Source organism: Monodon monoceros, unplaced genomic scaffold, assembly GCF_005190385.1.
Source record: "Monodon monoceros isolate NGI ecotype Baffin Bay Population unplaced genomic scaffold, NGI_Narwhal_1 Super_Scaffold_1, whole genome shotgun sequence".
In the NCBI taxonomy this organism is placed as follows: Eukaryota; Metazoa; Chordata; class Mammalia; order Artiodactyla; family Monodontidae; genus Monodon; species Monodon monoceros.
In genome coordinates, this window is record NW_021703765.1 from 41632118 (window position 1) to 41704206 (window position 72089).

General features: G+C 38.3%; 1 protein-coding gene across 1 annotated transcript; it reads right to left on the reverse strand.

Annotated features, from left to right (window-relative positions):
- Window positions 1-1658: 1658 nt before the first annotated feature.
- Window positions 1659-28049, reverse strand: DSG3 (desmoglein 3). The gene is given in 16 exon segments (XM_029233035.1): window positions 1659-2276; window positions 3200-3447; window positions 4829-4892; window positions 5196-5335; window positions 8921-9178; window positions 11053-11277; window positions 12351-12490; window positions 13672-13943; window positions 16409-16594; window positions 16881-17009; window positions 17870-18036; window positions 19319-19463; window positions 20052-20207; window positions 21863-21991; window positions 22513-22548; window positions 28002-28049. Coding segments are annotated over 16 exon segments (2961 nt in total).
- Window positions 28050-72089: the final 44040 nt, after the last annotated feature.

Genomic DNA, 72089 nt, shown 5'->3' on the forward strand with positions numbered 1-72089 from the left:
AAGAGTCACAAGTCAACTCTGTGTTCTAGATCTCAGAGCAAGACCCCTCTATTGAGAAGAGGCCCCAGTGGTAACAGCAAGGTGACTTCCTCAGGACCTGGCAGGCTGCTCCAAAGGGTCTAGCTCCCCTCACTTCAAGATGGGCACCCTGCAAGCCTTGTTGCCACAGCTGCCTAGTCTTGGAAGAACAGATTGTCTGTGCTTCTCGGGCTGTCTTAGCACATGCCTTCCTGGTGGTCATGGCACCAGGAAGAGGGAAGAATGCTAGATGTAAGGACGTTTAGGGGGTTTCTTCCCCCCCAGGAACCCTCAGGACTGTACACTTCTGGGTTAAAAAAAAACAAAACAAAACACTTTATTACTTTGCATTCCATCTAAAAAACAAATATAGGTTTTGAATATGGCAAAAGCCAGAAAGGATTATTTTATATACAATTAGAGATAATAGAGCATAGAGCCAGACGATGACCTTGTATAGACTCAGTTAAGGACAAAAAAGTTGATAAGAGGTAGGGTGCTCTCTATGGGCTAAAGGCTGAAGACCTTGAATGATCAGAAATGATTTGAAGAACTGCATTGCCATCAGGGTAATACCCCTGAAATGACATATTCTAAGCTGTCGCTTACCTAACATTGTTACGCTCAAGAATTAAATTGCGGTAGCAGCTTAATTTAAAAGGAGTGATACTTAATAAAATAGAGTTACTGATAATTCCTTTCTGTATCGCTTTTTGACCAGAAACACTGTGTATAATACACATTCACAAATTTCACTATGTGTTATTCTAGTCAGAGGCCTCTTTTGCTTATGAGAAAAGCCATGTTTTGTATTCCCATGAAGTCTGTAGACACAGTTAACAAGATAAATATCACTATAAGTGATATGTAAGTTACAGCTACCTACTGACATTTAAAAAATAAAGAGTAATTTTCAAAGACTATTAACACAGGATTACTGTTACTGAGAAGTGTGTAGGGAGGAGCTTAATGTAAAATATTTTCTTTAGGTAGATCCTTTCAAGGTGATTTAATAAAACACAAAATATTTATACCATACTAAACTTTCCTAAGTTTTCTATGATACTTCTATTTCAAAATTGTCTTATTGTGAGAATATAAGGAATATAGATGCAGCGAGTTTAATGCATAAACCAATACCATTAGCTTGAGCAAAAGATGTACACAGGGTCTCCCAGCACCAAGAAGATAGCAAAAATTCAACTGCAACTACTTCCTTTTTTCCAAGCAGCTCAAAATGCTTTAGCAAAGACCTTATGACCATATCATTATTAATGATATAAGAAAAGGTGAAAGATTCAACAACTGGGGCTCTTGACTCCAAGCACTTAATCCACTAAAACACATGGCATTTGAAGTTTAAAAATTATTAGGAAACTTTCCCACTGAATATGATCTCAAGATTTTTTTTGTAAAACATTAAAATTTACTAGGACTTGAATAGTATTTGAGAAGTAAGAGTGACAACACATCCCGTTTGGGGATATAAACTAGACAATTTAGACAGTAATCATGATCAGTTTATAAGAGTAGCAAATAAGTGCCAAATCAGACCAATACTGTGAGATTTGCTATGCTATTTTGAATAATTTGGTTCAAATATCCATATTTGGCCAGTATATAATTCCAGTTCATTCTGGTCACATCAGAAGGGAACAAGGATCTTCTGTACAGATTTTACGACCTGACCCTTGTAGCTCTGCCAGACCATGTAGGTTGCCAGGAACACTGGAAATGGGACAAATCACTCTTTCCGTCATTATTACATTTTATGTGAGAAGTGGATCAAAGACTGCAGTGGAAGGCTGCACGTAGGAACCAGCAGCTGAGCTAGTCTCCATTACCAAATAGCTACCATGCTGCAAAGGGTCAGGGATGGAAATGGCTGGCTGGAGGACAGAGCCAGAAGCAGACAAAGCAGATGCTCCCTGGCTGCCTGGCAAAATCTGGTACCTAACAGATTCTGACTGCTGGACTTGTACGGATTGGCCACGGGATTCAATCCCAGAACCACTCTCTTTGGTGGGTGGCTGAGAGTTTTTGGCTTCATCATCCATCCCAAGGCTTATCTCTGCAAGTTTTTTAAATTTGGAACTGAGTGAGTCCAAGCAGCTGTCATCAAACTCATCAGCAATAAAACTGCAACAACCCAGGGAGCCGGTGGGAGAACCAGGGGCACCTGTTCCTTCGTTATCATAGATCAGCAAGCAATCGTTTGCTTCCTGGCCATCGTCTTCCTCGGCACAGGCAAATGCTTTCTAAAGGTGGAGAAAAGTGGAAAAAAATTAATCGTAAGAGACACTCAGTGGAAGAATGTAATATTATACCATTCTTAGAACTCAAGGTTTGATCAAGAATGCGTGATTTAGGTAATCCATAGAAGGGCATCCTCTGTATCAGCAATCTTGTGAGAGCCTGACCCGTAAATAGGGCCTATGCCACACCTCGGAATATTCCAAGAATCCTCATCCTAAACAAACCCTTCCTGCCAGTCTCTCCTCACACACAGTGTCAGCCTTCATCTGCTCTACCAGGCTAGATGCCAGCGCTTGCCATTTCTGATACCGAAACTGTAGGTGAGATCCGTTCTAAAGATGCACCAACCAAGAGGCAAGCAACCTGCCTCCCAAAGTCCTCTCTGTTCTTGCACCCTTGTCCCATTTTACTTCTGTGCTTCCCGACACTTCACCTAATCTTGGACCACAGCCCTCGTTCCCCCTTTTATGTTTGGGTCATTAATTCAATGGTTCTTCAACATTTTTGGACATGGACTCCTTGACAATGTGAAGAATACTCTAACCCTCTCAGAAAAATGTTTGCAGATGTATTCTGACATACTTCATGGTATTGGAAATAGAAAATAAGCTGCTTTGTATTCCTAAAGAGGATGCTGCTGATCTGAAATGCAAAAGGTTTTGCTTTCTGTTGTTATTCCAGTTGGAGGAATGAGGTGCCATATTCTCTCATCTTATGTCTACCGGCCCCTCCTCCCTTTTGACCAGTAGCCGGATTTTGGCAGCCATCTTAGGTTATCTGTATTATTTTACAAGGAGCCTCTACTTTTTTTGCTTGTATTTCACCAAGCTGCAAACAAACGAACTGTAAAACTGAAGTAGAGTCAAGTAGAAAGATCTCTAATGTAAACAAGATAACAAAGCCACAAAGTTTTCTACCAAATTACCTGAGAAAAGTAGGAGTCTAGGAAGTTCATGTTTATTGCCCCTTCACCATAGTCCATGTTGGTTCCTTCCATGGAATGCCTTGTTCTCATTGTTCCGGACTGTCCTGCGGAACAGTTGCTAAGTCCAGCGGCTGCTCCGAATTCTGCAGCGGCTCCAGATCCTGCAGCTGCTCCAAGCCTGGTGGTCACTTCCATTCCCGAAGGTCCTTCCATCACCGTCCCTCCAGTGTATGTATTTGTAAAAACTTCTAAAAACAGGAGAAAATTCGATAACATCTCATGCTGTGATTTGTTTTGTTTTGTTTTCCTGGTCTTTGATATCCGTGAGCAGTTGCCAAGTAAAGCAAGTATGTGGGAGAAAATACAATTTTATGACTCGAGGTGATAAGAACATCCCGCAGTCTGTTATGTGAGAGTAACAGAGGAGGTGAGGACGTAACAGAGGATATTAGCAGATGAAATAGCTCTGAAAACATGTTAATTGAAAAAATATACAAAGGAAATAGATTTTCAGTGACAACGGCCAGAAATGGAAAAGTAAAAACAGAATATTCAGCACACAGCAATGGAAAGCTTCTAATGTAATGCTTGTTTGTTTTCAGGAAAAAAGAAATTATAATTAAGCTGTCATATTGGCTCAATATGGAAACCAAAGAGGAAACATACATAATGTAATCATGCAAATTAGCAGATGCTAATTTGGTGTCTTGGTGCTTAATGAAAATTTAATAAGCTGTGACTATTTTGCCTGTTACTTTTACATTGCATTTTCATGGAAAGCTATTTTTTCTAGAGAATTCTGAATATAGTTTTTGCTATGTAATTATAATGGGAGAAGCAGGTAAGGATTAAGGATTAAGGTAGCTGATAAAGACAGTTACCTTTTTGGGGGAGATCTTATGCGGACTTTTCAGGCTGGACATTTAAAAACAATCTATTGCTAAGCATGGAATTAAGAAAAAATTGAATATTAGGCATTAGGTCTTATGGTTCTAGTTTACACCTTAGTTGTAGCGTTGAGATAAGATGAATAAAATAGTCATTTGGTAAACCAAAGAAATAAATAATTTCACCTATATGACAAATAAGCGATCCTTGTCCCATTATGATTAAATATAAGAATTGGTAATTGAACTCAAATCAGGATCCTGTTAGCTCTGGGGAAGGAAGAAGGGCAACAAGACCTAGGATGTGCACACATGAGGCTTTAACTGCAAATATTACTAATGTTGATAGGCAAAGTTGGGTGGTGAGTGCATAGTGTTTGTTATATTTTCCTTTACTTTTCTATATGTGTGAAATCTTTGCTTATTAAAAAATTAATAATTGACCCCCTGAGAGTTCTACTTCAGTTTATTAAAGTTTGGAAAAGTATAGCAAATCTTCAGCTAGTAAAAAATGGTGACATCAGTGGACAAATGAACTTATTGAAGCCAGAGCTAGGTCACAGAATTGACTGATATACTAACAGTAAACCATTTCATTGAAACCCTATTTCAGGGGTAACATCTCTCAGTATGTGCACAAATATGCAAATTATTAAGAAAAGAATTTAGAACATTTCTTATCTTTCAATATTCCTTATTTAACCCATTATTGCTTTCAAAAATAAATTTTATGTTCACTTACCAGAATTTTCCATGAAATCAACTCCATTGGCAGTTATAGGTGGCACATAGATATTTGCGATTTCCTACAAACCACATGCAAAAAATAAATACATTTAAAAATTACCCAGATTTCACCAATATAAGTAAGATATGCAAATGGAGACATTACAAGAATTCCAAATTCTTCCAGGAGTAACCATTTTTATGATTTGACATCTGAAGAGCTAAGATCCTAAAAGGCTCCATTCATTTTAGTACTGACTCTCATGGGTCCTTGAGGGTCAGGAGTATCATTTTTATACCCCATTACCTCTTTATCTATATGAATATAAATCGAATTTTGTTCTGTATGATTGAAATAAATGTTTTACAAAGTGTATCCTCACTTTGTCTTCAGGTTGGGCTCCTTCGATTCCCCACGGACGAATTGTTCCTTCTGAAGCATCAGGCACTGGCATGAATCCACCCGTCACTCCCCCGATAGGACCGGTCCCAAAGTAACAGGTCAGCAGCAGAAGGGGGGCCACTAGTATATAGGAAAACAAAATATCAGAACATTTGAATCACTTGGAAACAATTTGACATGGCAATTGCCAGAAACATTACAAAGAAAATACAATATTTTTTAACGCTTATGGATAATCTAATAGAAAGCAAAATTCGTTTCTACAAAATAAAATTTAGTAAATTAAGCATACTAAAATTTCACATGATTATGAAACTGAAGGAGACAGATCAGATTATTCTTGAGACACGTATATTGTTTTCTTAAAATAGGCACTGTTCGTTGAATGATAAAGGTGGCCATTCAGTTCCTCAGTCATTTTCCGTAATATATATTTTTTTATTATTGCATTTATTTGTACATGTTGAGGCTATGTATATGGTGTCAAGTGAATACACACCTGAAGAGTCAAGATTTTAGGTGGGCATTATAGTGATGTGGTAATCTGGTCTCCAATGATCTCTTAGAGAATAGCCATTAACTTGCAAACTCCCTCAGCAACTAGAGTGATGATCTAATATCATTGCACTCTTAATTGTGACTTAAGAATTCGTAGCTTGGAGGGGCCTTCCTGCCTGGGTAATTACCATTCTTTCTGTGTGTATCAGTCACATCTTAGCAATAAAGATTAACATCATTCTCAGGCTAATGGGCCAAGAGAGAAAGGAGGCACTTCTCAGTCTAGGTAGTCAGTGACCCCACCTCCACCTTTGGCCTGCTGAGGCCACCTGAATCCTAATGTTTGAATTCTGTTCACTTACTGGCAGCTTAGTGAGAGATTTAAGAGTATATAGCCTCTGGAGTCAGACTTCTAGGGTTTGAGTTTTGGTTCACCATTCACCAGCTGGACAAATTATGTCATCTTTTCTTGCCTCCATTAACTGATCCAAAGAATGGGAGAATATATAGTATCTACCTCATAGATTGTTGTGAGGATTAAATGAGTTAATATAGATAAAGGATGGTACTGAGTGCCATGAGGACTTGCCAGTATTGTTTGGATGGGCTACATCAGCTGTACAAATTAGGTCAGTTTTATATATTTTATACATACATAAATGAAAAAAATTAGGCCAAGTATATAAAATAAAATAAGTTGGACATAATACATTTTCTCAAAATTTAACATAATGTTCATATAAGTGATACTTCGAAAGGTTTTCTTTGCTTATTGCCATTCTTAATTCTATGACTTTGTTAAATGTGTGGGAAGGGTCGAATATTATAAATGGACAAATTAGTTTTGAAAAGTAATGAATATATATCTGTATGGTCAGTATTTTTAGGTGGCCATAGTAGTCTTTTAGAAATCTTGTTTATCATTGTGTGTGCAATATGTATTAGGTTTTTACATATGCATCCAGAGAAAGTTCTGTCCTGCACAAAATTCAAGATACGACATTTTGCAAATGGTGATATTTCACATGAAGCAAATGTGATTGTTGGAATAACGGAGTATATGACCTCTGACTGTCATCCTGAGCCACAATCCCAAATGTACAGTAGCCTAGAGGATATATGCATACCTCAAAATTCAACATTTCAAAATCAGACTTATCATTGCCACCCTACTTATCTGTGCTTCCTCTGATATTTTCAATTTCAGTTAATGGTTTCAGTAGCAGCCAAATTCAGTGGTGCCTGTGGACTTCTGTTCCACTCTTCTTATCTATTTGTCTCCAGATCCTCTCCATGTACCTGCATCGTGCCTTGCACATCAATCCTTTCCTTTCCAGTCTTATGCCATGGCTCAAAACCTGGCCTCCATCATCCCTTGTGAACTATTACAATAATCTCCTAACTGTTCTTTCCTTTTTAATTTACAGTACACACTGTGCCAATGTTATCTTTCTAAAATGCAAATATGATCGTGTTAGTCTTTTATTCAAATACTCTCAGCAACCTTCCTTTCCATGTGTGTGTAAGCTCTTTCAAACTAGTCCCAAAGCGTTCTCCAGTTTCATCTCCTTCACTCTCGACAATTTCCCCTTGCTTTAACCTCCCAAGGCTGTGTGCTTCCTAAAACCTGCCAAGCATTTTCTGGCTTTGGCTCACGCTGTTACCCTTTGGAAACACCTTTCCCTCTTTTTGTACTTGCTATAGCTACTCATTTTCCAAGGCTCAAATGGATGATTCCCCTGAGTCTGTGAAACCTCTGCAATATTCCTTAGTGTTCACTTTTATTTTATATTATATTATTATATATATTACAGCTTTATCATGGTATATGTTTTCCATAGAGTTAGACATGAATAAATCTACTACTACATGAAAACCAGAATCAAGTTCCCTTTCTTGGGAACTTGATTGATCTTGATTGAACTTGATTGATTGAACTTGATTGATCTATATAAAGACTCATATATAGGTACTTGAAAAATTTTTGGTTTTGAAATTGACTAATCATGACATTGGAAAACTGAAACTCTGAGTGTCAGTTTCAGCTATTAAATGAAATGATGCATGATAACTTTAGAATAGTAAACACTTAAGGGGAAAGAGGAAGGAGAATATATGGCATGTGTAGGAGGCCACTAAATGTATGGATAGCAATTTATTTCTTTTTTTTTAAAGAGATCTGAATAAATATGGCAAATATTAATGTCTGTTAAGTCTGAGTGATGGTTATATGTTATATGATTATATGTGTGCAAATATTAATATCTGTTAAGTCTGAGTTGTGGTTATATTTGTGCTTGTCATGGCAATTTTCTGTTCTTTGTGGTTTAAGAATATCTCATAAATTAAAAAAAATTAAGAGGTTGAATAATCATTTTAACTCTAAATGTCTATGATTCTATAATAAATTAGGGAAGTGACTGTGAACTTATCAAGGACTTCTTTTATTTACACTATAAGAATTTGCCATGAAGTTCTTTTAAATAGAGACTTGTTACATTCAAAATACTAATTGATTCACACGATTTTAAGTGTAACTTTTTGAAACCTACCTATTAAAAGAATAAATTTTAGTTTTATTGAAAAATAATACATGTATGTAATTTCCCTCAATGTGTTCAATAAACTTAATATATTAAGTATGAGAGCCTTACAGGAGTATATTTTCAGGTAGAAAGCTATTCTGAGGAAATTCTAGATTAAGCAATAACTTCTCAGAGTCTGTGATATATTTATGTGCATCGTAAAGCTCAAGGCTTATGATATCTTATATATTTTCCCTAAATTTATTTGGTCAGGGTTCTATTTTATTTTAGGATTTCATGAGATTTGTATACAAAAAAGACATTTTAGAAAGTGCCACACTCATGGATAAAGTCATTATTTTGACCATGAACATAATGGCCAGTGTGTAGACTATTCATGCTTCATTTTTTTCCTTCTTGAGTCTCTCGTGTTGTTTTCTATATGTCTAACATATACGACTTGCTTCTCTGTATTATAAATACAGATTGTTGGCAGGTGACGTGTTAGCTTTAAACATTTCTGATTTTTCCTGAAAATGCCATTTCCGATTCTTCCTGAAAATACCATTTCCCCTCAGCTTTGCCTCTAAAACAACTGCGGAGATGCATTGTCCATGCAGCGGGAAGGCCTCTGCATGTGCTGACACCCAGCGCAAGCAGGGTGATGCTGCGGCATACTCACACAGCAGCAGCAGAAGACCGAGGAACAGTAGGCCGATGGCGGCAGGCCCCAGCCTCTCAGGCTTCTCTCCAGTAGTGGGCCCAGGGGTTGTGGTCAGGCCCGAAGCTCTACAGATGTTATTGCCATCACACTGACAGACTTCCAGAGTCAAGTTCTCCGGGGTCTTACACCATATGCCCTCGTTGTCCTTGACGACCAGGGAGATTCTGTACACCCCGGGAGGTACCGGCTCCGTGCTTTTTAGGGTTGCAGAGGTGTCTGAAGGGAAACAACCAAACGAATCAGCGGTAGAACAAAGCGTATCTTGCTCCTTGTTCTGAAAACTATGTTGTTGTTTTTTTTTCTTTTTGGTGAACAGAACCAGAGTTGCCATAGACATCACTGTCACAAATAGTAGGGTGAGGCTTGAGCAGATACGAGGGCTTTCGGAGATCAGTGGGTGTATGGGGCTGTACTTCCTCCTGTCCTCCTGTCTGCCCCAGATGGGCCCATTATTCTCCCCCGTGAAAACTCAGTCCTATATTTTTCCTGTGGTACGCGGGCCTCTCACTGTTGTGGCCTCTCCCATTGCAGAGCACAGGCTCCGGATGCGCAGGCTCAGCGGCCGTGGCTCACGGGCCCAGCCGCTCTGCAGCATGTGGGATCCTCCCGGACCAGGGCACGAACCCGCGTCCCCTGCATTGGCAGGTGGACTCTCAAACACTGCGCCACCAGGGAAGCCCCTCAGTCCTATCTTGATTTTCCCCCCAAAGAGGAGGGGAGATGGGCATCATTTAAATCCCAGACCTCCTTCTTCTGGGACTTAACCACTCTTTTGTACGTCTGTGCCAACCCCTGGACCCCTGGTGTAGACCTCTGAATGTAGCCCTTCCGCCTCACTCCATGCTTTGGTGCCTGACTTATCAAGACTGAGTTTCTGCTTTGGCTGCTGCTACTTCAGCTGCTCCTGTCAGTACTCGTCCCATGAGCCTAATGCCAGTTGTATGGGATTCCCTGCGGTGAAGGCCTGTTGCTTCTCTGACTCATGAGCAATGATCATTCTCCATTCTTCATTGCTATGCTATCCCTTCCTAAGTGGGCTCCAGCAGCAGCTCTCATAAGCTGTAGGGTTGTATCCCTTGAATCATTCTTGACCCCATCATGCCCCTTGACGTTGTGCCCGATCCACCTAGTCCAACCACTGCTACCTTGCCTACCCTCACCCACACAGGTGTGTCTAGTGCCAGGTCCTGTCTCTCTATGATGTTTCTTTTGTAGCCTTTTCACTGGACATGTGTCTGGTAAACCCATTCGGCTACATGCACAGTTTGGAGCTAGATCCCTACACCAGGATCAGCAAGACCCCAGGAAAGAAGGCCACGGAGGACAAGATGCCTTTGGTGACTCTAGCAATGGCAGATCCCTATGACTAGGGTACCACAGAGTAAGCACATTCATGAAAGGAAGCAAGATTAGTTCAGAAAAGAGCTAGAGATAAGTGAGTTCATTTACAGAGGATTTGAAGTGGCCTGCTGGTCATTATAAAATCCTAAAAGGGAGAAGATTCTTATTGTCTAATGGCTTTTTCTGTGAGACTCCTGGAAAACAGAGGAAATGTGAAATTAGCATGATAAAGGTTAAGAGAAAAGGAAGGATGGATTAGCTCTTGCCCATTGGCTAATAGGTTTACAAATTTCAGTCCACCATGCTCTCAAGATTCCTGACTAGTGACCCACTAGTGACAGCCTTGAGCAGGCTGACCCCTCCAGCGCTTCATGTCTGTTGACAGCCTGCAGACGTGAAGGCTGTATTTAGAAGCCTAAACAGCTCTGCAGTAAAATAGGTGCCTGACTCTAATCTTTTTATTTTTTTGGGGGTGCCGTGGAGGTACAGATAAAAATATAAAGATATCCAAAAATTGGAGTCCACATGAAAAGCAGAAAATATTAAATAGTGCTAATATTATATCATCCCTTTTCTTTCCTGAAGAGAGAAGAAATTCATGAGGCTAGGACCTCATCTTCATTACAAAGAATTTAAAAAACTACTCTTGGAAAGGAACTGCTCCCAAACGAACTCTCTCTTAACCTTCTGGAAATATAAAGAAGCAGCAACTTTCATTTGTGGAAGCAGCTTTACAAGTAAGTACTCACCATCAAGTTTTGTGATCTTCCACTCTGGCACTTTTATAGTTTGCTTGTCCTGTGAAAATGTGTAGGAGCCAGTATATTCATCGTTGTCCAGTAATATAGCTTTGACAACCACGGAGGGTGATGAACTACAGGTTGTTTTCTTTTTCAGGACAATTGTTGGACAGTTTTCATTAAAACCAGGTAGTTGGACATATATGGTGCCTGTAGCAGTTTCACCTGTGTTTTCTATAAGAGTGACATTTTAGAGTTAGAGAAATGTACACAAGTTGTACAAAAAATAACTAAATAAATAAACCTTTAAAATTTCTCTCACATGCAGCCAGATTAGTGTATCTACTCATGAGAAATTGTATTCGTTATTCCCACAGGTAAAAAGATGTCACCCAATTTCCACACCTTGTTGAGAGCAAATTTAAATTTATCAACTTGGCAGATGTCTTGATTAGAAGCATGGCTATTAATTTAATATGCTTGGAACCAAGACCTATAAGGTGATAAATTAACTGATTACAAATGAAATCAACATAAAAATAATAGTTTTCTTAAATGTATCCTACTGCACGAGCCCATACTGTGTGAAAGATTTTTGCTTCTAAAGCTTGAGCCAAAGTATTTGGAATAAACTATGATTTATTTTTATTACCCAAAATATAAAGTTTATTGAAGAAAAATTTTTTAATGTTGACAATCAAAAACAATAAAATAAAAATCTCTCAGTGGTGGGATTATGAATTATTTCTGTTGTTTCCCTTAGTGCTTTTTTCTGTTTTCCCAGATAACATGATTTTGGGTGTTTATTCTTTTGTTTTATTTTTATGTTTGCTGATCGCCTTGAGCATAAATTAATTTTACACTTAGGGAAACACACATAGTCAGTAAATATTATTTTTAAAACATTTCAAAAGATTTTTATTGTTCAATGATATAAGTGCTTGAGGTCTCTATAAGTAACTCACTCTGTGTGTAAGTAACTCACAAAGGCACCTCACATTGGAGCTGAGCTTCCCTGATAAGCTTTCTGTCTCAATCTTTATCCACCTTCTCAAACCCAGAAATTCCTGCCCCAACAGCCAACAATAGGACCAACAAAGAATTCACTGGTCCAACAAACTCCAGTGAGAAGCTGGGATGCTCAGTCTTCTCCTGGATTTAGCCACCTCAGACTTGAGACCCAGGGCCCCTAAGATAATTAACTTCATCTAATGATAAAGGTAATGTGTTAATAATCACAATCATCTACTCATCAAGAAATGCCAGTTGGTATAACATTTCTCTAAAAATGAAATATTTTTTCTTACCGTCTATGGCCAGAACCTCAGCTGTGATTGTGTTGTTAACTATGACAGCAACATCCCAAACAGTATTTTTGACAAATTTGATTTGAGCAGTGTTTGAATCAATAGTTAGCATATCACCATAATTACCTCTCAAGATGTATCTGTTTTGTAATAGAAAACAACAATAAGTTTTTTTTCCAAACATGGAATGTTACCTATTTAATGAAAATGACTCATTAATATTTATTTATACTTAGTATAAGACTATGAAATATACTTTTATGAAAGCAGCAGGAGCTTAACATATTAGCACAGACAAGCAGTATTTCATAATCCTTAAGTATATGTTAGCCTGGTTTTTGAATTTTCTGCTCTGCTCAGTAAAATAACTGTGTCCTTGTTCTTTTTTTTAATGAAGATTATTATTATTGTTTTATTTTAAAATTTCTTTTTGGCTGCATTGTGTCTTTGTTGCTGCATGGGCTTTCTCTAGTTGGGGCGAGCGGGGGCTACTCTTCGTTGCGGTGCGCAGGCTTCTCATTGCGGTGGCTTCTCTTGTGGAGCACAGGCTCTAGGTGCGTGGGCTTCAGTAGTTGCAGCATGTGGGCTCAGTAATTGTGGCACATGGGCCCTAGGGCATGCAGAATACAATAGTTGTGGCACATGGGCTTTGTTGCTCCGTGGCATGTGGGATCTTCCCGGACCAGGGATCGAACCCATGTCCCCTGCATTGGCAGGTGGATTCTTAACCACTGCACCACCACGGAAGTCCCTGTGTCCTTGTTCTTTATACTGCAGCAGCTACTTTGCATGGTACTCTACTATTTTAGGCATATGTGTCTTGTATGTGCTGTTCTATCTGACTGCATCACGGTCTTCTGGTGAAATTCAACTCTTTTTTAAGGCTCAACTGAAAGTCTCCATGAAACTTTTTCCTGATCTCTCTAGACAGGCTAAGTCATTCTTTTCTTAGTTTCCACTTTAACTTATGCTTATGCTACCTTTGCTCATAGCATGCCTCTTCTTGAGTTATATGGTTCCTTGAGTTGGCTGCTTTGTATCTCTTTGTATCCTTGGCACAGAATAGTTTAGATGTTATATTGTAATAGTTTATAAATTAAAACTAGTCAAGGTAAACAACAAGGTCCTACTGTATAGCACAGGGAATTATGTTCAATATCCTGTGATAAACCATAATGGAAAAGAATATGAAAAAGATTATATATGTATAACTGAGTTGCTTTGCTGTACAGCAGAAATTAACACAACATTGTAAATCAACTAAACTTCAATAAAATAAAAAAAATTCAAGGAATACTAAAATATTAAAATAAAATCTCACTTGACAAATAAGGCAGCTTTGCCAGTGTCTTCATCAATGGCTTGATATGATCCCACGATATAATTGATCAGGCTTTCACCGCTTATGCCTTTTTGGACAGTAAATGTCTTGGAAGAAGGACGGAATACAATTCCTTCCCTCATATTTATTACTTGGATTATAAGTGAGGTTGACTGGACTGTATTTCCAGGGATAATTGATTTGTGAAATTCAGCTTTGTTTCTGACGGTGATACCAAGTTGCAAACTTTGTAGTTTTTCATAATCTAGAGACTAGAGTAAAAATAAAATTAAAAGGAAAGAGGCGTTACAAAAATATGATCTGGAAAGAGGACAAGAGAGTTCTATGTTACGTGCTATGAATGAATCCTTTATTTCTATACAGCAAAACGGTTTCACAGATCTTCACAATGCTGTGATGAGAATCCTTTAGAATTTGTAACTCATGAAACCTCAGTTTGGTAATGGATACTTACAAAGCAGAGTACTTCTTTTTAGACTAACAAAACATCTTTATAGTTTCTTCAGGCTGTGTGGTGAATCACAGTGGAAAGAATCACAAATTTTCTATGGTAACATGGTTTGAACCCTGCTTCTGCTACTTAATGTGACTATGGGCACAATTTTTACTATCTCTGATCCTCAACTTTTTGCTTCTGGTAAAAAACCCTTACCTCATCAGATTGTTGTAAGGACTGAACTAATTAAGGCCCATAATACATTCCTGTAAATGGCAGCTACGTCCATTCACAGAATAGTTATTGGATTCCTGTGCAATAATATCCTTTCTGGCTTTAAAAATTCCCTGTTGGCAAAGATAAAGTATCCTAATAAACTTGGTTGGCAAACAGGCCTCTGCAAAACGATGAGTGGGTGGCCCACCGACTCTTCATAGAACAATTTTCAGATAGTCCTGTGTGTTACCTATTTGTTTGACTCTGTTATTGAGTGGCCCAAATCAAGGCCTGAGGTATCCCAGGATAGCTTTTTCCATTCACTAGTAAATTTTTTAAGGGTGATGGGATAAGGAAATGTTCATTTCGGTTACATTTGTGTATAACTGAAAATAATTATGGTATGAGAACCAGATTTGAGTTTTAACTTTGCAATGACTGGTTTTGTGGGCTCAAGTGTTTCCTAGTGGAGAAGAAGAGAACGATGCTTAAGTAGGTAATTATAATATAAGGGGTAATTGACAAAAGAGATTACAGAGTCTATGTGTGAAAGCGAGTGAAGACTTGTACTTGAGAAAGTCAGGAAAGGCTTCCGAGAGGTTTTCATGTGAGCAGAGTGATACAGGTTGAAGAGGAGTTATTCAGGCAGAGTGAAAGCACTTGCAAATACCAGTTACAGAAGGTGATAGGGAGATGACTGCTGAGAGGCCTTGGATGCAATTCTGAGGGGGCTGAAGGTCATCTCAAAGGCCAGCAGGAGGTCATCACCCTGGCTGCATATTAAGAGTCCCCTGAGGAGCCTTTAAGAACCGCTTGCTGCCTGGCCTTCCCTGCAGACCAACTGAACCAGTAGTTCCTAACTTGCCGCAGGCTGGGAGAAGCTGCAGGTCATTCACATGGACAATCTTGACTGAGGGCCATTTTCACAGCCAATGGAGAACAAGTAAAGTTTTTAAAGAGGAGAGGAGCTGGTCCAAATTGGCTTTAAGAAAAATGTGGTCGAAGGAGAATGAAGGGAAGTATACACAGGAGGTAGCTACGTCAATCAGGAAGGGAGGGGGCAAGGCTGAGAAAAACACAGGCTGTGAGAAGGAAGACCAGGGCTAGACTTTAAGGGCGGTTTCTAGGGCAGAATTTGATGTCTGGCTCTAGGTGGTGAGAAAATGCCACGACTGAAGGACAAGGCCCAGGTTTCTAGTTTGGGAGACTGGATGACACCAACACAGAAGACTGGGAATATCTCATTCCTAGGCATTGTTGGGAGTTTATAACAAAACCCTTGCAACTGAGGATGGCTGTAACCCACTCTGAAAAGCAGAGTAATAGCAACCACTTATGTGGCTTCCAACAATCTAGAATTCCAGGGATCTCCCTGTTAAGGCATATTATGGATCTGTCATTCTACTGGAGTCACAGAATTAAAGAGAGAAGCTCCCATATAGTCCAATGTTCTATGGCAAGGAATGTCCTGAAATAGTGGTAATATTTTTCTAGTCTATACAATATCCAGGCATAAATAGCCTTATGTTATTTCAGATGAAGGGTCTATTGTAGCCAAGCCTGTTAAATGGAAGTGTTACTCAATTATTTATTTTTTATTTTTCAGATTTAGTTTTTACATTTCCATGTTCTAGAAAAAGTCACATTTTTTTTCCCTCTGAGGACCGTAGCTAATCCATTTAAAGTAAGGTGACAAATTCACAAGCAGCTATTCCATGTATTCTTGTCTGTTCCCGAGTTTAAGTCAGGAAGTGTGTTTTACTTTCTTGCGCATAAAACAGGCACACCGATAAATATATGTATATTAGTGTTTATGTTTCTATAGAAAGTGTGATAGCTTGGAAGGAAACAAATCAACATGTTAAGAGAATTTCCTTAGGTAATGGGGCTATGTGTGTCTTCAAAATTCTATCTAGTTTTATGTGTTTTTTACGTTTTCTATAAAGAAGTGGTATTATTATTCATAAGTGAATAAAGTTTATTTATGACAGTTTTGGTTAAAATATAGTAATAGTTTTGGTTAATACAGAACATTTTTCCCACTGAAGGGAAATCAGACCTTACCTTAACAACCTTCAAGATGCCTTCATTAGTTGTGTAATCAGTTTGTATTTCAAACCAGTTCCCATCATTTCCAGAGGTAAAGAAATACTCTGCAAACCAATTATCTGTGAACTCTTCATCCAAATCTATTACTTGAAATCGAAGCAAGTCAGAACTTAAAGTGTTTTCCTTGATACTTGCTGAATACTAAAAAAATAAAAAATATTTTTAAAAAAAGCAAAATTTAAGACTCACTGGCAGGTTTTATCTAAATGAATTATATTCATTCTGAATGGCATTAGTCATTAATTCTCTAATTACGTATTGCCTCCTTGCTGGTTACTGAATTCTTATATTTTACAATAGCTTATTTTAAAAGAAAAGTGCAGAGAGCTTAAATAAAAGCCAGCAAGCAGGCGAATCCTGGATTAGGATGGCAAGGTATAACATAAAAAAAAATACATAATTATTTTTCAAGGAATGAAAGGCACACCTGCGATTCTGTGAAGCTTGGGATATTATCGTTGACATCTTTCACTTTAATGCTACATTCACATTGTGCTACAAGTCCTTCTCCATCTTTGTCTGTACCAGTCACAACCAGATGATACTTGCTAACTTGCTAAATTTGGAGAAAAAATAAAGAAAAATGATTAATCTCTAGTGCCAGAGATATGAATGACAAGTACTTGCTTCCTATGGGAAGGAGGTGAAAATATTCAAGTTCGTGGTTCATTCTCTAGAAGGACCACACGCACTTCATTGCCCATCATAGAGGAGGTATGTGGGGCTCTGGGTGGTTAGGTGGAAGTCTTTTTGAGGCTAGTACAGGTTTTCTCTGAGCTTCTTAGGGCAGGATAGTACACTTAGAGCAAAAAGGGATAATGAGGATGGTGGGATGTTTATCGGAGGGAAACTCACTTACAGAGCTTCCCTGCTGGTCTGTTTGGAAAATCACTTGTATAAAAGTTATACAGAGTCTGATGGGGTAGCGTGCATTGATGGAGATGTGGTGGTAGGACAATGGAGCAGAGAGAGGAACGGGATTCTTTAGTATTCCGGAAGTAGGAGTAAATTTGAAAGAAGTCAGGAGAAAAAGCATGACACCAGAGAAGGCTTTACTCCAGATAGAAATTCCTCCCTCCATCTAAGAAATTTCCTTCTCCTCCATCATATGAGGGATTAACCCCGGTTCATTCTCTGTCGTGCATGCAATGCCTTCCCTTACTCCCCCGCTTTAACTCCCACAGGTATGCTGATACTTGTTTCCTTAGGTACAGTTGATTGCGCAGGTCTCAAGTACACATCCCACCCCAGCAGAATCACACTAGGATGCAAGGAGTTTCCCTAGATTGGGCCACGTGAGTCCTGGGAACCTCTATTCCTTCCTCCTTTCATTCTCAGGTAGAAAGGAGTCACCTCTCTTAGCATTCTTACAACAGAATCCTGAGTTATTGAACGCTCCCCAGTGCCTTGCTTTACCTCTCGATCAAGTGAACTGGTCAAAGTGTGGACTTCCCCGGTGTGTCTGCTTATGAGGAACATGGGTGTGCCTGCAGGTTCCTGAGAGATAATTTTGAAGGCAATTATAGAGTTCAAGTTGTTTGGTTCATCTGCATCTGTGGCATTTAGGATCATCACCAGTGAGTCTAGGAATACAGAAGAAGTTTATTAAAGAATATGTAAAGATTGACATTATGTTCACATGAAATGTTCAGCACAATTTCAAACTGATCTTTGTCTTTTAAGATCTTAAAACTAGAGGGCTTCCCTGGTGGCACAGTGGTTGGGAATATGCCTGCCAATGAAGGGGACATGGGTTCGAGCCCTGGTCTGGGAAGATCCCACCTGCCGCGGTGCAACGAAGTCCGTGCGCCACAACTACTGAGCCTGCCCCTTAGAGCCCACAAGCCACAACTACTGAAGCCCGCGCGCCTAGAACCCGTGCTCCGCAAGAGAGAAGGCACCGCAAGGAGAAGCCCACGCACTGCAAGCTGCTCTCCGCAACTAGAGAAAGCCCGTGTGCAGAAACAAAGACCCAGCACGGCCAAAATTAAATAAATAAATTAATTAAATAAATCTATTTTAAAAAATTTAAAAAAAATCTTAAAACTACCTGTGTGGGGCTTCCCTGGTGGCGCAGTGGTTGAGAATCTGCCTGCCAATGCAGGGGACACGGGTTCGACCCCTGGTCCAGGAAGATCCCACATGCCGCGGAGCAATTAGGCCCGTGAGCCACAACTACTGAGCCTGCGCGTCTGGAGCCTGTGCTCCGCAACTAGAGAGGCTGCGATAGTGAGAGGCCCGCGCACCGCGATGAAGAGTGGCCCCTGCTTGCTGCAACTAGAGAAAACCCTCGCACAGAAACGAAGACCCAACACAGCCAAAAATAAATTAATTAATTAAAAAAAAAACAAAAAAACTATCTGTGTGCTAAAAAAATATTACATGTCACTTGCAATATCTCTTACTGTCTCTGTCAATCAGGTGAGCTGCGCTGCCTTCCGTAAAAATCCTCCACTTCTCACTAAGCCTTGGTTGGTTGGGACTATTTTCTCTTTATTTTTTCCCTTGCTGGTTGGACTTATAATTCTCCCTTCCCCCCCATTATCCAAGCAATGAGTGTATCTCTGTCCCTTATAATCTAAAAAAGCCCAACTGATGCATCCAGGTTGCCTAAAGCCACCTCCTTAGCTTTGTGACTAGGATAAGCTTTGACTTGATAACAATCACAACTTGGAAATATAGTACACTGGCAGTGGACAAATAACTCAACCACAAATATTAGAAAGGAAGACTCAGGTTATCTTGACGAATTTTTCTTCAAAACTACTGATGAAACTAAGAGGATAAATTAGCTTGTAAAAATGATGTACTATAGTGATACTTGTATCTGAAAAAAAAAAATTAAAAATGGTAGTTAAGACTTACTCGAAGCACTATTTTCTTCAATTTCAGCCATGACCATACTTTGTGAGAACACTGGAGCATTGTCATTTATATCTAAAATTTTGACTGTTAGTATAAGTGGTTTCTCTACTTCTTGTCCCAGGGCACTGAGAGCACGACAGGTAATCTAGAAAAGGAGGGGAAATGTTAATTAACATTCTACAAACTTTAGTTTGCCTATTATTAAAACTTGTAGAGACAAAGCCTCTCCTGGCATGTACAGTGCTTTTGTGCAAAGAGGAAAAGTATTTCCCCAGAGAGGAGACAAAGCAGGAAAAAGTGCCGACTCTGGGCGTACCAGTTGGGCAAATTGCCCCTTCCTGCAGGCTGGTACGTGTCTCCTGGCAGCATGAAGCTCTTGGCAAACAGCGTGCTGGAGTTGAGCGCTCATGCACCCTCCTGGGATATTCCTTCAGGGGCACAACCATAAGGGGAGGCTCTTTGTTTTATTTTATTTTTTAATTTTTTGGCCATGCTGTGAGGCATGCAAGATCTTAGTTCCCCAACCAGGGATCAAACCTGCGCCCCCTGCAGAGGAAGCGCAGAGTCTTAACCGCTGGACTGCCGGGGAAGTCCAGGGGAGGCTCTTTGTAGAGGGACTAATATTGTTATTTGTTGGTGGATGGATTCATGCACTGATCTCTCTTCTAAATTAACCTCCTAAAGCCACTGTGCACCAGGGGAAGGGTGGCCGATATCGAGGACACAAACTTACGTGGAAGCTTGGGGTTACCTCACGATCAACTATGGCTGTTATGTTAATTCCTCCAGTGTTTTTGTCAACAATGAAGATTCCCAAAGGGGGCTGATCCACTCCTATTCCAGAAATGTGGTAGGTAATATTCTGGGTTGCTTGGAAGTCTGAAGTAATCTGTAGCCCAAAATACCAAAAATGTTAAGGTGATCATCACTCAGGCCTATTCCTTCCCCTCCTCTCCTCCATACTCTCAAGTCAGCTATTCATTTTATTCACACTTTCTTGACACTGTGCTGTTTCCTTTTTTGCCTTGATAGATAGTAGGAGTGTGAAATAAACTCAAATTTTTGCTTCTGTTGACCACTATGGACCAATGTGTCATTAATCATTCTGGCTTTAGAATATTTGCCCAGATTGTGGTCACCATGGTGATGTTAAAAGGTTGAGAGAAAGTCAAGGACTCTTAATATTGACAAGGCTACTTCTGGATGCTCCCTTCCTTCGCAGGTAACATTAGAAAAACAAAAAAGACATTTATTTTAGTTTAAAAAGGAGGAGCTGGAGAAAAAAGGGAAAGGGATTATATAGTAAGTGTTAATATTAGAATGCATTGCTTTTATTATTATTTTTTAAACTTTTTAATAGGGAAAACTTCAAATATATTATAAAGTTAGAAGAGTATAATGAACCTGATATATCTCATCACCCAGCTTCAACAATTCTGAATACATGGCCAATCCAATGTTGACTCTCAACCATCTTTAATTATCTTATTGCTGTGTATTGGTATGGTATGATTTCAAATCCACTTAAAAAAAAAATCTAAGAATACAGTTGTTTTGTTCTAAGAGTGAAGTTGCTTATGTTGAGAAAGCTGTGTCAGGATGTCGTCATGGACATCCGTGGCTGTCAATAAACACTCAGTAGCTCAGCTATTGGGGAGCAATGTTGGGGGCTTATTGATACGAACATGTGGAGCAGCCATTAATTATGGCTGGGGGACATTTAAGCTTTAAATATCAAGAGATTATGAGGACCTCTTGAGAGTGTTCAGTCTGGGCAAGGCAACTCTTTGCTGACCTAAATAGCTCTCTTGAAGACCTTGGGGCATTATTAGCTCCTGCCTGGGCAAGGCAGCTCTTTGCCTGGCAGTGGTGAAAACCACAATCTTGCTTGCCAGTACCACCGCCTCTGTTCCCTAGTAACGTGCTCTAGTGATAAGGGACTTGTGTTTTCGCACTGGACATCAGCTTGTGGTTGACTAAACTGGCTCTCCCAAGAACCAACTCGTAGAAAAGTACAACTCAACTACATTTGTACTCTATTCCTTTAACCTCTCCCTTGCCTGGAACAATAGTGTGATTAATCTACTTGTGGTTAGGAGTACGGTATTTATTGGTTTATTGAGAGACATTATCTTATATGTTATTGGCTTGTGAAATTATTATAACTCCTGCAGTGAACCCGTGTTAAATAAATTACTGATAAAAACCTTATTCTCTGAGCATAATTTGCTGTCCCAAACAAAGCACTTTCCATATAATTTTTCTATTTGTTTGCTAGAATCTGAATCCAAAAAGGTGTATCCATTGAAATTGATTGAAATGTCTCTTAATTATGTTTTATTACTCTAGAAGCTATAGCTCCTTCATCTTTCTCTCTTTTAAATTGTTATTACTATTATTACTGTGTTTTTTGTTTTGTTGAAGATACCAGGTTATTTGTTCTGTGGACTCTTCAGTCTGCATTTTGCTAATTGGAATTGCCATATTATTTTAATTTACATCAGTACATTTATTCTGAAAATTACTTCTGCTCATGAGACTTACTGTGGCAATTGGATTTCTTTTTGAGTTGTCTTCTTCTTCTCTGCAGGGTCTTGCAAATTTCACCCATTCACGTTTGTATCTCCTTTTGCCTTGTACCGCTGTCTCATATTCTCCATGTTGTCCTTTTGTCTTATGTAAAAAGGGATTCCATTTTATTATGCACATTGTTGGAAATTTTTGCTTTGAGTATTAATTATAGACACCTAGGTTGAGGAGCCTCCTATGTTTCAAGATCTCTCAGACTGTTAAATATCTAATTTTCTCTCCCTCACACTGTCAAGCAAAGAAGAAATATTAAATAACTAGAATAGCTACAGAGCTATATGATTTTTAATATTAGCATTTAATCATATTTTATATTTTCTATATATATTCAACAACGTCTAACTATTCTGTGCATAAAAGACAGGTTTAATGAAAACCTGTTGATTTATTTAAGATAAGAAGAATGCATGAGATAAGTTACAATAATGACACTTATTCTTGCTAGTATTTAAATATTATTAGGTTAGCAATTAGAATTTTAATTATATTTTCACAATTAAATTATTAAATAATTTAAAACATTAAATATTTATTTTTCCTGAGGACAATTTTAATTTTTTAACTAAACTGTTACTTTAATTACAAAAAACTTTTTCATACTTTACCTCTATTCTCAATTCTCCATGAACCAAAAGGACCACCTGTAGACATTTAAATAAAGTCAAATTAAATGTGAATTCTTCAAATAAGTAATTATATAAGATAATAATCCTGGTTTTTACATTCTGCTGTTCATATTGTAGTTTGTTTCTATTTCAAAAGAAGTAGATTTGGAGATGCAGTATTCAAAGGGCAAAATCCTTCCAAAAAAAAGAAAATACTCTTCGTATAAACAAGTTCTTTCAGTTCTTTAATCTGACTACAGCATTTCAATGATACACAGGAGAATCTATTGGACTTTTCAAAATTCTAACAGTTGTTGCAGCAACCAAACATTTCTTACCTGGTTGCTCTATAAACACTTCCTGGAAGCTATGGAAGCTATTGCTTTGGGAAACAATGATGAGCATCATTGTGATAAGCTTCAGAAAGTGCCATAGGAGATTATTAAAAGCCATGACCTACGCTACTGACTTGTACAAAGGCAATGCTGTATTAGTTAGTTGCAATTGCAGGGTAAGGCATTTTCTTAGTCATATAAAAGTGGAGAGAGTGGAAAGGAACTGGTCTAATTTAGAGAATGAAACGTAAAAGATCGGGATATGCTATTCCAACCACTAGTGTTGTTTTCTGTGGGACATGGATTTGCGCATCTCTGCCTTACTAGTTCAATTTAAATTTGAGCTTAATATTCATACTGATCTGAAAAAAACTAAAAATAAAGATAAAATGAAGCCAGGTGGGCCAGGGTCTTCACTTTCTCAAGGGCGTACAGGACCTTCATCTGTGTCATTTTCCCCCTGGAATGCATTCTTCTTTCCCTTCACACACTTAAATATTACTCATCCTTTAAGATCATTTCAAGTTCCAACAGTCTCCATGAAACTGTCCTTACTGATGTCTCCTTTTCTCAGTTTGTACAACACATATTCTATAACATGCAGTTTCGCTCGTAATGGTTTACCATGATTCATTATTTCTTATGGCTTTATGTGCATTGTGATATCAAGCTAAGAGAATTGCAAACTTCCCAAATCATTGCTTCTGTATTATTTTTCTTCTTGCAATTCGTACAACACCTGTCCCTCAGCAGATGTTTAACCACTATTTTGTGACTCACGGATTACCTAATCTGAAGAGAATCTGTTAGGGAAAAGATTGTGAAAAATAAATCAGAAGAAAAAAATGACTATTTTTTTGTGCCAGTTGCTATTCATAGAGCTTTATGTTTACTATCTCACTTAGTATGGCAGTCATCTGAAGGAGATTCTATTATTGTAATCCTTATTTCATGGATGAAGAAATGGAGACATGAGAGAATGAGTACTTTGCCCCAACTAACAGCCCCAGGAGAGCCAGGATTTGAACCCCTGCAGCCTGACTCTAAAGCATGCACATCACCACTACACTAGATTCTAACCAAAGTCAATGTAAATAAATAGAAAAAAAGCTAGTCATAGAAAGAAAGTTATATGATAGTTTAGGTTTCTTCCTGGCAAAGGCTGCAGTTATTTCTGAAACAATGTAGATTTATTACATTGTTTATTTTGGAAGGTTATAATAAAGAGGCAGGTCCCAGTCTGAACCAAAGGAATAATCATACCAGACATAGAATGCCAGGACCCTTCCATTCTAAAAATTTCAGTAAAATCTTTATTTCAAAGGGTGTTTTTTAAAATTGTCATGAAAAAGAACCATTACTTGTGGTTCTAACAGGTCTCAAAATGATTTTACAGCTTTGCTGCTCTTTATTAAACAACATCATGAGTTACTTGGGAGAAAAGACCAGAGCAATGTAGTCATTGTATTACTTTCTCAGTTCATAAGAACCACTCAGCCACACGTGAGAGGAGGGATGGACCAGGCACAATCTCTTTTACAGGAAAACCAGAGTCACAATAGTGAGAGGCCCGCGTACCGCAAAAAAAAAAAAAAGAAAAAGATAAGAACCAGAGCTCCACCATACAATTGAGTAGGTTGCTCCTTGCACAGCTCCAGGGGGCACTGTTCACATTGTAGTATATGTGAATGCACTTCCTGGCATTGTGCAGTGTAGAGCCTGGCCAACTGTGCAGTGGCCATGCAAGAAAAATGTGCATATTATACAAATTCAATTATTCATAGTATAATTATGGATAGTAGCCAATTGCCTATGTAATTCTTGTAATGAATTTTCCAAAGCAAGCCCTCACCTTAGGCTATCAGAATGACTTTTTTTTTTTTTTTTTTTTGCGGTACGCGGGCCTCTCACTGCTGTGGCCTCTCCCGCTGCGGAGCACAGGCTCCGGACGCGCAGGCCCAGAGGCCATGGCTCACAGGCCTAGCCGCTCCGCGGCATGTGGGATCTTCCCGGACCAGGGCATGAACCCGTGTACCCCGCATCGGCAGACGGACTCTCAACCACTGCGCCACCAGGGAAGCCCCAGAATGACTCTTAACAGGAAAGGAAGAGACAAAGGCTAAGAAGTTTATGAGAAACGTCATGGACATTGAGTGTTCTAAGTGAAAACCGGTTTCGGGTATTAAGTAAGTGGGAGCGGTAATAGGTGGAAGTAATGACATCTTTCCTAAGTTTTGCTCAAGTCAGGCAGGGCTGGCTGGAATTTCTTGGCAAGGTTATTCTGATTTTAGAATCTTAACTTTCGGAAAGGCTCAGGAGGAAATTAATTTTCATATATTTATTAGTACTGGAAATTGGATTGCTTCATCAATCAAGATTCATCTTTATTACTAAAATATTACAAATAATAGGAATTAGAGTCTTACAAAGCACTTTATGTTTTCCAGAGCACTTTCCTGTGCACATTGCTCCTTTATTCTTACTGTGGTCATTCTCATTAGTCAGGGGGATATGATTATTCTTATCTGACAGCTAAGGAAGCAAGGCCTGGAGTGAGTCAGTGGTACAGGCATAGAATGGAGTCTGTGACTTAGCTTTCATATGTTACCTCTCTAGGCAACACTTGTATGGTCATAGGTTGGTGGCATTAACTCAAAACCTCCAAACAGGTCTTCCAGCTTTCAGACCCCACCCTTTAATAACAAAAGATTTGCTTTCCCACTCCACAGTGCTTTTAAAAACATTGTCTTTTCCCATCACCAAGCTATTTCGAAACTCTGGGTGGCTCCCCACTTCTAAAAGGGTTTCATTACCCTTCACAGAATGCACTTTTCAGTCTGACCCTCATCTGCCTTTTTAACTTCATGTCCAGATTCTCCAATGCAGACTATCATTCCAGCCAAATCAGTGTGTCCATTGCCTCTAGGCAAGTGCCGTAATTGCGCCTGCCTTTGCATGTGCTGGGCTGACAACCGAAGATATCTCCCTGTGGCCCATCTATACTTATCAAAAAGCAGCTCAAATCTCACCTGGTCCATGGAGCCTGGTTTGCCCACCTCACCTCTGACTGACACTGCCTTCCACTAATAGCATTAAGAGTAGACCAGCACCATCCAGTTGAAATATAATAACCACAAATGTGAGCTGCATATATAATTTTAAATTTTCTATTATTCATATTAAAAAGGTGAAATTAATTTTATTAATATATTTTAAACTAATATGTCCAAAATATTGCCATTTCAATATGTAATCAACATAAAAATTATTAATGATAAATTTTACATTTTTTTTTCATACTGAATCTTCAAAACATGGTGTATGCTTTATACTTAACAGCACATTTCAATACAGATCAACCACATTTCAAGTGGTTGATAGCCACATGTGGCTACTGGTTACCATATTGGAAAGAGCAGGTCCAGACCTCTCAGTTTAACAATTATGTATGAAGTTATATTGTTGTTTAAATAGCTTGTGTGTTTGTGTATGTGTGCCTGTAAAATTTTCCTGAGGGGAGCAAAATGTTCTAACCCCTCATAGCTTCTTCCATGACTAGCATTATAGAGGCACCGTGAGGTGAAGTTATAGTTGAGAGAGACCTCATTCAGTCATTCATTTATCCATTCTTCAAACAATTGTGCATCCACTGTAAGACAGATATTATGGGGGGCATTGGGGATAAAAAGAAGAATAAAACAGCCCTCAGCATAAGGATCTTACAGTCACTCCAGAACCAGAATGGTAACTGAGAGTGGTACATGTCAAAGCAGGGAAAGAAGCTCCTCTAAGCATGTGGCCGTCAAACTCCGTGACAACACTATTCCGACATTCCCTTCCACATATCCCCTAGCTTCCCAGGCTGGTCATTGGCTTGGACAGATGGGTTATGAGGCTACCTGCAGTTCATTTAGTTCAGAAAGGACCATCTGGAAAAGTGGGGAAGTCATTACAATTGTCACATTTCTTTTTACAACGTTCCTGGGTCAATTAAATTCATTAGATTGCCAAAACAATTAGTTATACTGTCATAATAGAAACAGACTCAAACAGAAGGGTGTGATACCAATTCTTCTGCTTGACCATTGCCATGAGAAGGAAGGCTGGGAAACTGGCTCACAGGCAGTCTATTCTAATTTTAAACATATTTAATTTTTAGAATGTTCTTCCTTGAGAACTATCTCCCTATAACTTCTTGAAGTTCAATTATCTCATTTTTTTTAGATGAGGAAATGAGGGAAACTGATGTGTAGGCCAACCCAATTTATTATTGATAAAACGAGGAATCAGTATTAGGAATTTAAAAAATATTCATTATGGTATATTTCACTATTTTGATATCTTTGTGTAACTGATAATATTGTGACAAGTTTTCTTCTTTACTAAAACAACACATTTAAGGAAAAAACTAGTCTGTAACATCCAGGCTAGTGCTTTGCTCTCCAGATTCCACTTCTCTTTTATGTAATATTATATAAAACTTTCCCAATCCACAAAAGTATTACTCTTCTGAAAAACTGGCTTATAAAATATTCTGTCTTCTTTTGTACCCAAAGGTTGGATGTCTTTTGCACGTAAAGGCTAAACGTAAAACGCTGTTTTCTTAATAACCCTCCCAACTTCTCTAGAGTCAAACATTGCTTTGATTCTAATTCCATGGTCTTTGACTACTTAAAAACATGTCAGGTATCAAGACCAGGCATGTACAATTCTTAGCCATATGCTTAAGAGATATAAAACCTTGGAAAATAGAGCTTGTTCTCCTTTATGTGTTTTAGTTTGTGTATTAGAATAAAAGCATGAATAAAAAGATGAATAAAAGCATTACTTTGAAGAAAGTGAAGGTGTTGTGGAAAATAGACTTGAGACCAGGATTATTTAATTCTTTAGTTAATTATTTACCTAAAGAAATGCTAAATGGCAACTTTCAAATTCATTTCTATCATCTGCCTTATTTTCTTATGTGAAAACACAACATTAAAAAAAGCAACAAAAGGGGGAAATTGGTAATCTTTACAGTTTCATTTTAAAATGTTTATTTCCACTGAACTCTTTTTAGAATTTATAATAGGGATTCAGCAGTCAAATGTAGCATTCTCTAACAAGGAAGGAAACAGGGAAAGTTTGCAATTATTAGAAAAAAATAGGACTTACCATTAAAATGGCCAGAGCCCCTGTGGTTCTGAAAAGGAGCCAAGCCATTGTCTCTGATTTCCTTGGTGAACAAATCCAAGGGAGCTGCTGCTTTAGTCCTTCCAACCGCCTGCATGCGATGTCTAAGGAAAGCCCTCTCAGTGTCTCTGCTGTCTTCAGGACAGCAAGAGTCTTCAGGAGTCTGCAGATAGCCTGTTATGCAGGTCCTCCCCACCCTAAACCAGAAACGCTTGCATCACTTTTGCTCCCAGGTAAAAACTTAGACACACCTCAATTCCTGAAGCAATGAAATCCTCTGTTGGAAGCTGAAAGAAAAGTTCACAGGCTAAAAACCAGTTTTAATAGGAAGGTACCAGATGATAAACTAATCATGGTGTGGAAGTGAAAAAGTTAACCTTGACTACACTGAAAAAGGATCTAGTTGGCTGCTTCTCATGGTGCCAATTAAAACTGAAAAAATAAAACAAAGCCTACAAAATTCCCCCAAATCTAACTTGTGGAAGAGCATTTATTTTTAGCCTGAGTGTATGTGAGTAGATTTAAAGTTAAACAAAATATATTTTAGGTGTTAAGCAATAATATGGCTTTCAATTTTATTGAAAGAAACTACAAATCTGAAGAAGAAAACCATCACATCAAGCAGTTATTAATACAAGTTTTGAATGAAAACAATTGGAAATAAAATTGGACTAAATGCATATGGTGCCTTGGATATTTGAAATATATAAGCTGTGCATTGCAAAATCAGATCCCTGATAATACTCAGATGACATCTTTCTATTGTGTTTCTTTTCATTTATAAGTTTTAAAAAAATTAATTTGCCTAGTGAAGTAGGTTAACTCTGTGCACTTTTAATTACATTTCCTCTAGAGCAGATACCCTGCTCACTGCTGTTTACTTGTGCACTTCTAAACTCCTGGACTCCAACTCAAGTTATGGGATAGGGAAAAGCTACTAAAGCACCTTTTTAGTTTTTAGTTTAGTTAAGAGCACTCTTAACATTCCAGAATATTTTTTTAAATGTTTGGTAGAAAAACAATATTATAAGTATTTGTGCATCAGGTTTTGGAAGCTTTTTAGTACCAGGGAAACCATTTAATCAGAATATTCTAGACAGAAAGGATTTTATAGTCTAGGAGTTGGAAAAAAACACTTTATACGTAAAAATCTTGTGGGATTTTTTTTTGTCTTTTTAAAAATTGTGGTAAAATATACATAACAAAATTTACTATTTTAACTATTTTTAAGTTTCAGCTGAGTGGCATTAAGTATATTCACTAGTCTGTGACTGGACTAGTTAACAAATGTAAGGCGATAGAAGCTGGGATGAGCTTTATTGAACTTAGTGATTTGTATAATGCAGAATTCAGCAATTGAAGTGTTGATTGCTTCTGAATTTAGTATCTGAATTTGTTTAACATTGGTGAGAGTTTTGGGTTTATATGTATGTATACTGGGGCTTTTTTCTTATAGCATAATGAAAAATACATACATATGGTCAAAGACTAGAATGAACCACCTTAATATACTAGAACTTATTTTTTGAATGAAGTGATTATGGATGTATTTTATTTCTTCATTATGGTTGTATGTATTTTCTTATTTTTGGTAATGAGAATGTATTAGTTTTATAATTTAAAAAGAAACTTCTTTAAAAATAATGTGAGTACAGAAAGCTTTTATGAATAACATTCTAAACTTTGGGGCAGGGAAAAAGAGAAAAACATAATGAACTTTCAGTTCCTTCCTTTTTCCATAATTTAATATCTTGCAATTTCTTCAAAGCATTATTGTGCTAAAGACAAAAGAAATTTAAAAAGTGATAGCAGTGAATTATGATATTCCTAGGAATACCCATAAGTTGCATTGTGGACTAAATTCTAGATATGACTCAATTTTTTTTTCTGATTTACCTTTCCTAAAGCTCCAGTTCTTTGGCAATTATATAGATATTTATTTATTTATTTATTTATTTGGATGTGCTGGGTCTTAGTTGTGGCACGTGGGATCTTTGTTGCTGCATGCGGGCTCTTAGTTGCGGCATGAGGAATCTAGTTCCCTGACCAGGGATCAAACTTGAGCCCCCTGCATTGGGAGTGTAGAGTATTAACCACTGGACCACCGGGGAAGTCCCTTCTTTGACAATTTTAATTAATTAGACTTAAAAGTGTTGATTATCACTTCACTCTTTCCTCGCCTGAACACAGGTTAAGGACTTAACTGGTATTTCATTTTTGTATTTTGAAATACCATCTAAGGATTTTTGGTTGGGTGGTGTAAATAGGGTATGGGCACCCTCATAGGAGAGTAATGTACCAGACTTGGCCTGATTCAGGCTGGCTCCATCTACTTGTCCCTGTTAAGGAGGGTTGTAGAAAGCAAGGACGGATCCCATTGTCCGTTCTGTAGGCAGACAGGACTCCCCTAATCTTCTTTCTATGTGCTCTTGACAGTGTTTTAAGCCAACACTGCTTTTTCTTTGCAGGATTGGGAACCTCAGTAAGGTAATGAAGCATCCTTGTGTTGGGGCCACATTTACATGGTGATAGGAAGGTGGCCTGGAGGTTACTCCTGCTGGGGAGTGCATTGCGTTGTGTATTCTGGACTAAGCAGTGTTCTCACTTGCCATTTTTGTTTATGTTTGTGAAAAGGAAAGAAGGGAGGATTTTCCAATAGTTTTTGTGGAGTGGTTATGTTATTACTCTCCAGATAATGGCTTTGGAAACATAAGCCCAACTTGAAACTGGCTTTTACTCAAGAAGCTGAAATAAAAATGAGGATCATAACAATAATAATCATAATCATTAAAAAGGAGCTTCATTGTATGTGTGTATTGTGCTTCATTTGATGCATCATATTAAAAATGTAAGAATTGGACAATAGATACAATACATCGTAGGTGTAAGAAGAGACCTTTCTTCAATCTGCTGGAAATTGAACCATGGCATAAGAAGTGAAACAATAAAAATGAGTGTTTATTTAAGAGGCAGTGGCTTCAGAGGTTTCCATGATGTTTCTAATGCTCATTATCTACAGCAGTTCTATTATTCACCAAGTAGAGGATGTTAATAAGACTGCTTTCACTGGCAAGCCTTCACTGGTTTTTGTTTGTTTTGACTGGAAACATGTATATACTATATCTTATATGTCAGACATCACTACTTCTTGATATTTAATTGTTCTTGAATGTCCACAACTTCATTAATTAAGGTATGAGTTCCACAAATCATGCATTAACAAAATGATACATGCATCCTGAAATGGCCTGCCAACGTAGTGATACATCACTTTTTGTTATTTGAGATAATGGAAATCATACACTTCTTTCATTAGGATCATCACTTGAAGGCATCCAGAAATCTCAGAGAATGCAATAATTGTGCATTTGCAGAGAACAGTCTGCAACTTTAAAAATCAGTGAAAATAGAGCTATTGATCTAATTTTCTATTAGAGAGTATGCAGCATGGTCACCATGGTTCTGTAATTCCTGGGATTCTTTCTTTCAAAAGATTTGTGCAATTTTTTTTATCATATATTGATTCAAGCCCAAATTTCAGAAGGGTAAATATGGGTGAATGCACATTTAAAAATTTTTTACTTATGCTGTGGATTAGGGTCAACACCTTTTGGCTTTGTTTAGTCTGATTAGGCAATTGCTTATTTGTGGGAATATTTTTATAAGGTAATAAAGAGTGTGAATGGAGGAATTTTCCAAATGAGCCTCATGTTCACTTCAACAATGTGTTTCTTTAGGAAATTTTTCTTTGGTTCTTGTGGTTGGTTGGAGATAAACTTGACCAGATGGAATCTACTTACAAAATCTATTTTGAATCCATCTAGTTCCCTCCTTCTCTGGGCATCCACACTCACCAGATTCCTGGCATCTCTTAGGCAGCCTAGGCAATGGGCCTAGGACTGAGCTCCTGTTCCGTTCTCACCTCTCACCCAATCCTCCTCTCACTCAGCAACCTGACTGCTATTTTTGAAAGGATCGTGGCTTCCAATGTACTTGGAACAGAACCAAAACTGCCTGTTGTGGCTTCCAGGGGACTGCCTGGTCCATTCCCTGTGTTCCTTTCCAGCCACTTCACACACTCCTTCCTTCTCACATGCACCTTCTTTTGTTCTTCAAAAACCACCAGCTCTTTCCTGCCTCAGGCCTTCACTCGGTTTCTCTCCTGCCTGGTTGGCTGCTTCTCATTCATCAGTTGGTAGCTTATGAGACCTTCTCAGAGGGGTCCTTCCTACTCCCTAACGTGGGCACTGTCATCCCCATTATTTTATCTGTCATCCCCATTTGCTGCCTGTATAGGGCTTAGTACCATGTGTCCGTTGTTATTTCTTAGTTGGAGTGCTTATATTGCCTTTCTCCACTTGACTGTGCCCTCTATCTGGGAGGTATCATGTCTATTTCATTTAGTAGCTTATTCCCAGCAATTTGCAGGGTGAATAAATGAATATATCTTTAAAAATTTTGTGCAAGTATATCTGCTGGATCAAAGGGCACATGTAGCACAGTTTTTAATAGGTCATCATCCCAGAAGGCTATACCAGTTTACATTCCCACTGATAGTGTACGAAATTGTCCTTCCTCCCTCCCCTCCCCCAGGCATAATGTTTATTATAGGTAAATCTTTTCTGCTTCTTATATGAGAAAATAGTACTTATATAAAAATATATTTTAGTTCTACTAAGAGATTTAAATGTTCATTTAAATGCTAATAATTTATCAAGATTATAATAAATGGAAATAAAGTTAAGATTCTGAGCATAGCAATCTAAGAAACTGGACCCAGAACTAAGTAAATTCTGGATCTTGGTTAGATCCAAAAGACCTAGCATCCCTCCTGGATCTAACCTCATCCTGGCCTTTTCACCATCTCAGGTGATATAATAATAAGATTTGAGAGAGAGGAACCAAGACGGCAGAGTAGAAGGACGTGCTCTCACTTCCTCTTGCAAGAACACCAGAATCACAACTGGCTGCTGGACAATCATCGACAGGAAGACACTGGAACTCACCAAAAAAGACACAACATCCAAAGACAAAGGAGAAGCCAAAATGAGACAGTAGGAGGGGCGCAATCACAGTAAAATCAAATCCCATAAGTGCTAGGTGGCTGACTCACAGACTGGAGAACACTTATATCACAGAAGTCCACCCACTGGAGTGAAGGTTCTGAGCCCCAGGTCAGGCTTCCCAACCTGGGGGTCTGGCAACGGGAGGAGGAATTCCTAGAGAATCAGACTTTGAAGACTAGTGGGATTTGATTGCAGAACTTCGACAGGACTGGAGGAAACAGAGACTCCACTCGTGGAGGGCACACACATAAAGTACTGTGTGCATTGGGACCCAGGGGAAGGAGCAGTTACCTCAGGGGAGACTGAACCAGATCTACCTGCTAGTGTTGGAGGGTCTCCTGCAGAGGTGGGGGGTGGCTGTGGCTCACCATGTGGACAAGGACACTGGCAGCAGAAGTTCTGGGAATTACTCCTTGGCATGAGCCCTCCCAGAGCCTGTCATTAGACCCACCAAAGAGCCCAGGTAGGCACCAGTGTTGGGTTGCCTCAGGCCAAACAACCAACAGGGAGGGAACCCAGCCCCACCCATCAACAGTCACATGCATTAAAGTTTTACTGAGCTCTGCCCACCAGAGCAACAGTCAGCTCTACCCACCACCAGTCCCTCCCATCAGGAAACTTCCACAAGCCTCTTAGAAAGACTCATGCACCAGAGAGCAGACAGCAGAAGCAAGAAGAACTACAATCCTGCAGCCTGTGGAACGAAAACCACATTCACAGAAAGATAGACAAGATGAAAAGGCAGAGGGCTATGTACCAGATGAAGGAACAAGATAAAACCCCAGAAGAACGACTAAATGAAGTGGAGACAGGCAACCTTCCAAAAAAAAATTCAGAATAATGATAGTGAAGATGATCCAGGATCTTGGAAAAGAATGGAGGGAAAGATTGAGAAGATGCAAGAAATGTTTAACAAAACCTAGAAGAATTAAAGAACAAACAAACAGAGATGAACAATACAATAACTGAAATGAAAAATACACTACAAGGGATTAATAGCAGAATAACTGAGGGAGAAGAACGGATAAGTGACCTGGAAGACAGAATGGTGGAATTCACTGCTGCAGAACAGAATAAAAAAAAAAGAATGAAAAGAAATGAAGACAGCCTAAGAGACCTCTGGCACATTAAACACAACAACATTTGCATTATAGGGGTCCCAGAAGGAGAAGAGAGAGAGAAAGGATCAGAGAAAATATTTAAGAGATTATAGTTGAAGACTTCCCTAACATGTGAAAGGAAATAGCCACCCAAGTCCAGGAAGTGCAGCGAATTCCATACAGGATAAACCCAAGGAGAAACATGCCGAGACACATAGTAATCAAATTGGCAAAAATTAAAGACAAAGAAAAATTATTCAAAGCAACAAGGGAAAAATGACAAATAACATAAAAGGGAACTCCCATAAGGTTAACAGCTGATTTCTCAGCATAAACTCTACAAGCCAGAAGGGAATGGCATGATATACTTAAAGTGATGGCGTGATAAACTTAAAGTGATGCAAGTACTAAACCAAGAGTACTCCACCCAGCAAGGATCTCATTCAGATTCGATGGAGAAATCAAAAGCAAAGGCTAAGAGAATTCAGCACCACCAAACCAGCTCTACAACAAATGCTAATGGAACTTCTCTAAGTAAGAATCAAAAGAGAGGAAAAGTACCTACAAAAACAAACCCAAAACAATTAAGAAAATGGTCATAGGAACATACATATCGATAATTACCTAAACGTGAATGGATGAAATGGTCCAACCAAAAGACACAGGCTCACTGAATGGATACAAAAACAAGACCCATATATATGCTGTCTACAAGAGACCCACTTCAGACATGGGGACACATACAGACTGAAGGTGAGGGGGTGGAAAAAGATATTCCATGCAAATGGAAATCAAAAGAAGGCTGGAGTAGATATACTCATATCAGATAAAATAGACATTAAAATAAAGAATGTTACAAGAGACAAGGAAGGACACTGCATAATGATCAAGGGATCAATCCAAGAAGAATAAATAACAATAATAAATATATATGCACCCAACATAGGAGCACCTCAATACATAAGGCAACTGCTAACAGCTATAAAAGTGGAAATCGACAGTAACACTATAATAGTGGGGGACTTTAAGACCTCACTTACACCAATGGACAGATCATCCAGAATGAAAATAAAGAAGGAAACAGAAGCTTAAAATGACACAATAGACCAGATAGATTTAATTGATATTTATTGGACATTCCATCTAAAAACAGCAGATTACACTTTCTTCTCAAGTGTGCACAGAACATTCTCCAGGATAGATCACATCTTGGGTCACAAGTCAAGCCTCAGTAAATTTAAGAAAATGGAAATAATATCAAGCATCTTTTCTGACCACAACGCTATGAGATTAGAAATCAATTACAGGGGAAAAAAGTAAGAAACACAAACACATGGAGGCTAAACAATACGTTACTAAATAACTAAGAGATCTCTGAAGAAATCAAAGAGGAAATCAAAAAATACCTAGAGACAAATGACAATGAAATCACGACGATCCAAAACATATGGGATGTAGTAAAAGCAGTTCTAAGAGGGAAGTTTATAGCTATACAAGCCTACCTCAAGAAACAAAAAAATCTCAAATAAAAAATCTAACCTTACACCTAAAGGAACTAGAGAAAGAAGATAAAACAAAACCCAAAGTTAGCAGAAGGAAAGAAATCATAAAGATCAGAGCAGAAGTAATTGAAATAGAAACAAAGAAAACAATAGCAAAGATCAATAAAACTAATAGCTGGTTCTTTGAGAAGATAAACAAAATTGATAAACCATTAGCCAGACTCGTGAAGAAAAGAGGGAGAGGATTCAAATCAATAAAATTAGAAATGAAAAAGTTTCAACAGACACCACAGAAATACAAAGCATCCTAAGAGACTACTACAAGCAACTTTATGCCAATAAAATGGACAACCTGGAAGAAATGGAAAAATTCTTAGAAAGGTATAACCTTCCAAGACTGAACCAGGAAGAAAAAGAAAATATGAACAGACCAATCACAAGTAATGAAATTGAAACTGTGACTAAAAATCTTCCAACAAACAAAAGTCCAGGACCAGATGGCTTCACAGGAGAATTCTATCAAACATTTAGAGAAGAGCTAATACCCATCTTTCTCAAACTCTTCCAAAAATTGCAGAGGAAGGAACACTCCGAAACTCATTCTATGAGGCCACCGTCACTGTGATACCAAAACCAAAGATACTACAAAAAAAGAAAATTACAGACCAATATCACTGATGAATCTCGATGCAAAAATCCTCAACCAAATACTAGCAAACAGAATCCAACAACACATGAAAAGGTCATACACCATGACAAGTGGGATTTAACCCAGGGATGCAAGGATTCTTCAATATATGCAAATCAATCATTGTGATACAACATATTAACAAATTGTAGAAGAAAAACCATATAATCATCTGAATAGATGCAGAAAAAGCTTTTGACAAAATTCAACACCAATTTATGATAAAAACTCTCCAGAAAGTGGGCATAGAGGGAACCTACCTCAACATAATAAAGGCCATATATGACAAACCCACAGCAAACATCAATCTCAATGGTGAAAAACTGAAAGCATTTCCTCTAAGATCAGGAAGAAGACAAGGATGCTCACTCTCACCACTATTATTCAACATAGTTTTGGAAGTCCTAGCCGTGGCAATCAGAGAATAAAAAGAAATAAAAGGAATCAAAATTGGAAAAGAAGAAGTAAAACTGTCACTGTTTGCAGGTGACATGATACTATACATAGAGAATCCTAAAGATACTGCCAGAAAACTACTAGAGCTAATCGATGAATTTGGTAAAGTTGCAGGATACAAAATTAATGCACAGAAATCTCTTGCATTCCTATACACTAACAATGAAAGATCAGAAAGAGAAATTAAGGAAACAATCCCTTTCACCATTGCAACAAAAAGAATAAAATACCTAAAAATGAACCTAAGGAGGTAAAAGACCTGTACTCAGAAAACTATAAGACACTGATGAAAGAAATCAAAGATGATACAAACAGATGGAGAGAAATACCATGTTCTTGGATTGGAAGAATCAATATTGTGAAGGTGACTATACTTTCCAAAGCAATCTACAGATTCAATGCAATCCCTATGAAATTGCCAATGGCTTTTTTTATGGAACTAGGACAAAAATCTCAAAATTTGTATGGAAGCACAAAAGACCCCGAATAGCCAAAGCAGTCTTTAGGGGAAAAAAATGGAGCTGGAGGAATCAGACTCCCTGACTTCAGACTATACTACAAAGCTACAGTAATCAAGACAATATGGTACTGGCACAAAAACAGAAACATAGATCAGTGGAAAAAGATAGAAAACCCAGAGGTAAATTCATGCACCTATGGTCAACTGATCTATGACAAAAGAGGCAAGGATACACAATAGAGAAAAGACAGTCTCTTCAATAAGTGGTGCTGGGAAACTGGACACCTACTTGTAAAAGAATGAAATTAGAACACTCCCTAACACCATACCCAAAAATAAACTCCAAATGGATTCGAGACCTAAATGTAAGACCGGACACTATAAAACTCTTAGAGGAAAACATAGGAAGAACACTCTTTGACATAAATGACAGCAAGATCTTTTTTGATCCACCTCCTAGAGTAATGGAAATCAAAACAAAAATAAACAAATGGGACCTAATGAAACTTCAAAGCTTTTGCACAGCAAAGGAAACCATAAACAAGACGAAAAGACAACCCTCAGAATGGGAGAAAATATTTGCAAATGAATCAACGGACAAAGAATTAATCTCCAAAACATATAAACAGCTCATGCAGCTCAGTATTAAAGAAACAAACAACCCAATCCAAAAATTGCAGAAGTCCTAAATAGACATTTCCACAAAGAAGACATACAAATGGCCAAGAAGCACATGAAAAAGCTGCTCAACATCACTAATTATTAGAGAAATGCAAATCAAAACTACAATGAGGTATCACCTCACACCAGTTAGGATGGGCATCATCAGAAAATGTACAAACAACAAATGCTGGAGAGGGTGTGGAGAAAAGGGAACCCTCTTGCACTGTTGGTGGGAATGTAAATTGATACAGCCACTATGGAGAACAGTATGGAAGTTCCTTAAAAAACTAAAAATAGAATTACCATATGATCCAGCAATCCCACTACTGGGCATTTACCCAGAGAAAACCAGAATTCAAAAAGACACATGCACCCCAATGTTCCTTGCAGCTCTATTTACAATAGCCAGGTCATGTAAGCAACCTAAATGCCCATCAACAGCTGAATGATTAGCTCGGTGCTTTGTGACAGCCTGGAGGGGTGGGATGGGGAGAGTGGGAGGGAGGGAGACGCAAGAGGGAAGACATATGGGAACATATGTATATGTGTGGCTGATTCACTTTGTTGTAGAGCAGAAACTAACACACCATTGTAAAGCAATTATACCGCAATGGAGATGTTAAAAAATAATAAATAAATAAATAAATAAAAATAAAGTGATACCCTTATGGAAGGTAAATTAGAATGGCTGTGCGACACAGTCTGGAGCTGTCTGATTAATGTTGATTCACCACTTTAACTGGAGAGACTGAATTAAATCATGCATTTGATAAAAGGATGATTTGCAAGGGGGGGAACACAAATCATATCTCAACAGTCTCTAATAAATTTTGGTTTGCTGGGAAAAAAAAAAACAAAAAAAAACCAGATTAATGGATAAAGAAGATGTGGTACATATATACAATGGAATATTACTCAGCCATAAAAAGGAATGAAATTGAATCATTTGTTGAGACGTGGGTGGATCTAGAGACTGTCATACAGAGTGAAGTAAGTCAGAAAGAGACAAACAAATATTGTATATTAACGCATGTATGTGGAACCTAGAAAAATGGTACAGTTGAGCCGTTTTGCAGGGCAGAATTTGAGACACAGATGTAGAGAACAAACGTATGGATAACAAGGGGGGAAAACCGCGGGGGCAGGGTGGGGATAGTGGTGTGCTGAACTGGGCGATTGGGATTGACATGGATACACTCATGTGTATAAAATTTACGACTAACAAGAACCTGCTGTATAAAACAAAACAAAACAATACAAAACAAAAGAAACTAATACTAAACTTTCTTTGGGTTATTTGCCTGGAAATATGTTAATATAAATGTTTCAGAATTACATGAAATTCCTAAAAATCTTATATGTTCTGGTATAATGTTATAAGTCATAATTCTATTATTACTTTATAATGTATATCTCAGAAATAACTAAATTTCCTTGTCAATTGCATTATTATGAACTTTCATCAAATCTTTAACCGTGGTCACTTTTAAGTCTTTTGTCATTTACAGACAGTTCTGGGTGTACTCTGATGATTTTGCAAAAGTGTTCCTATAAAAGGGTTTCATCTTCAAGGAATTCATGGAAAAGACTCTGACAAGTACAGGTTTCTGGTAACTGACTACACTGCTGAACTGAATGAATAAGCATTTTCAGAACTCTAATGGAAAACTGATGAATTCATAAAAGTGCTAACAAAAGATCAGGTGAAAAAAAATTAATTACATGGGACTGAGTGAACTGACAAGGATGATTATAATTTTTGTGACTTTCTGTTTGAATAAAAAAATGTTTAAAACAAAGACTCATTACGTTGGTTAATAAATGACATGTCAAACTTGAAAACAGTGAAAAAATTTTTAAAAAAGATTTGAAAGGATAAGACAATCAAATATGCAAAGTCAAATATTAATTTCCTATACTCTGTAGTTCTTGTTACATCCCTTTATTTGTATATATATATTCCTTTTGATGATAAAGAGCACATTTCACAGGAGTCCTTGAATATTTTTAAGTATCATGGGAGCCATGACTTATGTTTTCCTAGTAGTCAAATTGTACCAGTATTATTATAGGTAATTCCTAAGGAAAGAAAACAAAACTTTTTATAATTTTAAAAATTTAAATCTCAACCCATCACTCCACCCATGGGAAGAAAACCATACACCATGAGGCGTGGCTGCCAGTGGAATGGATACACTGCATCGTACACAGCAGCATCTATGCTCCCTAGTCTGCCTTAGACGCCAATCTGTAGATGGGATCTGCAAACAGCATGGAACATTTTAAAAAATGATCTCCAAGGATTACAGGAGTATTTGTGGTTAAGAACTCCTAGTTCTAGCGTGGAAAGGAAGGATGCTTCTGAAAAATGAGCCGTCTGTCATTCTTTATTCTTCTGGGTCAAAGACTGATGTGTTTAATCTTTTCTACCAAAGACTCATGTGTTATTGGCTTTTTACATGAGGCATCATACGCTGATACTTTTATGATTAGTAAGTTGCAAGTAAGTTTCAAACCTGTAAAACTTGCGCAACTTATTGTCTTGGGCATTTTACCATTGGGGTCCTGACTAGGAGCTACAAAGCCTCCTGAAAAGATTAATGAGAGGAAACAAATTTCAAGTGTATTTTCTTGCTTTTGTTTTTCAGGGGCACAGTAACTCCTGTATCACGTGGATCTGTTTTGTATTCACATAGTACTTAGGAAGGCACTGAACTTGCCGTTCAAACATATGAACGTGTTTCTTCTACAGTTTTGGACATGTCTAGTTGGCCTTCCTTTGAATAAACACCCTTATTCTATTTGCTGACATTAAGAAAACGATCAGAATCCATTACCTACCTGAATAGGGAATAAATCCATGTCTTACAGCAAAATGTAGCTTATAGAATTTTGTTCTATATTATTTCACATTAACTTTTTTGAACATCATTTCAATTTACTTTTCTTTATTGAAACTTCTGAACATTCCTATGGATTCATTTAGGCGGAACGTTTCTCAAAGCACATCTTTACAGTATGATTTTATTTTTTTGATCCAGTGCCGGCACAGCTGCAGCATATTTGGTCTTTTTCTGGAAGGATACACCTAAAGAGAGATTAAAGGTAGAGAAAACTCCACCTCTAGTCTCCCTTGTTCGCACAGCATGTGCATGAGTCGGTTTGGGCTTCGTTTTTGATGTCTTAGACACACGGCTAATTTTATGGATGTTTGCGCATGTTGATTAACTTGTTCAACATGCTGACTTAATGTTAATTTTCAATTCTCCATGTGAAGTCAGGATTGACAAATTCTCAAGACACCTTTTTATTCCTTTAGACTTTGAAGTGATGCAGTTTATACTAATTTGGGTAAGTCAGCCTGAGTTTTAGGGAAGCATTTTGAGCTTATGAAATTTATCTCCAGTTACTCCAAGTTTCACTATATGAAGCTTCTCAGTGGTCAGTGGTTCTGTTGAGGCTTTCCATTTTGGGGGCTACATTTTGATCATTTATATTTTGCAAGGAAATTATCCATATCTTCTAGAGTTTTCAAATTTATTATCACACATTTGCATGTAGCACTTTTCTTAGAAATTTTAAGTGGATTTTTATATAATAAATCAGTAACTTTTTTACCCTAGTAATAAGAGTCTAGAAAGTGAAATGAGAAAAAGAATTCATATAGTCTCATACAGACTATATATATACATATATAAAATAGAATACTACTGAGCCATAAAAATGAATGAAAATTTGCCATTTGCAACAACATGGATGGACTTGGGGTTATTTCTTTTCAATAAATTTATTTATTTTTTATTTTTTTGGCTGTATTGGGCCTCTGTAGCTGCGTGAGGGCTTTCTCTAGTTGCGGCGAGTGGGGGTAACTCTTCCTTGCGGTGAGCAAGCTTCTCATTGTGGTGGCTTCTCTTATTGCAGAGCATGGGCACTAGGTGTGCAGGCTCAGTAGTTGTGGTGCACGGGCTTAGTTGCTCCATAGTATGTGGGGTGTTCCTGGACTAGGGTTCCAACCCGTGTCCCCTGCATTGGTGGGCGGATTCTTTACCACTGTACCAGCAGGGAAGCCCGGACTTGGGGTATCATGCAAAATGAAATAAGTCAGACAGAGAAGACAAATACTGTATGATATCACCTATATGTGGAATCTAAACACTACAACAAGCTAGTGAACATAATGAAACAGACTCACACTTGTGGTTACCAGTGGAGAGAGGGAAGTGCGGAGGGGCAACAGAAGGGTAGGGGATTAAGAGGTACAAACTACTAGGTATAAAATAAGCTAAAAGGATATATTGTACGACACAGGGAATAGAGCCAATATTTTATAATAACTATAAATGGAGTATAACCTTTAAAAACCGTGAATTACTACTGTACATTGGTAACATGTAATATTGTACATCAACTATACTTCAATTAAAAATATATATATGTATTAGATATTAAACTGGCTAATTAGCAATACCCTTCAATGTCAAAAGACAAAGCAGTTTGCTTGTGAAGCTGCCTCCAGCTGTGCTCAATTGGTCACAGACTGTCACAGGAAGAGGTGGGCTGGGAGGTGCAGAACTGAAAGCAGAATCAGCCCAATTCCTTCCCTTCATCAAGGTTTACTCTCCACAAATTTAGCACCACAGAGGCAATGAAAAGACACATGTGAAATACAACTCTGAGCGTTCGCTTTCCTTGCTTAAATCCTTCAGTGTCTCCTCAACTGCTGTAAGATAAACTGCCAGCCCTTTACCGTGGACACAGGGTTTTCCATGATTTGTTCCAATGGACGTCTAGGTCTCATGGCCACCCTTTCCCACATGTACTTGATGCTCTTTATGCCTGTGTCACACCAGGCTGCACACTGCTGGTGGCTGCCCCACCCCCATTCCACCACCTTGTGATCACCACCTTGCTACATGCTTCCCTAACAGTGAGCTGACGATTCATCCTCTCCAGATACCGTCTCTGATCTCCCAAACTAGCCTGTGCTCTGGGTCTGCATGTCCATACGTAGCACATAGGTAGAGATTTCTTAAAGATTATCCTGAAATGTTTGCTTAAGAGTTGATCCCTCTTACTAGTCTGTAGCATCCCCAAGGGTGGGACTGTGTCTGGTTCCTCTTTGTAGCCCCAGTGCCTCGCCTGTTCATGCCAGATACTCAATAAATATTTTTGAAATGAAATGAAGTCAGTGGATTGAAAGTGTGAACAAAATGTGGGTTAGGAATCATGCCGCTGAGTGGTCCATTGAAAGAACAGATCTGGGAATCCTGGGAGAAAATCTAAGATCAGGGTCAGAGTTACCAGGTCAGACTGTGGGATGTGGGCATCTTTCAGTATCTGGAAAAGTTCTTGTTGTGCTAGCACTCAGAAATCCAAGTCAGGTCTAAGGGAGAAGCAGTCAGAATAAAAGTCAAGAGTTTGGCATTTAGGACTCGTATGAGAAAAGCAACAACGACAAAAATGGGAATGGAGTACAAATTAGGAACAAGAATCAGAACAGGCAACTAGTCAGTTTAACAAGCTCCAAACCAGGAAATGACTGTCTATCCTAGAACAAGTATTATCTCTGCTCTGTCTTGTGCAGGCTTCCTGGTGAGGTTAGAGATCAGGTTGGGCCAGTGTGACTGGTTCCAGAGTGTGGCAGGCTCCTTGGGGCTAGTGAGCACAGCACTGGCTCCTGCTTGCCTTTCAGGGTGCACCCCTCTTCCAGTCTGCTGTCTGGATGCAGCTTGCTCTCTCCATTCCTGATTCCTAGTCCCTCCCCCTCCCTCTCAACACTTTTCTTCCTGCTGCTTCAGGAGGAAAGCCGTCCTCACCATATCCATCCATTCTGTCTTTTCTTTCTATTAGTTTTCCCTTTTCCACACTACCTGGGGGCAGAATGTAGATCTGAAATTTGTATTACTCTATTTATCAGAGGAAATTTTACGCTCCGTATTTTCACTAGAAAATGTAAATTCCCCCTCTTCCAAACTTTTTTTCACTCTTAAAGAAGATCCAACTAATAAAATTGCTTGGTATCCATTTAGACTTAATTAAAACCCATTCTGCTAGAGCTTGAAGAAAAGCAAGCTACTGTGTGTATTGGTGGTGGGGGGGATTGAGCGTGTGCAAGTGGACGCACTAAGTCTGATGCCCCCTCTCGAGTCCATTAAGAAGGGCAGCACACAGAAAGGGGCGCGGTAACACAAAATCTGAAGTAATTCTGAAGTTTCTTTCAGAAAACTTATCCCTCAGGGAACAACAGTTCATTTCTCTCCATGAAGCTTCATTCCTAATTTTCTCAGTTGACCATAAAATATCCTGGAAATTGTGTACCTGGGGTTTTACTCCCAAAGGGGGATCCTCTGAAACTGGTTCCTTCTTGAACAAAATACCTGGAATGCCTCAGGTCATTCTCATTTTAGGAAAGACTTGATATAGTGAGAGCAGATGAGATCTGGGCAATTTCATACACAGAGACATATGTTGTCCAAGAAACTCACATTTTGAAGGGGATGCTTGTGAAGCCCAGAGAGGTATGGGACTAGCCTATCACTGCATGGTTCGTCTACTGTGGAGACTGGGCACCAGTCCCATCCCCGGTGTCCAGGTTAGGATGACAAGTCACTACTGGGCAGGAATTACGGGCACGTGTCTCATCATCTACAAAGTGCAAGCTATCTCATACTCCAGAAGTTGAAGATCAAAGCAAAGAGAGGCAGAAGTGGGGTTTGCTAGGTTCAATTTAAATGAATGAAGATAGGATATACCTATAACCTACATGGAGCCTCCCTTTCCTCCATATACGTAAACGGTCTTCCCTTAGTAACAATTATAATAGGCCTTTGGTAAATGAGGATCACTGTGTACTAATTTTTACAAACTCTTCTATAGTCCTCCAGGGATTTGATAACTTTCTTATTTTCCCAGTGCTCTCCAGGAAGAGGTATTCTGTATAAAAGATTTACTGACTGCTTATCTTCATATGATGTAGATAGTATTAAAGGCACTGAATTATCTCTTACCTGGCACAGCTTTTGCTCTGCTCCAAGAGACACTGTCGTCTGTCACTCTAACTTCCCATTCCTACCACTAAAGGCCTTCCTATTCCTCTTTCAACTTATTCCTAAAGTTCAAGCATTTGAGACTCTGAGGAAACTTAAGATGATCTAGTCTAGAGATGTTCAAACTTTTTTTAACCATGATCAAAAATATAGTTATGTCAACAACCAATACACACATATGCAAGCGCATACTCTTACTATGTGTGATATACTCTGCTATTTCCTTTTCTTTTATGTTCTATCTAATTCCATTAAAAATATTTCCCTATATAGGCTTGATAAATTGACTTCATGACTCACTATTGGGGGGTGTGACCCACAGTATAAAAACATTGATTTAATCCAATTCTCTAATTTCACAAATAAGCAAAGTACGGTGAAGAAACTTAAGTGACTTGTCCAAGAATTGAACCCAAATATGAATAGAATTCTCAGTCTAGTTATGCAGAGCTGCAAGCCTTGGAACGTAGACGTTTAATATCTCTTCATGATTTTTCTTTTAAAAGCATAGATCCTCCCATAATCTACAGCTACTAGAAGAGACAATTTTGATAACAATGTTAAGAATTGATTGAATAAGGGTAATTCAATCAAGTATATTTTCCATGTATATTGAATATATTTATTTATTCAGATTATAAAAGTTAATTTTTTAAAATTTAATTTTATTTATTTACTTTTATACAGCAGGTTCTTATTAGTTATTTATTTAATACATATTAGTGTATATATGTCAACCCCAATCTCCCAGTTCATCCCACCACCCCCCACCCACTTTCCCCCTTTGGTGTCCATAAGTTTGTTCTCTACATCTGTGTCTCTATTTCTGCCTTGCAAACTGGTTCATCTGTACCATTTTTCTAGATTCCACATATATGCGTTAATATGCGATACTTGTTTTTCTCTTTCTGACTTACTTCACTCCGTATGACAATCTCTAGATCCATCCACGTCTCTACAAAGGACCCAATTTCGTTCCTTTTTATGGCTGAGTAATATTCCATTCTATATATGTACCACATCTTCTTTATCTATTCCTCTGTCGACCGACATTTAGGTTGCTTCCATGACCTGGCTATTGTAAATAGTGCTGCAAGGAACATCGGGGTGCATGTCTTTATGAATTATGGTTTTCTCCGGATATACGCCTAGGAGTGGGATTGCTGGGTCATATGGTAATTCTATTTTTAGTTTTTTAAGGAACCTCCATACTGTTCTCCATAGTGGCTGTATCAATTTACATTCCCACCAACAGTGCAAGAGTGTTCCCTTTTCTCCACACCCTCTCCGGCATTTATTGTTTGTAGATATTCTGATCATGCCCATTCTAACTGGTGTGAGGTGATACCTCATTGTAGTTTTGATTTGCATTTCTCTAATAATTAGTGATGTTGAGCAACTTTTCATGTGCTTTTTGGCGATCTTGAGACACAAAGATGAATGAGACTGTGGTAGAGTCTTGGATCAAGGTGTATCTATAGGCATGGAAAGAAATGAACTAATTCAGTTCATGCTATGAAAGATTTTAGATGACTAACTGGTCATATGAGATTGTCAGATATTTAATGGATGCCTACAAGGGTGACTGTATTTTCTAAAACTCAACTTAGTCTAACAAGAATGAGTACATAAGGGGATAACAGATCGATGATTTTAAGTTAAGACTGAAAGAGCTGGTGATCAGTTTGAACCCATCCTGGAAACCCAGGAGGTATGGTTACTACTAATTATTGTACCCGACACTTAAAATCAACAGTTGATCCAGATTTCAAAACTCCTTATAAGCCAATTTTCATTTTGCACAGATTTTCCAGTTGACAACGTGATGGATGTTTTCTAAGTAATCACTGCTAATCAGTCTGTCATGGAGCTTAGTGGTTTTAATTTCAGGTATCATTTCTCAGCCCTTTTTTTCCTGCTAGGCTACATATTTTTCTGTCTTAGCTGAGGATGCTTCACAAGTACTTTGCCAAAACATGCAGTGAGCTGAACACACCCTTACCTTCGGAGAAAGGACATCCCTTTCGATTCTAGGGAAACCATAATTGCTAAGCCAGTGGAATTTTCTGTGGTCTTTTCTCCCCTTCCTTCTTCTCTCTCTAGGGAAGGGAAAAGTGTGGAGGGAGGAGTCTGGTGTCCTCCTGACCTGCTGCTGGGTACTCCTTTCTGAGGTAGCCTGTGGTACAGGGCAGAAGGGAACTGTGACTTGGAGAGAGACTGGGAGAGGCCAGAGTTAATGGAGGGTAGGTGTCCTGTTCCCTCTTGTTCTGGTAGAGAATAGCTTCTCTTTCAGATTCTCATGCTTGCTTCCTCTCAGCAGAAAATGAGGCTCCCCTGAGCCTCCCATGAGAAAATCTGAAGATTGAGAGAGGAAGGCATTAACTCCCTAAAATAGTTGACTACCAGAATATGGTAAAGGATTTAACTTTCTTTTTTTCCATTTCTTTAGGTAATCAGTTGGTTTTCACTGATAAATTTTATGAAATTGGAATGAGTGGAAAAGTGTTAAGGTTCCAGTTAACTGTTTTAGTGCTTGCTGTGTGATTTGGTCTAAAAGTACTAGTCGATATTGGTAGTTAGTTGGAAGCATCTTGATTCTAACCATTCTGTGAAGATTATACTCTGTATGAATAGATAACAGCCATCAGAAACAGTTAATGAATCTTGTTACCTTGTGATATTTGTTTAGGGTTTGCACTCCAGCTTGTAACTGTTGTGAAAAGGATAAGTGTATAAGCCAAATTTCCCTGATGGGTCCAGATCTTCCATCCTCTCCATTCAAGAGTTGAACATTTAATCTTAATTTTTCAGTGTCATTTGTCACAGTATCTTCTCTCCTCCCAGTATGTCAGTGCAGGTGAAGCAGAAGATGTAAATTCTCTAAGTTAAGGGAGGCTGGGTGAGGGGAGGAAACATTGGTTTCAAACTGCGGAAATGTAAAATAACAAGGAACAGGCTAGAACTTGATTGAAATCCACCAATTGTGAAAGGTTAGTCAGGGTTTAATGTATTCTGGACACTGTAAAAATCTCAAATATTTTGAAATTAAGACCACAGGTAAGTAAGAAGTGCCATCCCAGGATGGGATTTACCATCATCATGTCAGATCATGTCCTATTTTTGCTGGGAATATTTTTTCCCTCTAAAGCACATATTTAAATCTAAGGATTCTTTCCGTTGGATGGTTAACCTAGTTTTATCAGTGAGGCCACAGGTGATACCTGGGTGTGCCAGTGTGGCATTGTGGTTCAGACTTTCTCATGACTTTTTGCGGGGAGAGATGCTTTTCAGGGCTTACATTGTTAGATGATAATTTGGTATTTTAAAAGAAAATTGTAGCTCAATACTTTGGTTCTAGGATTATACCTACATAGATCAAGGCTGAACACATTATACAAAGACAGCAGAGCCTGTATTGTCTTCAGTCTAAAAACTGAGTAAGTTTTGTGGCCATCAAAAGTAACCTGTGACAATTTAAGCCTTGATAGCATGGGATATCTATCTAAATATTCCTCTAGAGTGCTGGCATCCTTACAAACGAATATGAGCTTCATAGTAATAGGAAACATCTATTGGATACTCGGACTCAATCTCAGAACTGGAAGGCAACTGGAACTCCAGAAATGTAAAAAATATAGCTATGATTATTGCACTGAAGTGTATAAGGTGTTTTCACTAACATCCTGGACTACCTTGTTAATAATGTGTTATAATATACAGATTTTAAAATATGTGCATAGTCTTTGACCCAGAAATTTCAATTCAAAAGGAAATAATGCAAAGTGCATGCAAAGCTATACACATGAAGGTATAAATCATGTCACTATTTACAATATAAAAGAAGTTGAAGAAACCTCAATGTTCATTCATGGAATGAAATATCCCCTAAAATACTTTTAAAGAATTTTAAATATAAATAGTAGGCACAAACTTTTATTTATAATAATCTCAACTTTAAAATTACATGCAATGAATAAGGTTGTAGAGAAAGGGTGTAGAGAATAAGTACTAACTACAGATTTGGTTTTCTTAGGCATTAGCTGTCAGCCAAAGGGTAGAGTTATGATAGCATTAACTGAAAGGAAAACTATCATGGTGTGAGCAGTAGATGTCTCTGGGTAATGGAACATGATTTCCATTTTCTTTTTATTTATTTTTTTGGAATTTTATTTAATTAATTTTTTTAAACAGCAGGTTCTTACTAGTCATCAATTTTATACATATCAGTGTATACATGTCAAATCCAGTCTCCCAATTCATCACACCGCCACCCCCAACCCCCCACCATTTTTGACCCCTGGTGTCCATACGTTTGTTCTCTACATCTGTGTCTCAATTTCTGCCCTGCAAACCGGTCATCTGTACCATTTTTCTGGGTTCCACAAATATACGTTAATATATGATATTTGTTTTTCTCTTCTGACTTACTTCACTCTGAATGACACTCTGTAGATCCATCCATGTCTCTACAAAGGACCCAATTTCGTTCCTTTTTATGGCTGAGTAATATTCCATTCTATATATGTACCACAACTTCTTTATCCATTTGTCTGTTGATGGGCATTTAAGTTGCTTCCATGACCTGGCTATTGTAAATAGTGCTGCAAGGAACATTGGGGTGCATGTCTTTATGAATTATGGTTTTCTCTGGGTAAATGCCCAGTAGTGGGATTGCTGGATCATATGGTAATTCTATTTTTAGTTTTTTAAGGAATCTCCATACTGTTCTCCATAGTGGCTGTATCAATTTACATTCCCACCAACAGGGCAAGAGGGTTCCCTTTTCTCCACAACCTCTCCAGCATTTGTTGTTTGTACATTTTCTGATGATGCCCATTTTAACTGGTGTGAAGTGCTAACTCATTGTAGTTTTGATTTGCATTTCTCTAATAATTAGTGATGTTGAGCACCTTTTCATGTGCTTCTTAGCCATCTGTATGCCTTCTTTGGACATTTGGAGAAATGTCTATTTAGGTCTTCAGTCCATTTTTGGATTGGGTTGTTTTTTTTTAATGTTGACCTGCATGAGCTGTTTATATATTTGGGAGATTAATTCTTTGTCTGTTGATTCATTTGCAAATATTTTCTCCTATTCTGAGGGTTGTCTTTTCGTCTTGTTTGTAGTTTCCTATGCTGTGCAAAAGCTTTTAAGTTTCATTAAGTCCCATTTGTTTATTTTTGTTTTTGTTTCCATTACTTTAGGAAGCGGATCAAAAAAGATCTTGCTGTGATTTATGTCAAAGGGTCTTCTGCCTATGTTTTCCTCTAAGAGTTTTATAGTGTCCGGTCTTACATTTAGGTCTCGAATCCATTTGGAGTTTATTTTTGGGTATGGTGTTAGGGAGTGTTCTAATTTCATTCTTTTACATGTAGCTGTCCAGTTTTCCCAGCACCACTTATTGAAGAGACTGTCTTTTCTCTATTGTATATCCTTGCCTCCTTTGTCATAGATTAGTTGACCATAGGTGCGTGGGTTTATCTCTGGGCTTTCTATCTTGTTCCATTGATCTATATTTCTGTTTTTGTGCCAGTACCATATTGTCTTGATTACTGTAGTTTTGTAGTATAGTCTGAAGTCAGGGAGTCTGGTTCCTCCAGCTCCATTTTTTTCCCTCAAGACTGCTTCAGCTATTCAGCGTGTTTTGTGTCTCCATACAAATTTTAAGATTTTTTGTTCTAGTTCTGTAAAAAATGCCACTCGTAATTTGATATGGATTACATTGAATCTGTAGATTGCTTTGTGTAGTATAGTCATTTTCACAATATTGATTCTTCCAATCCAAGAATATGGTATATCCCTCCAACTGTTAGTATCATCTTTAATTACTTTCATCAGTGTCTTATAGTTTTCTGCATACAGGTCTTTTGTCTCCCTAGGTGGGTTTATGGCTAGGTATTTTTTATGTTTTGTTGCAATGGTAAATGGGAGTGTTTCCTTAATTTCTCTTTCAGATCTTTCATCATTAGTGTATAGGAATGCAGAGGATTTCTGTGCATTAATTTTGTATCCTGCAACTTTACCAAATTCATTGATTAGCTTTAGTAGTTTTCTTGTGGCATCTTTAGGATTCTCTATGTAGAGTATCATATCATCTGCAAACAGTGAGTTTTACTTCTTCTTTTCCAATTTGCATTCCTTTTATTTCTTTTTCTTCCCTGATTGCCATGGCTAGGACTCCCAAAACTATGTTGAATAATAGTGGTGAGAGTGGACATCCTTGTCTTGTTCCTGATCTTAGAGGAAATGCTTTCAGTTTTTCACCATTGAGAATGCTGTTTGCTGTGGATTTGTCGTGTATGGCCTTTATTATGTTGAGGTAGGTTCCCTATGGAGAGTTTTCATCATAAAAGGGTGTTGAATTTTGTCAAAAGCTTTTTCTGCATCTATTCAGATGATCATATGGTTTTTATTCTTCAATTTGTTAATATGTTGTATCACAATGATTGATTTGCGTATATTGAAGAATCCTTGCATCCCTGGGATAAATCCCACTTGAGCATGGTGTATGATCCTTTTACTGTGTTGTTGGATTCTGTTTGGTTGTATTTTGTTGAGCATTTTTGCATCTATATTCATCAGTGATATTGGTCTGTAATTTTCTTTTTTTGTAGTATCTTTGTCTGGTTTTGGTATCACGGTGACGGTGGCCTCATAGAATGAGTTTGGGAGTGTTCTTTCCTCTGCAATTTTTTGGAAGAGTTTGAGAAGGATGGGTGTTAACTCTTCTCTAAATATTTGATAGAATTCACCTGTGAAGACATCTGGTCCTGAACTTTTGTTTGTTGGAAGATTTTTAATCACAGCTTCAATTTCATTACTTGTGATTGGTCTGTTCATATTTTCTGTTTCTTCCTGGTTCAGTCTTGGAAGGTTCTACCTTTCTAAGAATTTTTCCATTTCTTCCAGGTTGTCCATTTTATTGGCATAGAGTTGCTTGTAGTAGTCTCTTAGGATGCCTTGTAATTCTGTGCTGTCTGTTGTAACTTCTCTGTTTTCATTTCTAATTTTAATGATTTGAGTCCTCTCCCTCTTTTTCTTGATGAGTCTGGCTAATGGTTTATCAATTTTGTTTATGTTCTCAAAGAAACAGCTTTTAGTTTTATTGATCTTGTATTGTTTTCTTTGTTTTGATTTCATTTATTTCTGTTCTGATCTTTATGATTTCTTTCCTTCTGCTATCTTTGAGTTTTTTTTTGTTCTTCTTCCTCTAGTTCCTGTAGGTGTAAGGTTAGATTGTTTGAGATTTTTCTTGTTTCTTGAGATAGGCTTGTAAAGCTATTAACTTGCCTCTTAGAACTGCTTTTGCTGCATCCCATAGGTTTTGGATCATCGTGTTTTCATTGTCATTTGTCTCTAGGTATTTTCTGATTTCCTCTTTGATTTCTTCAGAGATCTCTTGGTTATTTAGTAATGTATTTATCAGCCTCAATGTGTTTCTGTTTTTTACATTTTTTTCCCTGTAATTGATTTCTAATCTCACAGCATTGTGGTCTGAAAAGATGCTTGATATGATTTCAATTTTCTTCAATTTACTGAGGCTTGATTTGTGACCGAAGATGTGATCTATCCTGGGGAATGTTCTGTGAGCACTTGAAAAGAAAGTGTAATCTGCTGTTTTTGGATGGAATGTCCTATAAATATCAATTAAATCTATCTGGTCTATTGTGCCATTTAAAGCTTGTGTTCCTTATCAATTTTCTGTTTGGATGATCTGTCCATTGGTGTAAGTGAGGTGTTAATAGCCCCCACTATTAATGCATTACTATCAATTTCCTCTTGTATAGCTGTTAGCAGTTGCCTTAGGTATTGAGGTGCTTCTATGTTGGGTGCATCTTGGATTGACTCCTTGATCATTATGTAGTGTCCCTCCTTGTCTCTTGTAACATTCTTTATTTTAAAGCCTATATTATCTGATATGAGTATTGCTACTCCAGCTTTCTTTTGATTTCCATTTGCATGGAATATCTTTTTGCATCCACCCACTTTCAGTCTGTTTGTTTCCCTGGGTCTAAAGTGGGTTTCTTATAGATAGCATATATATGGGTCTTGTTTTTGTATCCATTTAGTGAGCCTGTGTCTTTTGGTTGGAGCATTTAATCCATTCACGTTTAAGGTAATTATCAATATGTATATTACTATTACCATTTTCTTAATTGTTTTCAGTTTGTTTTTGTAGGTCTTTCCCTTCTCTTGTGTTTCCTGCCTAGAGAAGTTCCTTTAGCATTTGTTGTAGAGCTGGTTTGGTGGTGCTGAATTCTCTTAGCTTTTGCTTGTCCATAAAGCTTTGGATTTCCCCATCGAATCTGAATGAGATCCTTGCCAGGTAGAATAATGTTGGTTGTAGGTTCTTCCCTTTCATCACTTTAATTATGTCATGCCACTCCCTCTGGCTTGTAGAGGTTTTGCTGAGAAATCAGCTGTTAACCTTATGGGAGTTCCCTTGTATGTTATTTGTTGTTCTTCCCTTGCTGCTTTCAATAATTTTTCTTTGTCTTTAATTTTTGCCAATTTGATTACTATGTGTCTCAGCATGTGTCTCCTTGGGTTTATCTTGTATGGGACTCTCTGCGCTTCCTGGACTTGCGTGGCTGTTTCCTTTCACATGTTAGGGAAGTTTTTTACTATAATCTCTTCAAATATTTTCTTGGGTCCTTTTTCTCTCTCTTCTTCTGGGACCCCTATAATGTGAATGTTGTTGCATTTAATGTTGTCCCAGAGGTCTCTTAGGCTATCTTCGTTTCTTTTCATTGTTTTTTCTTTATTCTGTTCTGTAGAAGTGAATTCCACCATTCTATCTTCCACGTCACTTATCCGTTCTTCTGCCACAGTTACTATGCTATTGATTCCCTCTACTGTATTTTTCATTTCAGTTATTGTATTGTTCATCTATGTTTGTTTGTTCTTTAATTCTTCTAGGTCTTTGTTAAACATTTCTTGCATCTTCTCGATCTTTGCCTCCATTCTTTTTCTGAGATCCTGGATCATCTTCACTATCATTATTCTGAATTCTTTTTTCTGGAAGATTGCCTATCTCCACTTCATTTAGTTGGTTTTCTGGGGTTTTATCTTGTTCCTTCATCTGGTACATAACCTTCTGCCTTTTCATCTTGTCTGTCTTTCTGTGAATGTGGTTTTTGTTCCACAGGCTGCAGGATTGTAGTTCTTCTTGCTTCTGCTGTCTGTCCTCTGGTGAATGAGGCTATCTAAGAGGCTTGTCTCTTTTTATATTTTCTAAATTTTCTACAGTAAGCACACATTAATTTTTTTTTTTTTTTTTTTGCGGTACGCGGGGCTCTCACTGCTGTGGCCTCTCCTGTTGTGGAGCATAGGCTCCGGACACGCAGGCTCAGCGGCCGTGGCTCACAGGCCTAGCCGCTCCGCGACATGTGGGATCTTCCCGGACCGGGGCACGAACCCGTGTCCCCTGCATTGGCAGGCGGACTCTCAACCACTGCACCACCAGGGAAGCCCCACACATTAATTTTATGCTAGGAATATAATCAGTGGTGCACCAATAGCAAAAAAAAGTCTTAAAATCCTAACACTGATTTTTCTGTTTATTTCATTTCTATTCCTTGTAAAAGTAGAAAGCATATTATTCTTGAGGTGAAAGCCTGGGTCTTAGTGTTCATGTTTAGCTCCTTCAGCAGATGGTCTTCCAGGAGGGTCATCCAGTTTTAAGGGCATTTACTGGCTTGGTGTTTTTAGGTTAGAGTGACATCTTTAGGACATAGCTGGCATAACTGGTTGCCACCATTTGCTGATTATGTGAAATGCACAATTCAAATATGATTTTGTGACGTGGGCAGTTAATTATTCAGTTAGCCCAGGGATCAGGACGTGTAGATGAAACTCAAAGCAGTCCCTCACTGCTTTGTTTCATTGAGAGAACTTCTCTGATCTCCTCACCAACAGCCTCATCCTCCTCCTATCTACTCCAGAGCAAACTTCACAAGTGATTTTGAAGTCACTGTTCTCCTGGTTCTCTTTACCTTCCAGGTTAAAGTTAAAATATCCTTAGAATTTCATAATATTTAGGCCTCAGACTTCTTGTTTATAGAACCATCTTCCTTCATTCCCCAGCCTTACTATGCTAAGAGATTAGCCAGTTTCCCTCTCTCTCTCTCTCTCTGTGTGTGTCTCTCCCCCATTCTGTTCTATTGACCTGGAATGCCATTCCTGTTTCTTCATTTGGCTATTTCCTGCAGTCCTGCCAGACTCAGCTGAAAGGTCACTTCTTCAGAGAAGCCTTTCTCAACTCCACTCAGCTGGGCACCCCTCTCTTCTCCCATAGCGCTCTCATTCATACCCCTCATGAAACACTTGTCATACTGTACTTTAACTCTTATTTCTTCCTGCATCTGACTGTGAGGTTCTTGATGGCAAGGACCTTAATTCAACCTCTCCGTTCCCAGCACTCAGCTCACAGGTAATAGTGAAATACTAAAAACATTTTTTTTTTTTTGCGGTACGCGGCCCTCTCATTGTTGTGGCCTCTCCCGTTGCAGAGCACACGCTCCGGACGTGCAGGCTCAGTGGCCATGGCTTATGGGCCCAGCCGCTCCGCGGCATGTGGGATCTTCCCGGACCGGGGCATGAACCCGTGTCCCCTGCATCGGCAGGCGGACTCTCAACCACTGCGCCACGAGGGAAGCCCTAAAAACATTTTTAATGAATGAATGAACGAGCATTGAAACGAGGTCACAGGGGCTCCCATATCATTTTTCTTTTTCTCACTTTTCTTCATCTTTAGAAGGAAGATCATAGGGTGGATTGAATGAGAAAATATTTGAAAAGTAATTAGCATAATGCTTGGTGCATGATAATAAATATTTATTTTTTCACTCTTTTATTTACAGTTCCTATCTAGTTTCAGGTTCCCCACACCTGGTAGCTCATGCCTCACTGGTACAAAAGTCTCCACCCCATCAGTGCCTCCTTGTTAAATAGATAAGACTTCCCAGTCAAGCAATACTTATGCTGATCACATGCAAACACTGTGACTTTTGTACTAACACCTCATCATCACTCACCACACATACTCACTGCCTCCTATTAAACACACATTCAGCATCTCTGTTACCTTTAACTCAGTCATCTTACTCATCACAGCGAAACTCAGCTCTATGGATTTCTAACCAAGGCATGGTCTTTTTAAGAAAAAATTTTTCAATACTTAAGGTTGATCCTTTATGCCAATGACAGTAAATACAGATAGCCCTCAATTTTCATTTTTTCCCCTCAACTCACTTTTTCCACGTTGTATATTGGTACCAGTGCATTACCTTTCTTATGCACAATTCAAACTGCTTATGAGCTAATGAACAAGCACTTTGTGCCAGCATGTGATACCCACTTGCCAACAGTTCAGTACCAATCACCATCTTTAGCTGCAAAAAAGGATTTATTCGTATAATTATTGGAATGGTTTTATTGCCTTTTCCTTTATTATTTTTTTCTGCATTCAATTTCACTTAATTTTGTTATTTTTTAAAATGATACGACACAGTCTTTGCTTATTCACTTTCTTAACAATCCACAAAAGCACTGGCAAATCTCCAACAGTAATTCTTTCCTAGTATGAACTCTATTTTTTCACTTACTTTTATTTCAAATAAGCTGAAATAGAATTTAAAGAAGTTTTCACAAATTAATTTTTATTATCTGTATTTATTATTGAGCCCATGTTTAAAAGATTGCAACAACCATTTACACATGGACACATGGTAACATTCAAGAAAAAAGTAAAAAATTGTATATCATATTTAGTGACAGTAACTGGCTTTTTGGGAATGGGATTTTTTCCATGTAATATGTTTAATAAGTGTAATATTTAGGATTCATTTATTTGGTTTTCATGGTTGTTTTTGAAATATATTATGAAGGAAAGTAAATGAATTGTATCTTACTATTGGGAACTTTATTTTGCCCTCTACTGTACGATTTTCTGGGGTTTTTTTGTTTTGTTTTTTTGGTTGTTTTTTTGGATTACTGAGCTTATATATAAGAAATAGAGGAAATGGTTTTGAAAGAAAATAAAAACTATCAACCAGTCAATGGTTATAATGAAAAGTATTTATCAGCAGTCTCAAATTTCCAGAAGTTTTAACTTTTTTCTGAAGTATTTATCCTGTGTAAAATATCACACTAGAAAAGGCAAAGCATTAGATTAATGCTATTTTTGAATGGTTCAAAGTTATTCATTTATATATTCAATTTAATTTTATTTTTAATCAAAATTCCATCGTTTGCTATTTTTTCTAAACTTGAGTGTATCAGAAGTGCCAAGATAATTAAAAAAAAAAAAAGGTAATGGGTGGTGACTGCACTTACCAGATATCAAAACGTACTAAAAACAATGTAGTACATCTGTAACAATAGTCAGAATTATCAGCATACTTAATAATATGTCAGTGTAATAAAGGACAGACTAGAAATGTATCTAAGCATATATGGTAATTTATAATAATCATTTAATGGTTCATTCTTTTATTCAATCAACTTATATTTATTGATTGTCAGAAGCTGCATAAATGATGGGTATACATCAGGTAATCATAATTCTTACTAGATTATTAAAAATTAAAGAATTGTTTAAATCAATTATTATTAAGTTTGTGTTTAAGCAAGTCCTATCAAGAACTGTTGGTGGCAGGCGCTTGCCCAGCTAAGCCTGCGTGGGGCCACCTAGGTAGCTCCCAGCTCCGTAGGCAGCCTCTGGGTCCCGACCCCTGCGCCCACGGCCCTAGGCAAAGACAAGGGCTCACCTGAGGCTCGGCAGCTGGCACGGCTGTCGGGTTAGGTCATGGTGGAGTCTGATTTTTGTGATGCTTCCCTTCACTGTTAGCTGTTGAGGAAGTGTCCCTCCCTGTGTCTCAGATGAAGAGTCATTTGTGAGTACCAGCATCTGTGCTACCAGTGTGAAACCTATTTGGTCCATTCATTGATTGCTCAGTTGAGCGCTCAATTCATCCATTTGCCAATCAAGACTTCTGGATGGAATCTGCCTCACCTGTTTCTTTCCAAGGAAAGCACGGTAAAGGCTTCAGCTGTAAGTTGCCTCTTTCTCTGTGCTCGGAGACGACCCTCACCATTTCCCTGTGCAGCCCTGCATGGTGTGGGGCCCTCTCCTCTCCAGAACAGCACAGAACAAGGCACTGGAAATACAATAAACCAGCAGCCACTGATGGTGCCTTCACAGAGCTGATAATTTTGGTGGGAAAAACTAAGGAAGAAGCAAAATTTGTGACCCTGAACCAAGATGGTGGAGTAAAAGCATGTGCTCTCACTCCCTCTTGTGAGAACACCAGAATCACAACTAGCTGCTGGACAATCATCGACAGGAAGACACTGGAACTCACCAAAAAAGATACCCCACATCCAAAGACAAAGGAGAAACCACAATAAGAAGGTAAGAGGGGCACAATCACAGTAAAATCAAATCCCATAACTGTTGGGTGGGTTACTCAGATACTGGAGAACACATATAACACAGAAGTCCACCCACTGGAGTGAAGTTCTGAGCTCCACGTCAGGCTTCCCAACCTGGGGGTCTGGCAACGGGAGGAGGAATTCCTAGAGAATCAGATTTTGAAGGCTAGTGTGAGTTGATAGCAGGACTTCAACAGGACTGGAGGAAACAGAGACTCCACTCTTGGAGGGCACACACAAAGTAGTGTGTGCATCGGGACCCAGGAGAAGGAGCAGTGACCCAAGTGGAGACTGAACCATACTTACCTGCTAGTGTTGGAGGGTCCCTTGCAGAGGCGGGAGGTGGCTGTGGCTCACCGTGGGGACAAGGACACTGGCAGCAGAAGTTCTGGGAGGTACTCCTCGGCATGAGCCCTCCCAGAGTCTGCCATTACCCCACCAACGAGCCCAGGTAAGCTCCAGTGTTGGGTTGCCTCAGGCCAAACAACCAACACGGAGGGAACCCAGCCCCAACCATCAGCAGTCAAACGGATTAAAGTTTACTGAGCTCTGTCCACCAGAGCAACAGTCAGCTCTAGCCACCACCAGTCCCTCCCATCAGGAAACTTGCACAAGCCTCTTAGCCTCATCCAACAGAGGGCAGACAGAAGAAGCAAGAAGAACTACAATCCTGCAGCCTGTGGAACAAAAACCACATTCACAGAAAGATAGACATGATGAAAAGGCAAAGGGCTATGCACCAGATAAAGGAACAAGATAAAACCCCAGAAAACCAACGAAATGAAGTGGAGATAGGCAACCTTCCAGAAAAAGAATTCAGAATGATAGTGAAGATGATCCAGGACCTCAGAAAAAGAATGGAGGCAAAGATCGAGAAGATGCAAGAAATGTTTAACAAAGACCTAGAAGAATTAAAGAACAAATAAACGGAGATGAACAATACAATAACTGAAATGAAAAGTACACTAGAAGGAGTCAATAGCAGAATAACTGAGGCAGAAGAACGGATAAGTGACCTGGAAGACAGAATGGTGGAATTCACTGCTGAGGAACAGAATAAAGAAAAAAAAAAAATGAAAAGAAATGAAGACAGCCTAAGAGACCTCTGGGACAACATTAAACGTAACAACATTCATATTATAGGGGTCCCAGAAGGAGAAGAGAGAGTGAAAGGACCCGAGAAAATATTTGAAGAAATTATAGTCAAAAACTTCCCTAACTTGTGAAAGGAAATAGCCACCCAAGTTGAGGAAGCGCAGAGAGTTCCATACAGGATAAACCCAAGGAGAAACACGCCAAGACACAGAGCAATTAAATTGCCAAAAATTAAAGACTAAGAAAAATTATTGAAAGCAGCAAGGGAAAAACAAGTAACATACAAGGGAATTCCCTTAAGGTTAACAGCTGATTTCTCAGCATAAACTCTACAAGCCAGAAGGGAGTGACATGATATACTTAAAGTGATGGAAGGGAAGAACCTGCAACAAAGAGTGCGCTACCTGGCAAGGATCTCATTCAGATTCGATGGAGAAATCAAAAACTTTACAGACAAGCAAAAGCTAAGAGAATTCAGCACCACCAAACCAGCTCTACAACAAATGCTTAAGGAAATTCTCTAAATGGGAAACACAAGAGAAGAAAAGGACCTACAAAAACAAAACAACTAAGAAAATGGTCATAGGAACATACATATCAATAATTACCTCAAACGTGAATGGATTAAATGGTCCAACCAAAAGACACAGGCTTGCTGAATGCACACAAAAAGAAGACCCATATATATGCTGTCAATAAGAGACCCACTTCAGACCTAGGGACACATAAGACTGAAAGTCAGGGGATGGAAAAAGATACTCCATGCAAATGGAAATCAGAAGAAAGCTGGAGTAGCAAAACTGATATCAGATAAAATAGACTTTAAAATAAAGAATGTTACAAGAGACAAGGAAGGACACTACATAATGATCAAGGGGTCAATCCAATAAGAAGATATAACAATTATAAATATATATGTACCCAACATAGGAGCACCTCAATACATAAGGCAACTGCTAACAGCTATAAAAGAGGAAATCGACAGTAACACAATAATAGTGGGGGACTTTAACACCTCACTTACACCAGTGGACAGATCTTCCAAACAGAAAATTAATAAAGAAACAGAAGCTTTAAATGACACAATAGACCAGATAGATTTAATTGGTATTTAAAGGACATTCCATCCAAAAACAACAGATTACACTTTCTTCTCAAGTGTGCACAGAACATTCTCCAGGATAGATCACATCTTGGGTCACAAGTCAAGCCTCAGTAAATTTAAGAAAATTGAAATCAAATCAAGCATCTTTTCTGACCACAATGCTATGAGATTAGAAATCAATTACAGGGGAAAAAAAACGTAAAAAACGCAAACAAATGAAGGCTAAACAATACGTCACTAAATAACCAAGAGATCACTGAAGAAATCAAAGAGGAAATCAAAAAATACCTAGAGACAAATGACAATGAAAACACGATGATCCAAAGCCTATGGGATGCAGTAAAAGCAGTTCTAAGAGGGAAGTTTATAGCTATACAAGCCTACCTCAAGAAACAAGAAAAGTATCAAATAAACAATCTAACCTTACACCTAAAGGAACTAGAGAAAGAAGAAAAAACTAAACTCAAAGTTAGCAGAAGGAAAGAAATCATAAAGGTCAGAGCAGAAATAAATGAAATAGAAACAAAGAAAACAATAGCAAAGATCAATAAAACTAAAAGCTGGTTCTTTGAGAAGATAAGCAAAATTGATAAACCATTAGCCAGACTCATCAAGAAAAAGAGGGAGAGGACTCAAATCATTAAAATTAGATATGAAAAAGGAGAAGTTAAAACAGACACCACAGAAATACAAAGCATCCTAAGAGACTACTACAAGCAACTTTATGCCAATAAAATGGACAACGTGGAAGATATGGACACATTCTTAGAAAGGTATAACCTCCAAGACTGAACCAGGAAGAAATAGAAAAACTGAATAGACCAATCATAAGTAATGAAATTGAAATTATGATTAAAAATCTTCCAACAAACAAAAGTCCAGGACCAGATGGCTTTACAGGTGAATTCTATCAAACATTTAGAGAAGAGCTAACACTCACCCTTCTCAAACTCTTCCAAAAATTGCAGAGGAAGGAACACTCCCAAACTCATTCTATGAGGCCACTATCACCCTGATACCAAAACAAGACAAAGATACTACAAAAAAAGAAAATTACAGCCCAATATCACTGATGAATATAGATGCAAAAATCCTCAACAAATACTAGCAAACAGAATCCAACAACACATTAAAAGAATCATACACCATGATCAAGTGGGATTTATCTTAGGGATGCAAGGATTCTTCAACACATGCAAACCAATGAATGTGATACACTATACTAACAAATTGAAGAATAAAACCCATGTGATCATCTCAATAGATGCAGAAAAAACTTTTGACAAAATTCAACACCCTTTTGTTATAAAAACACTCCAGAAAGTGGGCATAGAGGGAACCTAACTCAACATAATAAAGGCCATATATGACAAACCCAAAGCAAACATCAATCTCAATGGTGAAAAACTGAAAGCATTTCCTCTAAGATCAGGAAGAAGACAAGGATGTCCACTCTCACCACTATTATTCTACATAGTTTTGGAAGTCCTAGCCACAGCAATCAGAGAAGAAAAAGAAATAAAAGTAATGCAAATTGGACAAGAAAAAGTGAAACTGTCACTGTTTGCAGATGACATGATACTATACATAGAGAATCCTAAAGATGCCACCGGAAAACTACTAGAGCTAATCAATGAATTTGGTAAAGTAGCAGGATACATAATTAATGCACAGAAATCTCTTGCATTCCTATACATTAATGATGAAAAATCTGAAACAGAAATTAAGGCAACTCTCCCATTTACCATTGCAACAAAAAGAGTAAAATAACTAGGAATAAACCTACCTAGGGAGACCAAACACCTGTATGCAAAAAAGTATAAGACACTGATGAAAGGAATTAAAGATGATACCAACAGATGGAGAGATATACCATGGTCTTGGATTGGATGAATCAATATTGTGAAAATGACTATACTACCCAAAGCAATCTACAGATTCATTGCAATCACTATCAAATTACCAGTGGCATTTTTTACAGAACTAGAACAAAAAAATCTTAAAATTTGTATGGAGACACAAAAGACCCCGAATAGCCAAAACTATCTTGATGGGAAAAAACGGAGCTGGAGGAATCAGATTCCCTGACTTCAGACTATACTACAAAGCTACAGTAATCAAGACAATATGGTACTGGCACAAAAACAGAAACATAGATCAATGGAACAATATAGAAAGCCAGAGATAAACCCACACACCTATGGTCAACTAATCTTGACAAAGGAGGCAAGGATATACAATAGAGAAAAGACAGTCTGTTCAATAAGTGGTGCTGGGAAAACTGGACAGCTACTTGCAAAAGAATGAAATTAGAACACTCCCTAATACCATACACAAAAATAAACTCAAAGTGGATTAGAGACCTAAATGTAAGACCGGACACTATAAAACTGTTAGAGGAAAACAGACAGAACACTGTATGACCTAAATCACAGCAAGAGCTTTTTTGATCCACCTCTTAAAGTAATGGAAATCAAAACAAAAATAAACAAATGGGACCTAATGAAACTTCAAAGCTTTTGCACAGCAAAGGAAACCATAAACAAGACGAAAAAACAACCCTCAGAATTGGAGAAAATATTTGCAAACGAATCAACGGACAAAGAATTAATCTCCAAAATATATAAACAGCTCATGCAACTCAATATTAAGAAAACAAACAACCCAATCCATAAATGGGCAGAAGACCTAAATAGACATTTCTCCAAAGAAGACATACAGATGGCCAAGAAGCACATGAAAAGCTGCTCAACATCACTAATTATTAGAGAAATGCAAGTCAAAACTATAATGAGGTATCACCTCACACCAGTTAAAATGGGCATTATCAGAAAATCTACAAACAACAAATGCTGGAGAGGGTGTGGAGAAAAGGGAACCCTCTTGCACTGTTGGTGGGAATGTAAATTGATACAGCCACTATGGAGAACAGTATGGAGGTTCCTTTAAAAACTAAAAATAGCATTATCATATGACCCAGCAATCCCACTACTGGGCATATACCCAGAGTAAACCATAATTCAAAAATACACATGCACCCCAATGTTCCTTGCCGCACTATTTACAATAGCCAGGTCGTGGAAGCAACCTAAATGCCCATCGACAGACGAATGGAGAAAGAAGTTGTGGTACATATATACAATAGACTATTTCTCAGCCATAAAAATGAACGAAATTGGGTCATTTTTTCAGACGTGGTTGGATCTAGAGACTGTCATACAGATTGAAGTAAGTCAGAAAGAGAAAAAAAATATCATATATTAACGCCTATATGTGGGACCTAGAATATGGTACAGGTGAACTGGTTTTCAGGGTAGGAATTGAAACCCAGATGTAGGGAACAAACATATGGACACCAAGGGGGGATAGCAGCGGGGGGTGGTGATGTTGTTGTGATGAATTGGGAGATTGAGATTGACATGTGTACACTGATGTGTATAAAACTGATGACTAATAAGAACCTGCTGTATAAAAAAATAAATAAAATTCAAAAAAATAAAGAACTATTGGTGGGAGTGTAAATTGACACACCTTTTTGAGAGAGAAAGTTGGGAAAACTATAAAAAATTATTTGCGTGTATCCACGCAAATAATAACCTTTTTAAGAGTAAGGGTAACCTCCTTTTTAAGAGTCAGTCCTATAGAAATATTTCAACATGTGTATGTGCTCTTGTGACTATGTACTTGTGTATGTATATATATATATATTTATTTATATAAATGTCCATTGTAGCATTGTTAATAATAGCAAAAACTGGAATCGATCTAATTCTCTGGGATTAACGGAATCGTTAAAAATGTGTGGTACAATTTTATGACTATTATGCAAAATTTTGAAAGAATGATGTTCATGATAATGTGGGAAAATGAAATTATAGAAGAGTATAATACAAAAATTTTAAATTCAGTAGCAGAGTCTCGGTGCTAAATTCCCACTCTAATACCTTTATTTTGATGAACTCTAGAAAAAGTAAATCCACTATCATTGATTTAAAACTAGTTGTTTTGGATACCTGACTGCCAGCTTTCAGCTTTGCTTCACCATCACTCACTTTTAAGGTCTTTGAGGAACTACATTTCCCAGATTCATCTTCTCTGCAACATTTTAGAATTTATGTTATTCAGCTATCTCATAACTTCTTTCAAAAAGCATGTGAGGTTTTTTTCAATGATTTTATTACTCTTCCTGTAAATGGTAAATTGCTCCTGAAATGTAAGTGTCTTCATGAGTTTATACTTGCGGCTTTCTGCTGGCATTTACACAAACCTTTCAAAGGTCATTTGAAGAGCTGCTGTCTAGAGGCAACACTGCTGAATTGGAGACACTTTGTTTTAGGTGCTTGAGAGAATTTGACTCTATCCTTCACTTCCAAAAATAAGGAGTGCATGCGCTGAACTAGACATTCTACTAACACTGGAGTTGCAGAAATGAGAAAAGCGTTGCCCTTGTTCTCAAGGGGCTCACAGGCTGGCAGACATAGGAAAATAGTATCTTAATTGCTGAAGAGAGTAAAGAAGAAGAGCTAGCCAAGCAAGTAGGTTGGGGCAGTGGCAGAGATATCAAGAAATGCTCCTAGGAAGTGACAATGCTTGAGGGAGGTGAGTGTTGAGGCACGAGGAGGAAAAAGCTGAGTAGATGAAGGGAGTGAAGAGGGTTTCCAGTTAAGGAGCCAGGGTGGGGCAGAGTGACAGAGGTATGAGAAAGCATGCCCTCCTCTAGAAACTGAAATAGTTCATATGCCTCTTCTAACGTAATAAAATAGGTCAGGGGTATGCCGTGTACAAATCCTTTGATTAACATAGAGAATGATTGACAGGAGTCGTTTGAGACAAAACATCATGGACCTACTCACCTCAGTGGTGATCAGAGCATCTCCCAGGCTTTGGGGCCAGCAAGCTCAACTTGGAACGCTGGCTTTTCAGAAGATCCTGACACCATACTAGGCTCTCTGCCTTAGTGATCTGGCCACCGGGGTGTCTCTGTATCGTAATGATCAACACCACACCACCTATCATGAGGACTCCTGAGGACTGCCCCAGTGTCCTCTCATAAAATAGGACTCGGCCCTTCACCAGCACAAAAAATTTCACTGGGTCCCTCATTTTCTACGAAGTTAAATCCAAAACCCTAATGGGATTCAAGATCCTCTGCCATCTGCCTCCCATGTGTCCTTCTAGGATTAAGTCAGAAGAATTTGATGAGTTAGAATAAGGTCTTTGGAGTTAGGCTGTTCCAGGTTTGAATTTTAACTCTGCTGTTTACTTAAGCACACATAAAACTAACAATTTCCTTAGCTGTAGTTTCTTCATCTATGACATAGGTGTAAGTTATACCACATAGTGTTGTTTTGAGAATTCAGTAGGATATATTTTTGAGTAATTAGTACAGTAAGCATTATGTAAAATGGCAGACTATGTGAGGATTTTATAATTCCTATTTTGTGTCAGACATTTTAAGTTATATTTATTTTGACTATTAGTATACTCTGAATATATCCTGTGTTTCTGGCTTTTATACTTTTGGAACCACTGGCAGGTAAAATTCTACTTGGCCTACCTCAGATGTCACCATCTTCAAGGAGTCTTTAAAAAATAATTGAAATTAATTATTCTTTTCTTATTTCAACAGAAATTGGTACCTCTGATACAGAAATAATAGTAATAATTTTGCTAAATTTAAATCCAGTAAGAAGAGATGGTATTTTATTATTTATACAATGTCTAGAACAATTTCAGGAGTTTATTCAGTTGATTTATTAGTTTATAGTGAGCATTTGTTAATAAAATAATGATATTGAGAAATTCTACCATTGGTAAGTAAATTATTCTGAATTTCAATTTATAAGTGAATTCATGTTCTTGTAGTATACACATAATGATAAAGATGTTAATCACCTAGTAACAAAATGGGAAAAGATTTTCCAAATGTGTATTTATTTATGGAATACTACATGCACCAAAGAGAAAATGAAACATTTTCTTATCACATATTTTTTATTGAAGACATATATAACACATTATTATATTCAGTAATACACTGCAATCAGAAATATCTAATTTAAAAGAGGGACTTTTTAAAAATAATGTTTTTCTGAAATAAGTTTATAAATTCTCTGTCTTAATGTCTTCCTTTCCCTTCACCAGATAAGACTTTTCTAAGAGAGCCCATTTATTCAGTTAATAATGCCATCTCCTCAAGTAATTCCATGGGGCAGGAGATATGACTCAAACTATATACTATTTGTTTATTAAATCTCATTTCCTAGACTTCTGGTTGCATTTTCAAACTTAACATAAATGCTATATCATCTTTATCTCCTAGATAAATCAGTACCCTAACTCTTAAGCAGTGAAGGGGAAATTTTGTCTTATGCTTTCTATTTTGCTTGAAATGATGTTTTTAGCATATGCCAGTTTCAGAGGCTTGAGTCATATATGATTGATACTGACCATCTTATATGATGGAGAAGCTCCTCTCCACTGATAATATTGAGAGAAACAATGAAATGGTTCTGGTCTTGTTTCCACAGATAGTATGGTTTCTCTTTTCAAAGCACCATTAAATCTTTGTATATTGATAGAGGAATAGAGCACAGAAAAATTTTCTTACCCTTCTCACAAATGGTTTCACCTCCTTTCAAAATTTTAATCTATCCATTAATCACTTATTATTTTATTCTTCATTTCTCAAATCTCATAGTATTTTCAGTTTTAATCCCACTAGCACCTTACATTTAATTATTCACTAATTGTTTCATAACCCTTAGGCTCACTGGCCTAATAGAATGTGAACTTCAAGAAATATCCACCTCAGGATATGCCACAGGACTGAATGCATACAAGATACACCATGGCTGCTTGTTGAGTGTTAAAATGACCATGGCACCAATGCTCCTTGGCTGTCCTATAGATTTCATCCAATTATAGGGTAATGAAAAGTAACAAAGTCTTGGTTGTGAATAACTAAAGTAAGGAATGGCTGTAACAACTGACAATACATATAATTTGGAAAAGATTAGAAAACATGGAAATAACCTTCTAGTATTATGATGTTTTAGCCATTCTGCACTTAAACTTCACAAAACCTACTTTCTTTTCTTGACAGATACTTTTTATTCCAACTAGGAAATAGCAAAGACCATGCAAAAGGCCAAATTGGATCCTCTCTATGTGTGATGAAGTTATAATACTGAGAAGCACACAGGCCAGAGTATCTGAGCAATGGGTTGAAGGTTTTGTATCACAAATAGCTGGTTATGGTCATTTAACCTCTCTAGTTATAGATTCCCTTTCTATAAAACGAGAGAACTGGGCAAGAGATTGTGCAATGCCCTAAATTCTTCAATACTTTTACTTATAAAAAAACAAAATTAAGCAAGAAGCACTATAGTTATTTCCTTCCAAAAGGACTAAGCCCTGAAAATAAATTTATTTCATTTTCATTATCTTACTAGTCACATTATACTTACTACTATATAGTTGACATATTTTACAGAATTAAATAATACTATCTTGCTAGAATTTCTTTTTCTCAAACCAGCTTTATGCCTACTAAAAATAAACAATTTGTACATGGGTTTCCATTTTATTCATTCAACATTCAGTTGTCTTTATCCATATATTCACAGAGCCAAGACCAGCACTCAACACAGATTAGTTTCTAAGTAAATATTGTTGAACATATGCATAATTACAGTGGTGCTTTTAGAGAATACCTGGTTGCTAAAGGAAAGGTCTATGACTCAGGTCAATGAAACTGATTGAACCACATTTCATACAGTCTGACATAATTAACAAGAGCAGGAAAAAAATTTTCTCTAAGGGGTAAAATCTCTAATACTTCCCTTAAGAACTGTTTCTATTGTAGTGTTGTAATAATTTTATTTTTGCTATTCTAAATAATTTACAGTTGATGATATAAATCAATACAGTGCAATAAGAATTCATCCATATTGATATGTATATATGCATGTCTATACATAGATATATAATTCCTTTTGATGAACCATTTTCAGTGACATATTCACCTAGGCAGCTTTCTCCCTGTATGATATTAAGCATGCCCTAATGATTGCATATCTTGAGAAACCATTTGAAGAGACAAATGACTTCAGATCTCTACTGATAGACGCTCCACCTTCTTTTTCAGTTTCACTTCAAAAGTGTACATTTCATTCACTTTTTCAGTCAAAAGTTTTTAATAGAAATATGTCTTTAAAGATTAATATGGCTGGTGAATGCAGACAAGACTTCTTTTTCAACCTTTGAGAACAAGGGCATCTTGGTTTATATGACCAGTTTTACAGGCCTGAAGACCTCTAAGATTCACCTTATGAATTACATGCTATTCATTAGACTGTATCAAAGGATGTAACACATTTTCTTCAAGTTTTTTGGCACATTATTTAAAATCAGAAAAAATTTTAAAAGGGTTTTCTAAAGTGCTTAGCCATATTTACCCCCCAAAAGATATAATCAAAGAGTCTCACTGAATTTAGAACTTTCGAATGTTTGTTGACTGTTAAAATGTTAAATATAGTACATTTTACATCTTTGATGGATATGGTGGCTATTACAAGGTGCAAGAGAATACTGGCCATAAAGCACTTACTGTTGGAAGTAAGGTATGTTACTATACTGTGTTACTGTGTGTCGAGATGTCATAGGGGATGGGGAACCAATGGTTCGACTTATGTGAATGTCTGGACTCACCATTTGCGTCACTTGAATTTCTGGTCCTACAAAAATACTGCTACTCATCACGGGTCCCCTACAACTACCCGTCATGCTGCTACTGCTCGTGCCAGGCCTACCAGGACTAGACAGCACTCTCTCAGCATAGATTACACTGTATGTGTTGGCTAACTCAGCGGCTACACAGATATCCCTTTGGACGTCATAGATAGGTGCCGTTACTGTTTCCGTTACAACAGTGTTGGGCGCAAGGTGAGGGTCAAAAACAATCGGAGTGGGTTGCACGCATGGATCAGCAGTACTGTTAAGTCTCAGTCACTACAATATCCCCATGCATCGTGGGTTCAGGTATGGCCATTTCTGCCTGGAATTCTGCCTCTGAGAGAGTCATTCCTGAAGATTCATTTACAAAGTAATTTGGTCCAAGTAAAGGGAGGTCAGTACTAATGGGAATACAGGCCTGCTGTGAAGGAAATGGTTCAATTTCTGTGTCTAAGCAGATTTCAGCAAGAGCCCTAAATTTTGAATCTAAAGTTTCCATGTAGCTTTCATCGAAACCATCCACAATCCAGCTGCAACAGCCAATGGTGCCCACGGGAGACCCTACTCCCTCATGGTCATAAATGAGCAAAAAATCATTTGCTGGTCGGCCTTTATCTTTGTCTGTGTAAGCATATGCTTTCTAAAATTAGAAGAAAAAGTAGAAAATTATAAGTTTCTCTTCTCTTAAAATAATCAAAGAAGAACAACAATGCCTTAGAGACATCTGATCTAAGATGATTTTATGGTATGAACTGAGAAAAACACTGATTCATTGCTGTATTTCTAAATAATTGGATATTTTTTTTTGCGGTACGCGGGCCTCTCACTGTTGTGGCCTCTCGCGTTGCAGAGCACAGGCTCCAGACGCGCAGGCTCAGCGGCCATGGCTCACGGGCCCAGCCGCTCCGCTGCATGTGGGATCCTCCTGGACTGGGACACGAACCCGTGTCCCCTGCATCGGCAGGCGGACTCTCAACCACTGCGCCACCAGCGAAGCCCAATAATTGGAATTTTTAAAGGAGGTCAGTGTGCATTTGATTTATAGTCTTTTGTCTCTGAGGTGGGATATGTGCAAAACATTATTTATTTAAGGAAAGATATTTAATCAACTTAGAATGGAAGCAGGTACAGAGGTGTACATAGCTCTAAGCTTCAGAGACTTTTTTTATGTGGCCTGGGTGAAGAGAGCTGGATTTAGATTACCAGGAGGAAGGCACTAAGGTGTTGTCTATTGGAATTTTCAAATTATTTTTAATGACAGACCCTTTAAGTGAGATCCTAGATACAACCTCAACATGTAGAAGTGATGAAATTGGAAATTCTCTGTTTGAAGGAGTGGGGTGGGAGCAGAGACCTGCCAACTCCCTTCCCCACTTGCCTCAACTGCTATGGCCCTTGGTGGGTTCCATGAAATCCCACAGGGCCTGCCCAACACCATCTCAAATCACCTGATATAATCTAACCCCTTCTTTCTTTTATAAATGAGGTAAAAAAATAAGGCCCAGAGAAGGTGAATGGCATGGCCAAGACTTAAATAGTTGTTGAATATACTTTAAATCCACCTGTGCTTTCTCCACTGCATCATGCTGCTTTCCCTCTGGTCTGTACCAGAGTCTAAATCCTACCATTAGAAATGAATGGTTTGAGGCCTTGAAATCAATTATTCATGAGTTTGGTATCACCTTAAAACTTTGCTGTTTAATATTTTACATGACACCTCAGTAAGGGGACAGTCTCCTCTTGCCAGGGGCACAAGCTAGCTGCTGGGCTGGGTGGTGGTGGTACAAAAAAGTGACAGGAAGGAAGCACTGATACGTTGTTCAGAGGCTTCACCTTGCAGAGGGATAGGCTGCGCCTCACCACCGCTGAAATCCAGTGCCGGTTTTTAATGTAAAAAACATGCTAGAGGAGCTTAAAGATGAAGGAAGAGTAAGATGTGGAGATCACCTTCCTCCCCACAAACACATCATAAATACACGTGGAACCACTCCTACAGAACACCTACTGAACGATGGCAGAAGACCTCAGACCTCCCAAACGGCAAGAAACACCCCATGTACCTGCGTATGGCAAAAGAAAAAAGAACGAACAGAGACAAAAGGATAGGGACGGAACCTGCAACAGTGGGAGGGAGCTGTGAAGGAGGAAAGGTTTCCACACACTAGGAAGCCCCTTCGCAGGCGGAGACTGCGGGTGACGGAGGGGGAAGCTTCGGAGCTGCGGAGGAGAGCACAGCAACAGGGGTGCGGAGGGCAAAGCGGAGAGATTCCCGCACAGAGGATCGGTGCCGACCAGCACTCACCAGCCCGAGAGGCTTCTCTGCTCCCCCGCTGGGGCGGCTGGGGCTGGGAGCTGAGGCTCAGGCTTCGGAGGTAGGATCCCAGGGAGAGGACTGGGATTGGCGGCGTGAACACAGCCTGAAGGGGGCTAGTGCGCCACGGCTAGCCAGGAGGGAGTCCGGGGAAAAGTCTGGACCTGCCGAAGAGGCAAGAGACTTTTTCTTGCCTCTTTGTTTCCTGGTGCACGAGGAGAGGGGATTAAGAGTGCCGCTTAAAGGAGCTCCAGAGACAGGCGCGAGCCGTGGCTTAAAGGGCGGACCCCAGAGACAGGCATGGGACGCTAAGGCTGCTGCTGCTGCCACCAAGAAGCCTGTATGCGAGCACAGGTCACTATCCACACACCCCCTCCGGGTAGCCTGTGCAGTCCGCCACTGCCAGGTTC